At 42.8% G+C, this 72089-nt stretch overlaps 1 protein-coding gene across 2 annotated transcripts; it reads right to left on the bottom strand.

The window, feature by feature from the left end:
• Positions 1–31796: 31796 nt before the first annotated feature.
• Positions 31797–60040, bottom strand: CANX (calnexin). Of its 2 annotated transcripts, none has more exons than XM_075210018.1 (15): positions 59916–60040; positions 45661–45876; positions 43953–44026; positions 42258–42316; positions 40769–40910; positions 39746–39827; positions 39284–39476; positions 38293–38482; positions 37459–37572; positions 37202–37358; positions 36644–36859; positions 35847–35966; positions 34627–34795; positions 33698–33783; positions 31797–32624 (listed from the first exon to the last, which is right to left on the bottom strand). In XM_075210018.1, the coding sequence occupies exons 2-15, from the start codon at positions 45871–45873 to the stop codon at positions 32568–32570; spliced, it is 1872 nt and encodes a 623-aa protein (XP_075066119.1). In that variant the 5' UTR covers positions 45874–45876; positions 59916–60040; the 3' UTR covers positions 31797–32567. The 2 variants fall into 2 exon arrangements, with proteins under 2 accessions (XP_075066119.1, XP_075066120.1); XM_075210019.1 differs by having other exon boundaries at positions 59892–59999.
• Between the last annotated feature and the right edge of the window lie 12049 nt (positions 60041–72089).

Here is a 72089-nt window from a genome sequence, read left to right as displayed (position 1 = left end):
GAGGGCTGCTTTTTTTGCTGCCTGATCTGCAAAATTATTTCCTCTTGCTTCTGGAGTTTGTTCTCTAGTGTGAGCTTGAACCGTTATAATTCCCACTTGTTTAGGGAGTTCCAATGCTCTAAACAGCTCATTATTTAAGTTGGCGTGTTTGATGGGTTTTCCATTTGATCCTTGGAAATCTCTACTTTTCCAAATGAGACCGAAATCATGCGCCACTCCCCAGGCATAACGTGAATCTCTATATACATTTTTCCTTCTGCATATACACAAGCCTTAGTTAGAGCTATCAATTCTGCTTCTTGTGCTGATGCTCCATTAGACATTGTTCCCGAGCAAGCACCTCTTCCTCAGTAGTGATGGCATAACCTGTGTATGGAACTCCATCCACATAGTATCTAGATCCATCTACATAAAGAGTTAGGGTTGTATCTAAAAGTGGTGAGTCAGTGACATTACGCAAAGCTGAAGTTTCTAATTTCATAAGTTCCAAACATTCATGTGAAAATTTTTGTATGTGTATTTCTTCAGCTTCTTCAGTTTCTTCTTCAGACGCTTCACTCAGGTCCTCATATCCCCTGTCTGATGATTCATCTCCTTTGTGACTCTCCTTACTCCCCTCTTCTAAATCATCAATGGGGAGCAGGGTTGCTGGATTGAGGACTGTGCATCTGGTAATTGTTACATGTGAGGTGCTAAGCAGGGCTACCTCATATTTAGTTAGTCTACCTGCAGACAAATGTCTTGTCTTTGCTTGATTGAGAATTTATGTGACTGCATGTGGAACTTGAATAATAAGTGCATGGTCCAATACCATATCTGCTACCTTTTCTTTCAGTAGTGCTGCTGCTGCTACTGCTTGTATACATGATGGAGAGCCTCTTATATCTGGATCGAGTTGTGCAGAATAATAGGCCAGTGGCCTTTGTTTCATTCCATTTTTGAGGACCCCTAGAGCATGGCCCGACTGCTCATGGCAGAACAATGTGAATGGTTTCAGGTAGTCTGGTAGTCCAAGTGCTGGTGCAGTAGAGATGGCATGTTTCAAGGCTTGCACTGCATTCTCTGTTTCAGTTATATTGAGTGGTTCTGTTCCCTGTTGTTTCCTCAAGCATTCATACAGTGGTTGGATAAGAATTGAAGCTGAGAGGATCCACTCTCTGCAATACCCGAGGAGCCCCAAAAAGGCTCTGATTTCTTTGACTGTTTTTGGTGTCTTCATGTCTCGTATAACTTTAACTCTTTCAGTTGTAAGATGTCTGGCTCCTGCAGAGATACAATGTCCCAAGAATATTACTTTTTCCTGTACTAGATGCAACTTGCTTGGTGCTACTCTGCAGTCTTGTTCAACCAGGAAACAAAGTAATGACAGTGTTTTTGCTTTGCATTCTTCTTCAGTTTCCGCAGCCACCATGAGATCATCCACATATTGGATAAGTTGAGTAGTTGAATTAATAGGCCTCCATCCTTGGAGAATTAGTGCCGTTGCTTCTGCAAATTCTGATGGGCTGGTGGCTTCTCCTTGAGAGAGTCTTGTCCAACAGTATTGGTTTCCATCAAGGGTGAAGAAGTTGACTATCTTCTGTAATGGGGACTAAGAATAAAACATTTGCCAAGTCTATTACTGAGAACTATTTTGCGTTTCGAGATATCTGATTAAGCAAAGTGTGCGGGTTGGGCACAATGGGAGTGTTGATCAATAATCTTTTGTTGACCTCCCTTAGGTCATGAACCATCCGGTATTGCACACCTTGTCCAACATCTCGTTTCTTTACTGGGAATAGGGGTGTGCTATAAGGAGAGCGACATTTTCTTAACACCCCTATTTGTAGGTATCTTTGTATTTGTTCTGAGATTGCTTTAGTTTGAGCTGCAGCAAGTGGGTACTGTTTAATTGAGACAGGATGTGTTCTTGGTTTTAGTGTCAGTTTTACAGGACTTACTTTAAGTGTACCCACATCCTGTTTTCCTTTGGACCATAAATTGTCTAGTACTATGTTCAGCCAACCTGGTAGATTAACAGTCTTATCATTTTGACATGTGCTAATCTGCTCTAGCATGTAGACTGCTGCTGTAAGATCTTCTTGGACTGGAGATGGGAGTTGACTTGTGAGTTTTACTCTATTTGGGGTGTATTTGATACTGGCTTGTATCTTTGAAAGTACATCTGCTCCAAACAGATTATAGGGACAAGATGAGGAAGTGAGAAATCGTATTGGTACTTCAATTTTCTCTTCACCTACTAAAAGTGTGACTGGTTTGCTTTCTGTTAATTTTACTTCTTTTCCTGCCAGGCCTGTAGCAAGTAAATCAATTTCTGTTAATAGTTGCTGAGGTACCTTCTGTTTTCTTAATACAGTGCGGCTTGCTCCAGTATCAATTAGACACTCACATTCTCGACCATTAGGTAATATGACATTCACTAGGCCTTTAATCAAGTCATCTTTCAGAGTTTGGTTATTTGTGAGCGGGAGGTACGTTGGAGTGCCAATTTCCTATGCGGGTTGTTGGTCTGTAGCTTGTTGATTTCTTCTTTCAAGCCATTTCTTATGTTTAATGCAATCTCTTTTCATGTGTCCTCTCTGTTTGCAAAAGAAACAAACTCTTCTTCCAGAGTCATGTTTTCTTTTTCCTTTATTTGTTGCTTAGGTGCACCTCTTGTGTCTGTTCGAAACTTCCAGTCTTGATTCTCTTTGACCACATGAACGGTGATTCTCTGAGTTTGGGTCTTGTCTTTGGCTTTCCTCTGTTTCTCCTTTTCCCGGTCTTCTATAACTTCCAGGACTTGGAGCATGGATTGCATTTCCATTGTCGCTGCTTCAGGTCTTATAAGGAACAATTGTTGATGATATGTTTCAAAAAGGCCATTAAGGAATCTGGTCTTGAACAATCTGCGATGTTGGGCATTATCTTGATGTGCTTGAGTAGCTCTGTCATAATATTATCTAATGGTTTCTTCTTTCTCATGTTGTACTTCTGGTGCTGCTGGTGCATTTTCTTTTTGATTATGGCACCATCTCATTAACCGGTGATAAAACAGTACTCCAGAGGCGCCACTGTTTTTTTTCCAAATTGTCCACAGGTGGTGCTACTATTGCTGGTAGATTATCAACTGCTCCTGCTATTGCCATGGTCAATATTTCTGTAGCTGTTCCTATTCCCAATAGCGCAGTGGCTAGCTGGTCATAGTCTACCCAACTAGGGGTCCATATGACATGTATTTTGGTGATATACTGGCTGAATGCTGCAGGGTTTTTCCTGGGATCTGGTGCTTTTGTAACGATATCATGAGGATGAGGACCAGGCTCTATGGATTTCTTGGAGTTGCCTTACTTCATTGCCAGCTTCATTCATGACTCTTTGAACTTGTACTGGAAACATCTGATATGATGCATTCTGTCCCAACTGTAACAATTTTAACTCTTCAACTGGGTACACATATGTGGGTCTCTTTTCTTCTTCTGAGTTCAGATCTAGATGAAATATTTTTCTTCTTGCTCTTGTTAATGCCGCTGGAGGAGGGCCTACAGGTGAGAAACTAGGTAATCCTGGCACATCTTCTCTTCGTATGTCCTCACAAGGTGGGGCATTGGGTGGGATTTGATTACCACAGAACGGGCATGTTAAATCTCCTTCTGGTATGCAATTCTCACATTCTGTACATTTTCTTTCAGGATAGTATATCTGAATTGGTCCAGTGGGAGCATGACCTGGTGTAATTATCCACCACTTATTCCCCACTTTCCTCACTGTAGTGGTTGTTATCTTTGGAAATTGAGGAGCTGTGGGGGTTTCATTGCTGAGTGGTGGAGGTGGGGGTGAAGGCATAATTAATGGTTCTGAATATGGGGGTGGTTCTGCCATCTGTTGGGGTGGATCACAAAACATGAAATCATCCTCATCTAAAGGGATTGTTCTTAAATATTCTTTACTAGCACTTATCCACATATTGACCTGATCTTCATAGCCATGTCTTTTTATTCATTTCTTATTCTTCAAATAAAACCGGGACCATTTCTCCAAGTCTAATGTCCCTTCTGATGGAAATCCTGCTCTCTTGAGTACTTTATGAATTCTTTTAAGAGCTTTACTACCTTCTTTCTCCTTCATTATATCCATAGGTTTGCCTATAGTAGGCATCTTACTGTCTGTGCCCCCATTACTGGGTTACTGATCACAGTACTGTCAGTATCTGGAATACAATGTCCTGTAAGCGGAATAAGGTAATACAATTTTCCCCTTTGTACAGACTATAAGTGTCTTTAATCCTTTACCTCCTAGTCAGCCCTAGGAACACCAGATGCAAGTTTTATTGGCTTTAAATTAAAGACTGGCAATTATGGCTGATTCAATTCTTCCCCTTAAGTCCGTGTATAGACATATAATGGGGTCTGTGAGGTTCCCTCTGCCTCCTTGTGCAATAGGGGTATTGATCAAAAACCCTCCCCACGTCAAACCTAATACATGAAGCAAATAGTCACAATCTCTGGTATTTGTTCCCACTATTATAGTGAGATTCTCCCACGGTCTATCTGTGGACCCCCAATATGCCCCAGGTTTTGCTTCCAAAGACAGCACTCCCACTACTTCTGGAACCCCTGTGCCCTGTGTCTGAATAATGATATATCCTGTGCAATGTGTACAGGAAAGCCTAGACACTGGTTCCACCATTTGCACCATATCTATAAAGCACACAGAAGAATATGGCACAAAATACAGATACTACCACTATGGCAATTATTTCTTCCAGCAGTACCATCTAGACAATTTTAACTGTCGTCTTCAGCATAACCTTTCACTATTATTTCCTTTGTCTCACTTTTAGGCAATTTTCTTATACTATATGGGCATATAGGTTTATAATCAGGTAACATATAATTCTGTGGCCAATAGGTAAGTATGTTAGACCAGTCTTGACCCAAATATTTCTGCAACAATTCTTTGTTCAATTGGCAACCCAACGTACAATAAAATTCTTTCTCATTATTTATAAAACCATAATGTACGTTTGTGGCTGTAACGCCCTCTAAACAAGGTCCTTTACACCCTGAATATTTTCTCACAATAATGCAGCAGGTATAATGTTTACATATACCCCTCTTATTATCTGCTAATTCAAATTGTCTACATCCATCATAATCTACAGTATCCATACATTTATCATTTCATTATCCTTCCCTCTGACTGAACATTGGGTTCATGGAATACCCTCTAATCACCTCAACTGACTTTCCCTAGTCATACAAAGAAATACTGAACTGAGTAAGATGGTAGAAATCTACACTTCTTACTCACTGTACGGAATTTAGTTCAGCAGTTCACTGGACATCAGTGGAGTCAGGTGTGGAGATATTGGGGCATCCCGGACGAGCCCCCAGAAATGTTGGGGTATCGGGGTTTACCAATACTTCTATTAATCACCTTCAATGTCAGTCAGATCTTCCTTCATTTTCAGTCGACTGGTGAACAGAAAAGTACTCAACACCTGTATGATATAATGCTGAGCAGCTTTTATTCTGTTCCAATTTAAGACCGCTTCAGCGTCTATATTTATACATATAAGTCTAGGGGTATAGATGCTGAACAACTAAATATAAGACAGTAGATTATGAAAGTAAGTCAATCAACAATTATATATATTGCAGTTTTCCAACAAAGTTCAAACAATTCTTTATTCTTTCTGCGTTATCTCTTTCCAGGTTTTCTGCCAATATTCTTGCTGCTCTGTAAAGAACGTCTCGCTTTGCTGCGTGTCCTTGGTCTGTTTCTGTTTATGGGAACATCCTGCTATGTAGTTTCACAACCTTGAATAATTCTTCTTTAAAACTGAACACAATATCTGCTAATTTCTCTTAAGGTTATAGCATAACATATTAGTTTCTAAAGCTTAATATATGATAGATATTAAATCAATAATCATACAATTTTACCCTTACACTATCAATAATTGGCAAATACCTACTGAGATAACATAAATGAAGAAAATCTACAACATGCCGACTTGAGACTATTATTGAGATGGAATATATAAACAGGCAAAAGCTGCCGGGTCTGCCTCCCCTGTACTGCAGCATCACCTTTGGATGCTGCCTTGTGTCGGCAGTTCCTGTCTCCTGGAATATATTGGACTTGGTATTATTTGTATTTGCCTTACAGTACCTCTGATTCACCAGATATGCTGCTACTTTACCCATGCCTCTTCCCCCACTATCAGGGGTTGACCCGCTGCTCCTGTTAATTGCTGCACCTGTTATCTGCCTATTTAGACATGCTCTCCACAGTTCACCTTTGCTGGTCAGTGTTGTTGTTGTTGATGTATTGCTGCCGGTACTACTGCTCTTGTTCCCTTGGACTACTGCAAGCTGCTGACTCATCCTTGTTCCTGGTTCAATCTCACTCAGCCAGTTCACCTGTACCAGCCGTATTCTCTGTTATTTTACCTGCTCTCAGCCTCACCCAGAGATCCATTGTTCAGTCTCAGCAATATCTGGTTTGTACCTTTTCCGGACTATGTTTGCTCAATAACTTCTTATATTTTAACTATACTCCGGGCTCCATAGCTGTCATTTCCAGCTTTTAGTAAAGAAGTGTGACACAAGCGATATTGAATCTAATTGCTGGATAGAGCGTCAAATGTTGATGGAATAGGGATCCTCAAATGACTGGCTGACCAGCCTGGGGATGGTTGGGCATAAGGCAGGGGTACCCCAGACTGCAGGTTTCCCTGCTATAGTGCCATCAGCCCAAGCTGACAAAGCCTAGTGCTGGTAAAAGTAAAATTGTTTTTTCTCTTCACCTAATTTTGCTAGTACCAGCCTAGGATGCCAGGACTAGGGTTGGTTAAGCTGTTTGGGGTGGGGGGCATGCCGTTTTAATTTATTTAAATCTGTTTATTTATGTCAACATTTGAATATCAATTTTAGAACCCTGTCCACATTTTACATGTCGATATTTTAACTGTCGACATTATGAACTTGTAGACATTACGACAGTGAACCTTGTAACTGTGTTGACATTATGACTGTCGATATTATGGTGTTAACATTTCAAGTACCTCCCGATGAGAGACATGGGAACTTCCTGCTTTTGTGACTGTCAGTGTTCGCTTTTTTCCTCATTTGCACTACAACAGATCAAGAAAGAACAAAAGAAGATTTTATTTCCCATTTGGACTAAATGGATGAAGAAAGATGAAAAATGTAATCTCATATCTAGTAATGTGGTGAATGAGGGTAGACAGTCATTTATTAAATTAAAGTTTATTTTTTTATTTTTACTCTTTTAGTATAAAATTACTTGCTGACTTTTTATTTCTTCCCTCCGGTAGATCCTGGAGGGGAGGGGAAGTGCAAGTCATTTAGCAGCAGGGGGCAGGGCCAAAATGATGATATTCACTCCGAATCACACTATGGAGGCCCCATCCCGCCTTCTTCACCAGGAATTATGAATAAGTTGCACTAGGAATTGTCAGGATGTGGGAGAATGGCCATGGCGACTCCTGGATATTCCAGGTGGGTGGGCAAGTATGGGTATAATGAGTCCAGCATGCCTCTCTCTGACGGAATAGTTAATGTCTGGATTTTTTGTTTTTGTTTCTAACACTTTCCAGTGTAATTATGACTTGTTATGATGAGTTACCGTATATACTCGTGTATAAGCCGAGTTTTTCAGCACATTTTTGTGTGCTGAAAAAGGCCCCCTCGGCTTATACACGGGTGAACTTCCTGGTGTCCGGTCCCTAAGCTGTTTAGTTCCGCAGTGGAACGCATGTGAGTTCCACTGACAGGAAGTTTTGCATTTGGAACGCAAACTTGCGTTCCAAATGCCGAACTTCCTGTTGGTGGAACGCACATGCGTTCCACTGCGGGGTAAGTAAAAGGCTGAAAAACTCTCTCTCTCTTTTTTTTTTTGTCACAGAGCGATCTTCATTTTCAGCAGCAACGAGTATGGCGCCCTGAGAAACACAAATGTGCTGGAGAACTTCAAAATGGGGATAGACAGGGAACATGAAGTTACAGGATCTGGAGCCTGAAATCTCTCTAGCACGTTACAACAACAAAAACGTGTGAGAGTGACCCTGGAACTCAAGTCCTGACAACTGACAACCCCACCAAACTGCAAGTAATAGATTTGAAAATTTCACAACTCACACAGTTAATCATTTATTTGTATTTTATGTGTATACACATTTTTATTTTCCACAACAATGAAAGCATACATCAAAATGACAAAATAGCATTAAACTGAAAAACACACGTTATAAAAATGTGTACAATAAAAATGCATATACAGATGTAAATAAAAAATATAATAATGAATACATCTAAAAAAATTACCAGTAGCTGCTGCATTTCCCACCCTAGGCTTATACTCGAGTCAATAAGTTTTACCTGTTTTTGGTGGTAAAATTAGGTGCCTCGGCTTATATTCGGGTCGACTTATACTCGAGTATATACGGTATATTAAAATGTTTGGCTACAAAATTGTCATATTTATTAGACAGCCTAAACATGACTTTCCTACACGTATGTCACATGGGCATTTGAGTAGATACATTTCTCATTTACTGTCACAGGTAGAATCCCTTTATTTGGAAGAGTATACTTAGATCGAGAGTTTGAAGAGAGAGCTAGTAAAGAGTCTATAATGGAAAATAGAACAAAAGTGGTTGGTCAGATCGAGCAGGAAGCCAAGAGAATACTTGTTTAGAATAACAGAGAGACGGTAGGCAATGAGAGAATTGTGATTATTTTGATTTGATATGAAAGTTAATCAAATTATACATATTGAGTTGCAGGCACTTGTGTCCCGAATGTACTCAGGAAATGACACACACAAGAAAAAGTTTATATATGTACATATGTTCAGAAGAACGCATCTAAAATTGCATCCACTGTATAGAGGTAGTGTTTTCACCAGACTTACTTCAGACATACTATATATATATATATATATATATATATAGTATGTATACCATGTATACATTGTGGACAGCACAGTGGCTTACTGGTTAGCACTTCTGCCTCACAGCACCAGGGTCATGAGTTTGATTCCCGACCATGGCCTTATCTGTGTTTTCGTGGTATTTCTCTGGGGGCTCCGGTTTCCTCCCACACTCCAAAAACATACTAGAAGGTTAATTGGCTGCTATCAAATTGACCCTAGTCTGTGTGTGTGTTAGGAAATTTAGACTGTAAGCTTCAATGGGGCACGAACTGATGTGAGTGAGTTCTCTGTATTGCGCTGCGGAATTAGTGGCTATATAGATGATGATAATACATAATTCCCCCAATAGGATAGAAAACTTAGAGATGTGGCTTGACAATGTAATAATTTTATTTACCAGGAGGAGGTGTGCTACAAGAAAATGGCCACTTCTCTCCTGTGTGGTGGGCAAAGACTGATGAGGTGACATATTTATGCTATACTTCGCCTACCACTTCTCGTTCGGGAGATCTCTCACAATTTCAGGGGTGTCCAGGGCATTCTGGGAGAGTTGGCAAATATGATTAAGTTGCATTACCCTATTGGTACAAAATATAATAATGTCATTTTAATGAACATTCATTTATATACCCCACAGCGGTTTTTAATCGGGGATAAACACAGTGATAAAATATGACTGGGTATTAATATATACACAAAGCGGTAAGCGGGCCCTGCTCACACGCTTACACTACATGAGGTTAAATGCCACATATGCATGTTTGTCCAGGCATAGAGCAATGGGAAAAAGTGTTTAGTGGGGCTATGTGATCCAGTCAAGGATTTTTAATTAGGGAAGGAGAATCAATGTAAGCTAGACTAAACTGCATAGAGTTGTGGCAATTGGGTAAAATATCCTAGGGATATTAAGAAGATTGCGTAGGGAATTTCACAAGCTTGCCTAAAGAGGAAAGTTTTCAGGGAAGCCTTGAAGGTTTGTAGTGAAGTGTCATATACACGAGAGAATATAGTTTTAGCGGTAATTAATAAACACGAAAGTCATATTTTTAGAATGCAGTGTAGTTAAATACAAATGCAAAATACATAAAAATTTAATTAAGTTAAATTAAATAACATATATTGTTTTCCCCTTTTGGAAATGAAATGGGAATTCATTTTCTATCTTGCAGCGGTTCAAATGGATATGTCAATTAAGTAACGTGAATACATTTCATATAATATAGCCGCAATGCTAATGATTTAAGAAAGATCGATGGAAGCGCTCTGGGTACCCTAGACTCGCCCCTCTCTAGCACTGTACCCCTTTCCCTCCACCACTGCTTCTTACCCGCAACACATTCCCACTCTATTACTTACACAAAGGAGCAGAAGCCAGCAACTTCACAGGTAAGAAGTACAGAGCATGCTCAAGTTAACTTAAATAATTAAATACCCCCTGTCACACGTGAGAGTCAGGGTGTTACTTTTCAAATCCCCTGTCCGGTGTGCTCCCTCTACTCCAACTCTCATGTGCAGGGCCGCCAAGAGGAATTTGGGGCCACGTTACAGCAACTTTTTGCCCTCTCCCCTCCCCAAATAGCAGGAGCGGATGTGCACTGTTGAAGGGGGCATGGCCACATAGTGATTGGGGCGTGACTAGATTAGGCTGTGGCTGCACCTCTTTACAAATGACATCATGGGGGGGGGGGATTCAATTAGCCGCAGAGAGTCTCCAGAACATCTATGAGACACTTTGTGGTGAACATTTTGACAGGAGTCATCATCATCACCAGTTATTTATATAGCGCCACTAATTCCGTAGTGCTGTAGAGAACTCATTCACACCGGTCCCTGTCCCATTGGAGCTTACAGTCTAAATTCCCTAACACACACACACACAGACAGAAAGAGAGAGACAGACTAGGGTCAATTTGCTAGCAGCAAATTAACCTACCAGTATGTTTTTGGAGTGTGGGAGGAAACCGGAGCACCCGGAGGAAACCCACGCAAACACGGGGAGAACATACAAACTCCACACAGATAAAGCCATGGTCGGGAATCAAACTCAGGAATCTCTGCTCATTTTTCCTCGCATCTCTAGGGGGTGAGTGGAGATTTCTACCGTCATTGCTGCTGATGTCCGTGCGCCATGGAATTGAATTCATCATGTATTAAAATGGTGTTGCTCTCATCTACCTGTTATTGCAGCATTCACAACCTGGTACTGGATTCTTGTATGGATCCTGGAATGTTGGGAACTGTTTGCAAAATGTATAGGTACATAAAATATGTAAAATAATAAGTGAACACAGATCATGCAGTATATAATACATGCATGATCTGCACATTCAGATCATTTAACACGCCGCCCCCAGAGCCACATCATATCACCTAAACTGAGCTGGATCTCCTCCTCCTTGCTCTGCAGGCTGCTGGGACAGTGTGTGATGTCACACACTGTCCAGGGACTGGGAACTGCTGACACTCACTCCCCTTTAATACATTCACCCCCTTCATTTGCTGGCTGCGGGGCCCCTCCCCTCTGGCGACAGATTTATAGTTGGGATACGGCATGTCATAGATCAACTTTAATTTCAGTGTAAAAGTAAAGCTATCAAGTATTTGTGTGCTACATGAAAAAACAGCCAGTATTATCCTTGCGTGCAAAAAAACAAGTCAATTAGTACCCCTTGCATTGTAACATGGTTTGTCTAAGTGAAAAGCTGCTCCTTTTCTTTGCTCTTAACTCAAATGTGCTAGGAGGAATAATCTGAAAAGATGTACTGTGCAAAAGAGTAAATGTCACACTGATGTCTAAACTCCTAGCACTTTAGATCCACTGCTCTTAAATGTAATGTGCGGTCCTTTTGATAGTTAAAGTATTGCTCAGGCACATGCACATTTTTAAATAATCCAACACAGATCCTTAATATCAAGAAGTGATGTACTGAAGTGCAGGTGTTTTGTTTTCTTTCCTAGCGAGAATATGAGTGCATTGGTTATTATAAGATTTGACCCTCACCGAAGCAATGTTAAAAAAGTAGGCATGATGCAGCCCCCAAAGCCAGGCATGTTGCTAAAAGTGATGTGGCTGCACAGAACAATACAAAGATACAAGCATGGAGTTTATTGGTACTCCCACTCACACCCATTATAAAATGGTGCACAATAATTTCCATAGAGAACTCTGTGAGCAGATTAAATGTGGAATATTGTGATATCTTTACACCATACTTTCTGACATTCTTAGAGAAACCCAAAATTGCGGGTGACCTCCAGGACTCCTGAGAAAGTCTGGCCAGAGCCACCATGAAGAAAACACTATGGAGAATTAGTAAAGACTACATTGGTGTACTAGGGAGTGGTGACCATTTTCTTGTAGCACACCTCCTTGTAAATACCAGGGATGGGGGGATGACAGCAAATGGTTCAGAGGTCACATAGTTGAGTGTCTGATAGAAGTCAGGAAATCTGTGTGGTCCAGGAGCTGCCAGATCGCACAGAGAAACCCACCACAGGCTGGCACAGTACAGCTCCATCAGAGGTACACACATATATGTGCAGTCTATAGCTACATCCTGACAGAGGTGATTAAAATGCACGGATGGGCCTATGAATCACCTATCACAGCAATTGCATGTGTATAATTATAAAAGTGCAATATTACCATTATTGTGTCTGTTATTATGGCTTACTGGTTGCATGCCATCAGCAAATTACTAACAAAATAATTTTTAAAAAAGTATGACTTCTTACCAACACCACTAAATTACACATTATATACCAAAAAACAGCAATTTGGGTGTGAAGTGTTGCAAACCAATTATTACATATTTATGAGAACCTTTCTCCTCTAGATTACTGAAAATTATTTTTAATACATTTTCTTATTCAATACAAATAAGAGAATTTTTATACTTATGATAAATTTGTTCTATGATTCCGTCTGGGGGACACTGCTACCATGGGCTGTATGAGGGGAGCATGGACTTGGCACTAGTTAACTTGTTAATTGTAACTTGCTGACAGACCCCCTCCCCTCTGCAACCCCCTGTAGCTCCTCAGTTCAATTTCAAAACCTCAAGGAAAGGGAGTCAAACAACCAAAGACCAAACAGCAGAGGAGCAGAAGGGAGGGAAAGCAGTGTCCCCCAGTAACTATAAAAATCCTCTTCTCCATTCTATCCAATCTCGCGGACACTGCTACCATGGGGACATACAAAAGCAGCCCCTTAAAGAGAGGGGTTTAAACAGGACAAAAAGAGAATTTGTGCAGTGCATTGGATATAAATGCATAGAGCCCTGACCATATCTAGGTACTCCAAGGAGTTAGGTCCCGAGGATGCAAATGCCTCCTAGAATACCGGGACCACAATTTCTTGATTAATGTGAAATCCCCCAAAAAAACATCGTCAGATGAAAAGAGGGCACGGTACAGAGTACCACCCTACCGTTGTGGAAGATGTGGTATGGTTCTCTTCAGGAAAGGGCCCCTAGTTCCGACACACTACAGGTCGAAGCAATGGGCGGCAAAAACGCAACTTTCCACATCAAGAATTTTAGGTAAGCTGACAGCAAGGGTTCAAAGGAGAGATTCTGAAGCATGCTGAGAACCGAGTTCAGATCCCAGGGCACCGTGGGAGGAACATAGGAGGGCTGAATGTGCAGATCTCGCTGCAAAAATGTCTGTATGTCCGGCATGATGCCAGACGCAGTTGGAAGAATACGGAGAGGGCCTAGACCTGAACCTCCAGGGAGCCCAGGAGGAGCCCCACATCCAGAGCATCTTGGAGAAAAGCTAGCAGTCAGAATAGGGCAAAGGAAGCTGTGTGGTAGACAATACTTTCACACCACTTAATGTATTTGCGCCATATTCTGTGGTAGATGTGAGCTGAAACGGATTTCCAAGCCCACAAAAGGGTGTTCTCAACCCTTGGTCTGCCAGAGGCTTACTTCAACAGCCAAGTCGTTAAAGCCAGCCGAGGCAGGTCCTGATGACGAAAGGGGCCTTGGAAAAGGAAGCAGTCGCAAAGGGGCAGGTGACACCTCTGACCCACTACCATGAATAGTATGTCTGCTTACTAGACCCAGCATGACCAATCAGGAGCTACCATCATTACTGGAAGCCCTCCTCATTTGGCCCGCCAGAGGACGCAAGAGAGCATCACAATGGGAGGAACTCCAACCAGAATTCCCAGCGTATGGTCAAAATGTCAATGGTTGTGCCTTGATGCCATGAAGTCCAGGTCCAAGAGACCCCACCTCCTGACCAGATTTTGAAAGACTTTCGAATGGAGTGACCACTCTCCTGGCATCACCACGTGGCAACTAGTAGTCGGCCTTCCAGTTTTGCCCGTGTGGGATGAACACTGCCGAAAGTGAGGGAACGAATACATCCACCAAAGTCAAGATTTGAGTTGCCACTTGCATAGCCCTGACACTCTTGGACCCGCCTTGTTTGTTGACCCTTGTCACAGCCGTAGCATTGTTGGATTGGAGACGGACCGAGGACACCTGAAGAACTGCCTGAGCTCCTCGCAGGGCCATCAACGCCAAAATATTTATGGAATGGGAGGCTTCCTAGTCTGTCCAAACGCCTTCTAGATAAAGAGGAAGGAACCCAGTTTCGAAGGCTGGCATCCGTGGTGACATGTCCCAAACCACGGGGCAAAGGACCTGCCTGCTCCCAGGTAGTCCAAGACCATCCACCACTGAAGGGATAAGCAAACCTTGGGAGATAACCGGAATTGTTGGGAGGGGAGAGCCTCACCACTTTATCAGGAGATCCCACTGGAAGCATCGGGAGTGAAACCTTCTTTAAGGAATTGGAGAAACTGCAGTTGGCCAGGACTCGGCTCGCAGTGTCCTGCAGGGACCGAGCCTTGTCTTTTGGAAAGAAGATTTTCTTTTCCCTGGTGTTTATGTTGAGACCCCAAAAAAAATCACATGCTGGTATGGAATTTCTGAAGCCAGCTTGGAAGTAAACTGACAAGATCGAAATCTGGACCTTGAGAGATGCCAATTGTAGGCCATTATCCAGACCATCCTGGAGATTTGCTAAAACCCTAGTTAAATGGAAGGAAGCAGTGAGAACTCATTACATCTCACACCAAGCAATGTATGTCTTCCAAATACAATGGCAATTACTATAACATGTTGGTTTTCTAGCTTTGATCATAGTCTGAATAACTATCAAAGAGGTCTTTTTGTTTAAGAATCAAGGCTTCAATCGCAAGGCTGTCAAAGCCAGCCATTCCAGGTGCTGATGTAAAAATGGACCATGTTGTAGAAGATTTACTCTGACAGGAAGTCTCCAAGGTGTGTCTACTGACATGGTGAGAAGAGGAATACCACAATCTTCTCGGCCTGTTGGGAGCTGTAAGGATCACTGGGACCTTTTCGCGCCTTGTCTTTTTCAACACCTGGGGCAACATTGAGATTGGAGGAAAAGATGTACACCAACATGTACATCCAAGGGACCGTCATGGCATCCATTAGATATGCCTGAGGATCCTTTGTCCTGGCACATCTGTCCACCTTGTGGTTCAGGTCAGAGGCCATCATGTCAACCTCCGTCAGACCCCACATGTGCCCAATCTCAACAAACATCTCTGGGTGGAGAGACCACTCTCTTGGGTGAATGGTATACCGAATCAAGTAGTCGGCCTCCCAATTCTCTACCCCTGGTATGAAGACCGCTGAAATGGCCAGAACCTGCTGTTCTGCTCAAATCATGATCCTGGCAGTGGTGTCTTTTTGGCCAGGGAACTTCTGTCACCCCTTGATGATTGATGTATGCCACTGCCATGGCATTGTCAAACTCAATCCATATAGTTTGTTCCACAGCCTGAACTGTGCTTGGAGCAATACATTGAAGACGACCCTTAACTCGAGGACATGGGCACATTCGCCTCCACCCGTGTCCAAAGGCGCTGCACGTGGAGATTCAGAGTTATCGCCCCCCCCAAGCCAGAGAGGCTGGAGTCTGTGGTCACAATGGTCCAATCCCAGAATGAGAAGGGAAATCCCAGACTGAGGTTCCCTGTCCGTATCAACCACAACAAGGACTGACAGGTCACTGGTGACAGCCTTAAAAACTGAGTTTCCATTTGGCAAGGATCTTGCATTGGAAGAGGAGAAAATGGAATTGAGCAAACTAAAGCAAGATACTATGCACCCCATCAGTTTCATGCACTGAAGGATGGATACATACTTGGGAGACAGCATTGTCGTCACCTGATGTTGAATTGTCCGGATCTTATCCAGAGGCAAGAAGACCATGAGGCTGAGTGGGAACAAGGCTTGACTTTCTGAAATTTATGAGCCAGTCGTGTGAAAGTAAGGTCTCCGCTGTCAAGCGCCGGTGAGACTGAAGGCGAGAAGCCGAATCAGCTTTGATCATGAGATCAAAGAGGTATGGCAGGAAGAATATACCCTGTTGACGTAAATGCGCTGCCATGACCGCCATCACCTTCATGAATACCTGTGATGTTGGTGCCAGACCAAAGGGTAGACCCCTGAACTGGAACTGGTCCACTGCAAACCGGAGAAAGCTGTGGTGGGCCGTCCATATAGGTTTGTGAAGATTAGAGATGCTCACTGACCCCCATGAACAGGTTTTGGTTTTCGATCTGGATTAGCTTTGCTTTTAGGTTTTGGCAAAACCACCTTCGTGTGTTTTGGTTTTGGATCTGTATTTTTTAGAAAAATTGCTAAAAGATGCTAAAATCAAATAATTTTGCTCTTTTTTTGTTCCTACATTATTATTAACTTCAATAACACTAATTTAAAGTCATTTGCAGTCAATTTTCACCACCTCGCAGGTCACAATATTATTTTCATACACTTTCAAACAAAGACTGCAGCAGTTTTTGCCAGTGATAAGAAGAAGGCCATTGTGCTGCCTAGGCAGAAGACCAAAAAATCCACCTCTATTGGAATTATTTTTACCCAAATCCTGACAACAGTTGGCTCGCCATTTGTAAAGCCACACTCAGTAGAGGTAGGAACCTTAACCATCTATGATCCTCATCCATGTTACGCCATTTGAAGTGAGTTCATGGTAAGGTGTTGGGAAAATCAGAAACTTATGCTAAAAAATAACAACAAGCAGTCCAGTCTACCTCCTTTCTCTCATCTAGATCCAAGCAACTGCAATCTACACCCCTAACACCTTCATCATAAATATCCTCACAAGTGATCGGAGTTAGTCCTGCATCCAAGTTGCTAATGCGAGATGACTCCTCCCCTATCCAGGACTCCTCAGAAGAATCAATGTGCGTTAGGCCCACTGCTGCTGCTCCTTTGCTGGGGGTGGATCTTCAACCCAGAAGCAGACCAAGAAGAAAACTACTAGTTGTTTACAACAATTAACTGTTAAACAATCCTTAGCAAGATTGAAAGCTGTCACCCAGTCGCAAAGCGGATCACAGACGCCATGGCAACTATGCTAGTATTAGATCTGCATCCATTATCCACTATTAATGCAGCTGGTTTTAGACAGTTACTTAAGGTCTTGTGTCCCCGTTACCAAATTCCATCACGACACTATTTTACTAGAAAAGCTATTCCTCATCTCTACCAGAAGGTTCGTAACAATGTAATTATTGGTCAACAAAATGCCATTCTACCCACTGTACACTTAACCACAGATATGACGACAAGCAGAACTGGGCAAACTAAAGTTTATCTGACTGTGACAACCCACTGGGTTGGTGATTCGTCTTCACCAGCAGGAACAGCAGCAGAATGTACCCACCTTTTTCTGAGGTAGGCTACTCTGTGTATCATCTACTTCCCTAAGAGGCATATTATTATTATTATTACTATTATCATTGTACATTTGTAAGGCTCCACAGCGCCGTACAGTAGGGATGACAAGGACATACATAAACCAAAATATACATAAAACAAGCACAGACAAGGCAGACAAAATTAATGGAGACATGAAATCAAAGGGTGTGGAGGACCCCGCTCATTAGAGAGCTTACATTCTAAAGGGAAGAGGGCACAGTTGAAACAAGAGGAGCGAGTGTGGCTCAGAGTGGAGATTGGGATAGTTGTGAGGGTGCATTAGTGTGAATAGTGTTATCGAGGATAAGGTCACCTCTAAAAAAGAGATGGGTTTCAAAGAGCATTTAAAGATTTGAAGGCTGTGGGAAAGTCTGATTGAGTGTGATAGGGAATTCCATAAGTGTGGAGCAGCACGGGAGTTTTGAAGGCTGGAGTGAGTTGTGGTTATCAGAGACGAGACAAGGCGCAGGTCAGAGGTAATACTGCTGATAACCTGTTTGAAAAAGTAAGGGATGTCATTGCAACATGGCTTATCCTGCTTGGACTCTACTGAGGATATGTGATTTCTGCTAATGTCACCAATATAGTTAGAGCATTACAGCCGGGGAAATTCCATCACATTTCCTATTTTGCTCACAGAATCAACTTGGTGGTACAGAGCTTTTTAAAAAATGACAATGACATGCAGGAGATGCTCTCCGTGTCCTGAAATATTTAGGGTAATTTTCGGGATTGTGCAACAGCATGTAGGAGACTGCAGGAGCTGTAAGAAGAAAATAATTTGAGGGGGAATGTACTTTAGTCCAGCAAAGTAGACACATGTGAAGAGAGTGCAGACACAGTTCGTTTGAGTCAAGTGATTCCCCTAATTAGATTTTTTGAGAAGCAGCTAGAGAAATTGAAGGAGAAAATGAAACAAAGCAAATCTGCTAACTATATTGTAATTGTAGATTAAGTACTTAATTTGCTTTGCCAGGATCCAAGAGTTATCAACATCTGGAAATCAGATAACTACATTTAGCCAACTGTGCTTGATCCTAGGTTTAAGAGCTATGTCTTTATTTCCCACTGTCCCAGATCACAAGAGATGCAATGAGCTCCTGGTCAGCAGGCTGACAGCTCAAGTGTTACATGACACAACGACATCTCCTCCTTCAGTTTCTCTGCCAACTGCTTCTAAGTATGCTTGGTAATATTTTGGGTAGAATCGCCTCTTGGCAATTTTATGTTTTTCTACAGTAAACTTTCCCCTTTATTAGAGAGGATTTTTTTCTTTAAAAAGGTACAGGCTTTTTATTTACATTTTTGTTTCCCTGACTTAACACCACTATACACTTGAACATAGGCTTTAGCAGATGAGGTAGAGGGATTAGTATCATCATGACTGAGACTGGAGAGTGACAACAACGTCACCCCTCCTGTTTCTGTATGAGCTACAGCACAGTAGTATGTCACTGGAGACCTTTAAGAACACTAACAGCCCTATTATTACAATTTCTGTTTCAGCACTGAACCCGGGCACCTCTCCTGTTTCTGAGTGAGCTATGGTACAGTAAAATATAACTGCAGATTTAGACCAAGCCGGCCAGCCCTATAATTTCTATTTCAGCAATGACAATTAGCAATGGAGCTCTCCTCTTTGTGTGTTACTTATATGACACTGTACATTATGGGACTGCAGATTTAGAAGATATTATTACGACCTACCGTCCCAGAGTGTTAAGTGTCTTGTTTAAGTTTCGCAATGGAGCTCACCGGCTCTCTAGCCCAGGCCAGCTCCAGCATGTCAGAAGTATCACCAGACGTGTGCACGCCCAAGTCCTCAGCCTCACAAGTCGTAACAATTTGGTTTGACACCTGGAACAAGCAAAGTATGTTGCTGAAGTGGCTCCAGCAGCCTTGGATTTGTACCTTGTCCCTCCTTCTAACATAATGTAAGCACAGAGAGAGAAAAGAGAGACACAAGAAACACACTGTAGAATACAATCTATACAGAAAGTTATCTAGCAGTTTGCACACACAATCCTTTCCAGTACTAAGTTTAGCAACTCAGAGATATATATATATATATTTGATTTTGTGTGTGTGCGTTTAAGGTAGTACCCACTATATAATTAGAGTACTGTACCTATACAAGGAGACAATTCAATTTTCAACCTAAGCAAACAAGGAATACAGAGAGATTAAGAAAATCAGATAATTAAAAAAAAAAAAAAAAAAAGCATTAAAACAGTGACAAGTATGCATGTATAATATACAAAAGTTTCCCCCATGGCCAAGTATGCATGTATAATATACAAAAGTTTCCCCCATGGCTAATGTGACAGGCACCGCAGAAGCTGAGGTGAGCAATGAGGAAACAGAAGTGCAGGGCACTACTGCCATCACTTTGGTGAACATCCTCTGGGAAGTAGCCAGGCCAAAGGGCAGGGCCCTGAATTAAAACTTATGCTTTTGTACTGCAAAGGAAGGAGACACTGGTGTTCCTACCAGAGTGGCACATGTAAATAGGCATCCTTGATGTCGACGGAAGCTATGAATTCTCCATTTCATTCATTGCTCCATTCACTTTATGCAGGGATTCCATTCAGAACCTGAGCACGCGGACTTGCTTGTTAAGGGTACCGGTTTGGGGACCAAGAAGAGGTTTGCGTAAAACCCCTTGTCTCTTTCCTGCTGTGGGACCGGCACAATGACCATGGAGGATAGAAGCTTCCTGAAGTGCCTTGCGTCTGAGGGAACAAGATGTAAGAGCTGTGGTGAAGAACCTCGTGTGACAACCCCCCACACCCAAGTGCATCTGTGGTTGATGCCTGCCATCGTTCCTGGGAGCGTAGTAGACAAAGCCCCACCACAGAATAGTGGTGTGTGGCCCTGTGATACTGTAGTCTTGTCCCCTAGTCCGTGAGCTCCACGTCTGCCAGAGCCCCAGCCTTTATGGTGTGCTCCACCTTAGAGCAAATGACTGTCCTCTGGAGGGAGCTTCCCCGAGCTCTGCAGAAGGAACGAAAGAGCGTTTATTGCGGTTAAGAGGAGCTGACTGGTAGAGGGGCACTCATTCTCCTTGTATAACACAATCTAATTCAAACCCAAACAGTGTGATACCATCAAACGCATAGCTTCTAAGTTGCGCTTAGAGTCAACATCCACTGCCCAAGAGCATAACCATAAGGTGTGATGGGCCACCATGATGATGCCCGAGAACCTGGACTTGACTGACACCGCATCCATAGACATATGACCCACATAACCAGAAGCCTCCTGAATATGCTATACCAATGTCAGAAACTCAGTTCTAGGCACATTGTCCTGGTGGCCCTTAACCAATTGTTCTGCCCACAGCTGAATTGGCTTTATTAACCCAGACTGTGGATATGTTAGCTCTAAACAAGCTACCTGCCAAAATATAAGCAGAGCAGTTATTAAGGACACATTTCTTGTCAGGTAGATGTCGCAGAGACCCTTCCCTGCGCAGACCAGCAGAAGTTTTGGACGAGCAACCCGGGGATTCACCTTAGGGGTACCCTCCCATTAGATTCCTCTGCCTGTGGTGGGAAGAGATTTAAACCTGCCTGGCCTCTTAAATGATATATTTGGCTTCTGCCAAGCACCAGACACCATGTCCAACAGCTGAGGGGAAAAACAAATAGTCCACAGACGCAGGTTCCACAAAGCCGAACGAGTGTCTAGCCCCCCAGGATAAGATTATCCACGTTGTGTGCAGAAGGGTCCTCCAAACTATGCGCATCCTCTCCCTCCGATTCTAGAAACAACTTGCCATCTTCAGCTGAAGAGTGATCAGAATCCGGGTTGGGGGACTGAAAGGAGTCAGGCATTATGTGCTTACTCTTGTGGGGGACAGTAAGCATGTGTCAAGCCGTGGCCGGGTTCAGACAGGGATACTGCCAATCCTGCCTGTGTAGGAAGCAACAACAAGCAGGGACTGCAAGGATTGTGCATGCAGTGCAGTAAAGGTTTACAGGTTATTTATTCACAGTCTTAGTATGGACCCAGTGGCTTAGTGGTTAGCACATCTGCCTCACAGCACTCGGGCCATAAGTTTGATTCCCGACCATGGCCTTATCTGTGTGGAGTTTGTATGTTCTCCCCATGTTTGCCTGGATTTCCTCCCACACTACAAAAACACACTGGTAGGTTAATTAGCTGCTATTAAATTGCCCTTAGTCTCTCGGTCTGTGTATGTTAGGGAATTTAGGCTGTAAGCTCCAATGGGGCAGGGGCTGATGTGAATGAGTTCTCTGTACAGCGCTGCAGCATTAGTGGTGCTATATAAATGGAGGATGATGACCCTGCGCTGCCACCTGTAAAAGGAAGACAATAACAGTAAAAAGCTATCTAGCTACAGTACAGGCAGGAGCCCATACAAACATGCCTCATCTCCTAGGCACTTAATAAAAACTGGTGTTGAGTGTATTAAAAAGTCTGATAAGTGCCCAAACTCCTAGTCCACCTACTATACCCCAATGTCTCACAGTGTCCCCCAATAATAGGAAAGATAAAAGAGGATTTTTGTACTTACGTTAAATCTTTCTCCAAGTCCATCTGGGGGACACTGCTACAATGGGGTTGTCTGAGGGCAGTTGGAGTTGGCACTTAAATAGTTAACTAAACTTGCTGCTGACTTCTCCCCTCAGCATGCCCACAAACTTCAGTAATACTAAAGTCCCAAAAAATGGGCACAACAATGCAACTAAACAGCTAAAAGGGAGGAAACGGAGAAAGATTTAATGCAAGTACAAAAATCCTCTTTTTCCATCGTCCACTATGGGGGACACTGCTACAATAGGGACCTTCTAAAAGTAGCCCCTTAAGGGTGGGAATGACCTGGTCTACTGGTTTGCAAAACATTCCTGCCAAAATTGGCGTCCGAAGACGCAAAATTGTTAAACTTGAAAAAAAGAGTAAACATATGAACAGAGGAAAGGTAGCTTCTCTACACAGTTGATCTGCAGAAGCTCCATGACGAGCAGCCCAGGATGCCCCCACTGCACATGTAGAATGCGCCATGAGAACTCTAGGCACAGGACGATTTGTACTGATATAGGCATGCCTAATCACAGATTTAATCCAGCGAGCAATCGTTTGGTAGCTGGCCAACCTCGTTTCGAAGAATCGTAAAGTACGAAAAGGGAATCAGTTCTACGACAAGTGAAAGTCCTTTGCACATATATCTTTAAAGCTTTAACTACATCCAGACCAGAAGATGAGGAAGTAGAAGAATGGCCTGAAGAAGACATTTCCTCATGAAAAGCCGGAACCACAATGTCTTGATTAATATGGAAACTAGAAACCACTTTAGGCAAAAAAGAGGATTTATGTACTTACGTTAAATCCGTTTCTCTGATTCCGTCTGGGGGACACTGCTTACCATGGGGTTGTGGAGGGAGCTTGGGGAGTTGGCACCTAACTAGTTAACTTTTAGTGCTGTCGACAGACCCCTCCCCTCTACAATCCCCCTGCCTCTTCCTGTCAGTTAATTAAAAAGCCCAAGGAGAAAAAAGGGCAGTCAAACAAGAGCACACAGAAGAAAAGCAGAAGGGAGTGTCTTACCATGGGGACGTTCTAAAGCAGCCCCCTAAGGGTGGGACTACTCTGAAAATCCCGCTCGCAAAGCATTACGAGCGAAATTTGCATCCGCGGATGCAAATACTTTAAACTGGTAAAATTTTGTAAAGGTGTAGACAGAGGACTAGGTCTCTCTGGCACCGGACGGTTAGCCTTATGTAAGCTTGCCTAATAGTAGCCGTAATCCATCTTGCAATGGACTGTTTTGAGGCTGGCCAGCCTCTCTTATTAGCATCATAAAGAACAAACAGAGAATCAGTACATCTAATCTGAGAAGTTCTTTTGACATAAAAGCCCTAACCACATCTAACTTTTCCATAGACTGTTGATCCGAATGGGAAGTAGATGAGAACTACACTTTCTTAGTTCAGATGGAAAACCGAAACTACTTTAGGAACGAAAGAAGGGAGGGTTCTTAACACCGCTCTGTCCTCGTGGAAAACCAGATATGGTTCCCGACAAGACAGAGCTCCTAATTCTGAAAGCCTACGTGCAGATGCAATAGCCAAAAGAAAGAGGACCTTCCAAGTCAACCATTTCAAATCTGCCACAAGTAAAGGCTCAAAGGGAGGCCCTTTAAGCAAAACCAGCATCAGATTGAGATCCCACTGTGCTGTAGGCGGAACATAGGGAGGCTGAATATGCAAGACTCCCTGGAGGAAAGTTCTAATATCTGGCAAATCCGCTAATTTCAGGTGAAAAAAGACGGAAAGTGCCGATACCTGAACTTTAGGGAACCTAAACAAAGCCCTGCTTCCAGGCCATCTGAAGAAAAGCCAATAAACGAGGGAGACGAAAAGAGGATGTGTGACATGTCCTATATTTTCACACCATCCGATATAGGTTTTTCAAATCCGGTGATAGCTGCGAGCTGAGTGGCTTTCTGGCTCGCATCATAGTGTTCACCACACTGGAGGAAACAACTTCTAGCCCTCCAGAGGCTTGCTTCAACAGCCATGACGTTAACTGATCTGAGGTAATTCTGGTAACGGAAGGGACCCTGGAGAAGGAGGTCGACTCGAGATGGAAGACAAAACCCCGGTCCTTCTGCCATAGAGAGTATATGTCCGCGTACCAGACTCCACACGGCCATGAGGGAGCTATCAGAATTACTAGCAGACCTCCTTGTTTTACTCGTCTGAGCACACGAGGAAGCATGGGAATCGGAGGGAACAGGTATCCCAACCTGAAGTCCCATGACATCGTCATTACGTCCACCGCTAAGGGGTCCCTTGCCCCTGCGCGAAATGTGTGAACCTTTCTGTTGTGTCTGGAGGCCATGAGATCTATATCCGGAAGACCCCACCTCTGAGCCAGAGACTGGAACACTTCTGGATGGAGTGACCACTCTCCTGGCATTATCTGATTTCGACTTAAGTGGTCGGCCTTCCAATTTCTTATTCCTGGAATGAATACTGCCGATATTGCTGGAACATATAGTTCTGCCCAAATCAAGATTTGAGTTGCAATCTTCATTGCAGCTACACTCCTGTTTCCTCCCTGTCTGTTGATATATGCCACAGCCATGGCATTGTGGGACTGACGGAGTGGTCCTGGAGGAGGGACTGGGCCCCCCGAAGGGCTAAAAGAATAGCCTTCAATTCCAGCACGTTTATTGAAGGGTCGACTCCTGAACCGACCAAAAGCCCTGGAGCCGGAGATGTAGGATCACCGCCCCCAACCTTTCAGGCTAGCGTCTGTTGTGGCTATGATCCATGACCATGGAGCGAAGGACCTGCCCACCGTCATGTGATCCCGAATCAGCCACCACTGGAGTGATTGTCTCGTCCTCTGGTATAGAGAGATCCTCTGGAGATCTAAGCGAAGGTGGGATCCTGACCATTTTGTCAACAGATCCCACTGGAAACAACGAGAAAGGACTTGACCAAAGAAGATGGTCTCGAAGGAGGCCACCATCTTTCCCAGCAGCCGCATGCACAAGTGCATTGAGGGGCTGGGGGAAGACAAAACCTGAGTTGTTATGCTCTGAATTGAAGCAACCTTCTCGACAGGCAGGAAAACGTTTTGCTAGCTGGTGTCCATGATGAGGCCTAGGAAAACCATGCGTTGACACGGAACCATCTGGATTTCTTTAAATTGATCAGCCATCCGTGGCCCTCGAGGACCACCAAGGTGAGGGACAAGTGATGACGTAAGCAATCTACTGAGGATTTGATGAGCAGATCGTCCAAATAAGGCACGACCTGAACTCCCTGAAGGTGAAGACATGCTGCCATAACTGACATGACCTTCGTGAAAACCCTCGGCGCTGTTGAGAGGCCGAAGGGGAGGGCCCGAAACGGATAGTGGAAGGATCCCACCGAAAATCTTAGAAGAGACATATGGGAATATGGAGGTATGCGTCCTTTATGTCTATGGACGGCATAAACTGATCCTTCTCTAAGCCGTTTATCACCGACCTCAGGGATTCCATACGAAATTTGTCCACCTTTTAGTGCACATTGAGGCCCTTTAATTTTAGGATGGGGCCTTTAATTTTAGGATGGGGCGAAAGGAGCCGTCCGGCTTCTTGACCAGAAGCAGGTTAGAATAAAACCCCTGCCCTTTCTGGTAGTCTGGAACCCTGCAGATAACTTTTTTAAAAAGAGAGGCGACCCAATCCTGTATAGCCTGCCTTCTTGATGAATCTCGGGGGAGCGGAGTTTGGAAGAAACAATGTGGAGCGGGGCCCAACAGGTCTATCCTGTACCCCTCTGATATAATACCCCGAATCCAAGAATCTTGGGAGGACGCTGCCCACTGTTCCTGAAATAAAGACAGACATCCCCCCACTGGCGCCCCCTGCAGAACAGAGTGGTCGTCATGACGCAGGCTTCTCCTGGGACATGGAGGCCTAGCGCCTACATGCAAACGAGGATCTCCCCCCGGCAGAGGAGCCTCGAGAATTGGGCTGTCTGTCTCTAAAGGACTGTCCTTTAGGAAAGGAGGTCCCCCGAAAAGGCCGACGAAAAAGAGCTGACCCGAGGTTCCGGCTCCTGCTAGGGAATACTGGCAAGGAAGTGCTTTTGCCCCCGGTTGCCTGAGAGATCAGGGTATCCAATTCCGGGCCGAACAAACCTGCCGCTGAAAAAGGAATGGTTTCCACTGACTTTTTTGATTCCGCATCTCCTTCCCATGATTTCAGCCATAACTTCTTCTTGCTGAGATAGATGCAGCCTGAATAGAAGAGAATACAGCCGCTGTATACTGGGCCGCCTTATACAGGTACCCCGATGCCTCCTTCAAATGCAAAGCCAGGGGAAGTAAATCAGAGTCCTGTAATGCCTCTGCCAGCTGGTCTGCCCATGCTTCCATGGCTCTAGCAACCCAAGCTGATGCAATGTGGGCCTAGAGGAAGAACCCGCAAGTATAGATTTTAGCTAGGATTCCACTCTGCGGTGATTGACATCCTGTAGGGATGCAGAACCTGGGGCTGGGAGTAAAGCGTGCTTGGCCAATTGGGCTATAGGAATATCCACTTTTGGAATGCTCTCCCAGCGAACCACATCCTCTTCCTGCAATACAGGGAAGAGAACCTTTGGGAACAGAACCTTTTCTCCGGCTGTTTCCAGGCTCCTTCTGCGATATCTCTAAGTTCTACAGAAGGGGAAAATTGGCTAGCCCTTTTGGCTTTCTTAAAAAGTTTTCTGTCTCTGGGAGTCGGATCTTCCGGTTCTGGGAGATCCAACGCTTGTCTTACTGTTAAAACTAAATCGTTAATAAATTGGCTTTTTGGGGGGTATTCAATTGTTGCCGTTAACGCGCTAAAACAAAAAAAAACGAGCGCTCTAAAAATATTAGCGTTAATACGGTAATATGCGCGTAAATACCGTTAATATGGTAGTTTACTCGCTGAATTTCATCTCGCAGCTCAGGGAGCTGCGAGATGAAATTTAGCGAGTAATTACCGTATTAACGCTAATATTTTTAGAGCGCTCGTTTTTTTTGTTTTAGCGCGTTAAAAGCAACAATTGAATACCCCCCTTAGAGCTTTCTTCCTGTCCCAACGGTAGAACCTGGTCAGGATCATAATTAATATCCCCCTCTTCCTCTGAAAACTCCTCAGAGTCTGAAAGGACCATAAGGGTATTATCAGATCTAGGCCACTTCCTTCTAGCAGGCGGAATATTTGGGGATTCGAGTAACTGGTTCAGTTTATCCAAACCCTTTATAAAAGCTGCGGACCATGGCGGCTCTGTGGGAACAGGGGCTTGGTCCGTCTAATGAGGAAGGTCCTGGAATAGACGTTCCACTGGAACCAGAGGAAGCAGGGAGGACCAATGGTGTATTTGGATTATTAGACACCGAAGTTGCCCCACTAGGCCATAATTGATTGGAGAAAATCTGTGCTAAGGAGGAAACCGACTGTGTCAGGGAGGCCATCCAGGCCGGTTCCTCCGATGGAGGGGCTGAGACCCGTTGGGTTTGCGCAGGGGGGACCCCTGCTTCACAAACAGAGCGCCAACGGGTCCTTCTGCCCACAAGTTAATTTTACATGACATTTAGAACACGTAAAAAAAATATTGATTTAGTGCCCTTTCCCTTATCTGGCATTTCTGAATAATGGAAGGCACACCAAACACACAGACTTAAATTGAAAAATTTTAGCTGAGTAGAGAGAGAGATAGAATATGTATAGAGGAAAGTAACTACAAGAATCAACTAATCTAGATAAAAAGTTGTACTTGTAATATTTTAAACACAAAATAATATTTAAGCAGGTAGGAGAACTATAATATAACTCCTACTAGCCCTCTTGTACACAGCAATACAGCATGTGTTTAAATAAATCAGATACTTAGCCATAGGCCAAACAGGGGAGAAGTCCAACAGCAGTATCCTGGTGCCTGCTCCCTCAGATCTGTTCTCTGTTCCGGGGCTTCTCCTTGGCGCCAGAAGACTGGGACAGACCATCTCTCTCTCAGGAAGGAGGGGGAGCTCTATGTGTTAACTCCCCCCCTTCAGTAGTGCTGCTTCTGCAGCGATTAAAAAATAAAAATAAATTTTCTGTAGCAGAGTATATAGCCCCCTTCTTCCTAGGATCTCCTTCCCGAAATCCAAAATGGCCGCCGTCAACTGACATATCCGATAACCGGCACTCTATGCCTGCAATGGCAGCGCCGGTTATCGGAGAGGCTTAGGAGTGACAGCGGTCCGTGAGACCGCTTGTCACTCTCAATTTTAGACACCCTTTCCTCCGTCTCCTTTCCTGTCCCTGTCAGTGAGAACCGCTGGCTCTCATCTGACAGGGGAGCATCTGCGCTGCTGTGCTGTGAGTGTGTCCTCTATATTAGAACACACTCCAGCCTGCTACTGGGAAAAAATGAAGTAAAATTAAAAGAATAAAATAAAAGTAATAAAATTACACTAAGCACTAAAAACACTGCCCAACTCCATGGGCACCTGAAAAAAAAACTGACAGGAAGAGGAAAAGGCAGGGGGATTGTAGAGGGGAGGGGTCTGTTGGCAGCACTAAAAGTTAACTAGTTAGATGCCAACTCCCCAAGCTCCCCAACCCCATGGTAAGCAGTGTCCCCCAGACTGGATGAAAGAGAAAAGGAAGTAACGTTCCTGAGGACAGTTCTGTCCTCATGGAAAACCAAGTAAGGATCCTTACAGGACAAGGCTCCTAATTCCGATACCCTTCTTGCGGAAGCGATGGCTTTCAAGTCAAAAATCTGAAGTCAGCCAATTGTAGAGGTTCAAATGGAGGACGCTGAAGAACATTAAGATCAAAATTCAAGTGCCACGGAGCCAACGGAGGGAGACATGGGGAGGTTGAATATGCAGCACTCCCTGAAGAAAGGTACGAGCATCCGGTAAAGAGGCCAAATGTTGTTGGAAGAAAATAGAGAGGGCCGAGACTTGCACCTTTAGAGAATTTAACCCAAGACCAGTTTCCAGACCATCCTGGAGAAAGGCTAGAAACCGGGGCAGGCTGAAAAAAACTGGGTCAACACTTTTCACACATTTGTATGTAAATTTTCCACACACTATGATATATTTTAGCAGATACCGGCTTACATGCTATCATTAAGGTATCCACCACTCTCAATGAGAAACCTCTTGATCTCCAGAGACTGGCCTCAATAGCCATGCCATTAAAGCCAATCGAGTTAAGTCCTGATAATGAAAAGGACCTTGACTGAGAAGATCGTGTCTGAGTGGAAGAGGCCAACCTCTTCCTACCACCATACGCAATATGTCCGCAAACCAAACTCGCCTTGGCCAATTTGGCGCCACTAGAATTACCTGGCGACGTCCTACTCTGACTCTTCGTAACACTCGAGGAATCATCGGGATTGGGGGAAATAGGTATCCCATGCCGAAATCCCACTTAATTGACATCACACCCACTGCTGCCGCCAGATGGTCCCCGATTCTTGCGCAAAACCTTGGTACCTGATGATTGTATCTGGATGCCATTAAATCCAGGTCTAGAAGGCCCCATCTTTGAACCAGTTGTTGAAAGACCTGCGGATGCAAAGATCATTCTCCCGGAAGAATTGCATGCCTGCTTAGATAATCCGCCTCCCAGTTTTCCACTCCTGGAATGAAGACAGTGGATATCGCTGGAACCCAGGTCTCTGCCCAAGACAGCATCTGTTCCACTACTTGCATCGCTCCTGCGCTTTTTGTTCCTCCCTGACAACTCACATACGCCACTGCCGTGGCGTTGTCTGACTGTAAACGAACCGGTTTTCCTTGTAGGAAGGATTGTGCTCCTTGAAGGCCTAGCAACATTGCTCGTAACTCTAAAATATTGATTGGCAAGAGTCTCCCTGATGGACCAGAGACCCTGCAGCTGAAGATGGAGGACCACTGCTCCCCAGCCTTGCAAACTGGCATCCGTAGTCACTACGATCCATTCCACTAGAGCAAAGGATTTGCCTATTCGCAGATGGTCCGGAATGAGTCACCAACCCAGAGAATCGCGAGACTTCCTGGAGAGGTGAATCACTTGAGACTCCAAATGCTTTGGAGACCCCGACCATTGATTCAGAAGATCCCACTGGAAGGCCCGTGAATGGAATTGACCGTAGGGAAGTCTCGAATGCTGATACAATCAGTCCTAGAACTCGCATCCTAAACTTCATTGAGGGGCGAGGATGCCACAGCAAGTACTGCTAAGCAGTATCAAACACAGCCCAACTCCTTGGGCACTTAAACATAACTGGAGTTTGTGGGCTTGCTGAGGGGAGGAGTCAGCAGCAAGTTTAGTTATTAACTATTTAAGTGCCAACTCCAAACGCCCTCAGACAACCCCATTGTAGCAGTGTCCCCCAGAGTGGATGATGGAGAAACTTAACTTTATTCACCTGACCAGTTCTCTTCTGTCATCTTTCAGGACATAACAGTTCATTTTATTTGTGCTTTGCAGAACTGTAATGTTTATGAGCCACCAGGCCGACAACCTCACTGTCCTGGATTTCCACACAAGATATTGAAGTTACAGTTTGACCAGTCAACAGTCCACACTAATTTTATATGGCTTTGTCAACAGGTTGAGAACCGTAATAAAACCATGTCAATTTTTTTTTTTATAAAAGGTTTATTTTGTTTTCAGACTCAGAAGCCCTACATGAACAATATAATTTATGATGCAACTGCAACAAGAGCAAATGGGAAAAAACAAAAACATCACATAGTTACAGCAAATTTGACTGTCGCCACGTACCAGCAAACTATCCCAAATATCTGCCATCTTTAAGCAGTACTTTGTTTTCTTCCAGTCAGGAGGCTGCTGTTATTTTTTTTTCAGTTGCAGGTGTTAATACTGGGAAAAGGCAACATCGACCTCTAGCAGTTCTTATACACAAGGGTTGATGTCATTTCTCAGATTTTAAGTTATAGGTTAGTTTGTGAAGAGCAGTGATAAGGTGGTTGGAGAGTACAAACAGCAGCTACATAAAGCACAAGTTGCTACAAAGGGGCTGTCCACGTGGGAGCTGTGTACCCATCCCACAGCCATTATATTTTACACTATGCACAAATGGAAGCAGATGGCAAAAGTTGTGTTGACCGGAAGGCCACCAAGCAGATATTTAGGTTAGAACGCAAATGTTGCAGAATAACAGTGTACTGGTTGCAGTAGTCATTTTGCAGGCTGAACAAATATGTATCAAAATGTAGCTCATTAATTGGCTAGGAACCACTGACATTGCTGAGGCACTAGATTTTGGGCCCCAGTGGTGTAACTAGCTACCAGTTAAATGAATATTGGTTCAGCCTACACAACTGCCTCCACTAGGCCTAGGTGACAGACACATTTTGGAGAAAGTCCACTGGCTAGCACAGACCAACAGCAGAAAGGTGTAACACTGGGCGTAAATCTGTCATTTTGCTTAGAGTCAACCAGGGCCTCTCCCTCTCAAAGTCATGTAATACAAAAAGGAAAAAGATGAACAGTGGATAGTCAGAAAAACAGAAAACCAGTGCGATGAAGATTTTAAACGCTGATCAACAACTTGTCAAACTAAGAAAGCACACAAAGCAAACGATATATGTATATATTTATATTTACATATGCGTGTACACACAGGAAAGTGGGACAAGATCCTAGAACCTGCTTAAAGTAGACTTTATGGTTTTTCTTTTGGTCCGTAAGGCCCACTTTTATCAGAGTGATGGCGGCTTAACAGAAACCAAGGACAGCATGCATGGTAACAGGGAATAAACATGCCTTATAGAACCAAATAAGCATGTACTGCATGTTTAAGGAGTACTCTTGTTTAAATAGGAGTAGCAAAAACAATCTATTCATGACACTTCACGGGGAGCAAGTTGTTTCAACCATGAGAGAACAGTCGACAAACCAAGCGGTCACTAAAAAAAACCAAAATAATAAACCCACCCTCTGCTGTCTAACAATATTTTCTAAAGTTTCCTTAATTTTTTTTTCTAGGATTAATACATTTCATTACACTGAAGTTTGGAAGAGTTTGGCAATTCTACATTTTTCTGCTTTTAAAAAAGATTTTTTTTAAAATCAAAATCAACAGTAGTTAGTTTTTGTTACACTGCATAATTCCACAGAGAAGCCAACCAGGGTTAAATACAGAAATTAAGGATGTGTTTAGCCACTTGGCGATTGCAAATTTTAGACAGTTTAAATTCAGCTGCAACATGTGGGCGACAACATCTTGGAGCTTTAGTGTATGAAGAACCAGGGTGGTCATTTTCATCGCAACTCTGTAGAAACTGCAAGCTTTTTATATTAACTTTGCCAAATATTCAAGTTCATTGGTAGATTTCGCTCCCAGATGTTTAATCTCTCCGAGGTTTTCGATTTCTGGGAGATCGTCTCAAAGCGTCGTCTTCCTCCTGTTCAAAGAAAAAGATATGCAGGTCATGAGGATTGCAAATGTTTGTGCTATTTTTGAAGCATTTCTACTATTGTAAGGAAATACAGTCTGGAAATCTCCCTAACTTATTGTTTTAGTCAAACGTCACTATTTAGGAATTGGTTGCTATGGGTTACTGCACCCATATCTAATAGATGCCCCCCCCCCCCCCCGTATGTATTATAGTACCACCATATTATACAGTGCTGCACAAAGGATATGTCCCATTCACATCAGTCCCTGTCGCATTGGAGCTTACAATCTAAATTCTCTACCACACATACTAGGGTCTCATTTTAGTTTGCAGCCTGTGTCTGGTGACCATAGGAAAAATGCTGCCTCATCACAGCCAATTCAAATTACTGAAACTTGAGCATACCTGTATGACTATCATTTTAGTGCCATTATAAGGCAAAACATTTAATAGTATTTTAATCACTTTCTACAGACAAGACCTAAAAGGTAGTACACTATTTGCTTATAAGTTAAAAGTATAATGGCAAACATGTTGCAATTAAAAATACGAGTTACAATATTGTCTGCACAATGCCCGATTATCATCAAAAGAAAGCAACAGTGCCACCTAGAGGGTCCACCATAAATGAAATACAAATTGTGCAACAAAAGCCTTTAAGAGGAACAACTCCTCAGGGCTTTAAAGTGGAATTTTGCTTCACCGACCTCCATACTGCAGCGTGCTAACCTTTATAAAGCCTGATATATGAAGTCTTCTGTCTACACCTAGCATCACAAATCAGACTGAGTTTGCCATTTAAATTATTCTGTACATTTAAGCTGATCCCGTCAAACAGACGTCAGCTAGAAAGATGACTACAGAAACCCACATCCCACAGGTTGAGACGCTGCTGTAGTGGTGCTTGATATACTATTATTCCTGTCGGCAGCTACCAGAACATCTGTGCTGGGTGCAGCTATTCCTACTGCACTTGCAATAGTTTCCTCTGCGCACACAGTTCTACATCACTAAACCAAAGCCTGGTCTGGCTGTGACATAATATATGGTTCAATCAGACATGGTGCATTATCATTTACCTGAGATTTATTCCCCTGCTCCTCCTCTTCATCCTCATTGTCTTCCTGGCTTCCATGCCCAGCATCTCCCTCACCTTCTTCAAATGCTACAAGACACAAATATGTGGTTAGTCACCTACAAGAGCAGGTATGAAACTATTTTCAAGTCCTTGCTCCAAGACACCTTAGTTACACATCTGTCTCATCATACAATGCATGTATTGTATCAAACCAATTCGGAAATTAACTCTGCTGGAAGAATAGACAAAAAGCCACAGCTTTAAAAACACATAGCCATGACAGGAGCATAAGCCAACCTGTGTGTGTATAAGACAGCACATGTTCCCAAAAACCACTCTGGGACCCTCACTATTTGCAGGATGCATCCCCTATATACTTGTACAAAGAACTTTCTGAAAACCTATGGGTGTGACTGCCTGCAATAAGAGGGGATCAAGTCATCCAATCAGATGTAGAGGGATGCCCACCACTGTACTAGTATGGTGGAAGGTAGAGTGTAAAACTCCTACTAAAGTGAAAAATCCCTTTAGTTGACCAACTCTAACACAAATTGGATTAACCCAAAATTTATATATCAGGACACGTGATATTCACCAGAGTTCATACATTTATGTATAGATATTACCTGCTCTGTTGAGGCAAACTAAAACGCTTCCCATAACAAAGTAGAACAATGCCCCACACTGGCTGATCAGGTTTAATTATAATGTCCCCTTCTGTTCCAATATGTAATAGACAAGTTAATGACATATAGGAGAAAGGGTTACAACAGCAAACTAGATCATTTGGGGCTATTTTGCCTATTTAATCGCTAAACAAAAAAGCCCATAAAAAGTGACCTTTAAAATACACTGTAAAGTGTGGCCAGCATTAAGTTGGATAAAACTGGATGCGTCCTAGTCCATTTTCCCACTTGCACGAGTTCTTACCCTGTTTATCAGGCTCTTCCTCAGCAGGCTCCTCCTCCACATTCTCCTCCTCCTCCTCTTCCGCATTCTCCTCCTCCTCAGCTTCTTTGTTTGTGTCCTTGACTTCCTCCTCCTTCACATCAGGTTGTGGGGCATCAGTCTTTTTGTAGGTGGCGTCTGCTGGCTGCTTCTATAGGAACCAAATAAAGTCGCTTTCAGTGATAATAAAGGTTTAACATTTTTGTAGTAGCTGATCACATTGAACTGCACTCTGCTAGAATCCAAAAAATGAGAAAATATTCAAAGTTCTGAGAATTGGAATTTTCATACATGAAAAATCCATTCACACATTGTACACCATAGTTATCTTCAAAATAGAATTAGAATCTATAGCCAAAATGAGTACAATATATTCAGTGCCCAGGGGATTTTATGTAGTAGTGCCTAGCATGTTCTAATGGTCTCCAACACATTGATTTAAATTACCGTACTATACCAGGAGTCACAGATTTGGTCTATTGATTTCAGTACTTGTTGTAAAAACTAGTAGTCTAATGATTTTTGAGGTCACCAATGTTAATTTTGACCTGTACAATAGAATACCTCAGTAATTTAAAAATATTCTTATAATTTAAAGTAGATTTTATTACATAATGATATCCCTATAATAGTTTATGTAATTGGTTATGTAAAAATAATTGATTACAGATAAGACCTAGAAACACTGTTTGGAGGAATAGATGAGTGGTTATTTAACATTAAAAATATGAATTGTTGTATAAACCAATTAAAAGCAGCTTCAGTAAAACAGTCTTTTACACTTCATTCACCCGTGCTGTTCCAGCCATAGTAATGCAGCGTTTAGTAGCTCTTCTACCAGCATTCATTGTACTGTGATCCCTCTGAATTCTCACCACGACAGTGCGGCATTCCGTTTTCTACAATATAAGCGCTATTGTGCGGCTTACGTTATGATAACTCAATGAATGCTGGTATATCAGCTTTTAAACAGAGTTTGCTAGGGTGGAAAATCCCATTAAAGAAAAAAGTCGGGAGTGACTTTTCAAGAACCACAGGAGTCCCATTTATGGAAACTACGGTTCTGTCAGTTGGCGGAAGGAGGATTGGTATCTATTGAAAAGAAATGACCTTTCACAAAAACTCTCATTTACACATATATGATCAAACATAAAACACATTTAAATGTTTAGAGATGGACATTTTAAAGTTCCTGGGCTTACTTTGCCTGAGCAGCAGAAGAGAATGATCAGGAACACTGGTAAGGCCACAGTCAGAATGTAGACTACCCATAGCCAAGGTTTTTCCTCAGCTGCAGCCATCATTTGTCCAACAACACTGGGCTGAAAATAAAGTATTCAGTCAGAAAACACAACATGAAATATAAGGGATGGTTACTCAAGCACCTTACAGATTAAAAACTAAATATTACATAGAAATAGTTGATCACATGGACCAATCATTTGCGCTGCCCATAATGCGAAGCTTCCAACCACCTCTCTTAAGTCAGACCAAAATAAAAGCTAGAACAATTTGTGGTAACATTACAGGCAATATCAGCAATGGTGTAGCATGCACACACATCCTGACCCTGGCTATTGTTCAAGCTATAACAAAGACAATGCATTTTCTCTAGGAGAGATCTGCCAATCCTTGTACATATTATGTGGGGGCCACGCTGTTAAAGGTAACAAAGCAGACATTCATTAAAGGAATTCTACAAAAGAATTTCAAAAGTGTTATTGCAAAAATTGTTAGGTGTTTTCTTCTAAACGTTTCTTATAGGAAACGTTAAGTTCTGCTACAGACAGTCATAAGCCTGGGCCAGGACGTTTCAATAAGCCACAGAAGTGTTTGTGCATATATTGAAGAACATTTGCGAATATTTGGAAATATTCAGTTTCACAGTTTGAAATTATAGTTGACAAAGAGCAAAACACAAACGTAGCTTGGTTAATAACACTAAATTAGGCAGTGGGACTATTACACTATTGGTCCCTTATCTGTAGCCTATACTAACCTCAGAGGCTCCATCAGCTGCTTTCTTCAGTCCCCAGCCAGCATTTGCCCAGTCATCGGCCACAGCTCTGTCTGAACAGACAATAAAGTTGTCAAAAAAAATGTCCGAAGTCATAGACCACAGTTCCAGACCCAAGGCGTAGAATGGAGTCATCTTAAATGGTTCCAGGTCCTCAAAGAAATCTGGATTTTGGATCTTTCGTGGTTTCCAGATACCCTGTAAGAAAATTGATAAAATGAATTAGTGAAGCTCAAGTTACATTGCAGCTTCCCATAATGCCTTCAGAAATGAGATTAGACAATAATTGGCACTTAAGCTGCAAACTCCACAGTAATCAGCCAACTGAATGAGGATTCTCAGACGATAACACATGGGACGTCAAAAGATTGACATTAAGAGTTCCCAGAAGCTTGTCGTGTCATTGTAATGACAATAAATGTCAACGTGCAATTTCAGCAGCAAAAGGTTTTAAAGGCACAAAACCAGAAAAAGAGAAAAGTTACTAAATATGACTTGACGACACTAGCACAACTGTAATTAAACACGGTAAGTTCAAACCTGGTAACTGGGGTTATCAATCATCGGTGACTTCCATTTTCCTTTATAGTTAGGGTTGTCAATGGTTGGTCTCTGCCAGGCTCCACAGCCAGGTGCAGACTCGCATTTGGCGTTTGCAACTTGTGGTGCCTCCCACTCTCCATCCATATCTTCATCCCTATTGAGAGGTGTGGAATTTAACAAGAGATGAACATGTAGAAACAGCATTGTCCAGAACAGGCATTTCACAGTGCACCTAGCAGAAACTTGGCACCTACCAGTCTTCAGGTTTCTCGGCATCAGGGTCAGCTATGTATTCTGGTTCATCATCCAGCCAACCAGCAGGTTTCACTGCATTTTCATCTGGGATCTTTGCTGGTGCGTCCTCATCCCTAGACAGACATGGCACAGTTAGGCAGCGGTTTTAAAATTAACAGAATTTTTTTTAAAGATTGTTTATTTCCCTTAAGTGGGCCACAGAACACCATAGAAAACCATAGTGATGCATTTAGAACAAGTCACAATGTGCCTGGCTGTTAACACTAATGATCTTTCAGCCCTCTGGCCAGATATACAACGCCATGGCGCTCCTGAATCTGCCTGCTCTTATATAATAGTCTATTGAATAGGTAAAATCTCATTTGTGATGAGGAACATTTTAAAAGCAAATGTAAGTGAATGTTAATCTCAGTCTATTGCTTGCCTCAATTGCTCCTCCTTAAATCATGACCCTGCCCGTCCTCACTAACAATCACATGAGTGGACAGGTCACTGGCTCCCACACGAGCAGCACACTCCTGATTATTCTGTGCTGCTGTGAACATACAGCTACGGGTTACTCCACTTCTCACTGCAAATCTAGGAACACACAGATAAGCAGGAAACGGACTACAATCAAAATAGTGCTGTAACCCTTGTCAAACACTTGGTTGACTTGTCATGCTCAGTGAGTAAAGCAGATATGGTGATTGAGGATTTACTTATTGACTAGTGGTGTAAGGCTTCCACTGAAATCTCAGGACAGTGAGAACATTCACTTCAATCCCTAAACATTATAAAACTTATTTTGGTACGTTACTGCATGTGCCAACTTGTGAACTGCAGTCACTTACCAGTCGTCTGGTTTCACAGCATCAGGATCATTAATTTTAGGTCTCTCATCCCAGTCTTCAGGCTTCTTGTCATCAGGGTCCTCAATCTCTTTGGGTGGGTTAACAGGGGGGTTTACATCGTCGAGCAGGTTGCCTCTGTTTACCACAGTTTGGTCAATTAGGATTTCAAAAGTGTTGTCTGGATTCAAGACTGAATTGAAGAGAAGATACTGTCAAATTACACTTATAACAGTGTGTGACATTCAATTTCAGAGAGATTTGTAACGCAAGATCAGAACAAAACGTTTTAGGGAACAGCAAGTCTCCGCCACTTTAGTATCTGTTGGCTAAATACAGAGGCAACCATTTCCAACACAATTTAGCTTCTGATTAACCAGCAGACTAAGAGCTCAATAAAGTCCAGTGCAAATCTAAAGATGTTCATGAGAACAATCGTTTTATATACAACTCCTATTGTTCACTAGAAAGTGACAAACTCAAAACACTAATCAATAGATTTGTCAGAAGGTTCGAATTATCAGTTTTTCAATGTGAAACATGAAGGGGGGGAAACCTGTGTGAGATCTGTCCAAGATTACTTTTTAATTTAATTAAAACTTTTGGGCAGGGTTAGATAAAATGAAACTAAAACAAAAACAAACAAATCCCAACTTGGCTGCATGTCAGCCTATTAATGTCACCCAAACGCCTTGGACACTTAGCTGAAACTGGAGATCGGTTGATGAGAGGATATAGAGGAGAGGCGCTTTAGGCTTTGAAACTGTTAACTCAAAAGTACCCAGCACCTATGTGCCATCTCTATACCCCATGGTAGCAGTGTACCCCAGACACGAAGATATAGAGAAAGAAAGTAATTGCTGACTAAGCAGCACAAAACCATGGAGAGGAGTCTGGTGATAGAAGTGTAAACAATCTGTGATCTTGAATATAATATTGTCAGGGCCTCGAGTATGTTACAACATAAGGAGACCTCGCCCGTGAAAGCACTGACCTAGAGTGTAGATGTGGGTTTTCTTGTCCGTGAAGTAGGATTTCAGGTCCGCATCTGGCTTCTTTGCATGTTTCTCCTCGTACTCTCCAGTCTTGGGGTTTTTGTGACGGAAGATAAAGTGCAGTTTGTAATCCTCACCACACTTGTCAGGACCAAACATAATAGTGTAATGTGTCTTATCGTGGAACTGATCCTGGAAGAGAAATATATAAACAAACCTGTTTAACGGCATTAAAAAGAATGGGAAAAAATACTTAACATGACCCTGTAGGAGTCGTCTAGAAATACTCAGTTTTGCACAGGTACCAAACAATTTTTTTACTAAAATGCGCCAATATGGAAGCAAGTAAAACTTACAGCTAAGTATTTCAGTCTTTACAAGCAATATGATCATCTCATTGTAATAGAATATTGAAGCTCAAAGTATAGTATGTACCATAAGTGTGAGTAAAGTATACTTACCAGGTTGTGGTCAGAGACCTTGGACAGCAGCTTCACATACGCACCCCCGCACTCAATTCCACTCTGAAAATTCACTTCATACCTTGAAGAGGGAAAACAATGATTCACATTTTTAATGCACAGGCTAAAAATGGTATGTATCACAACCAATGCACAGCAACTGTTGTAAAGGTGAAGACCAGGATAAAAGCCATTCCCTATATGGCACTGCAATCTGTCAAGTCTGCAGTTATTGGAATTTGGGACACTGCTGAATAGCAGTCAGGATCCTGGCAGCTACATTATCATCACAGATCTGCTATGTGTGAACTGGTTAAAAGATATGTTTCTTCCCCTTTATAGAAAGAAAAAAAAAAAAGAAAAGCTCTCACATACGTAAGAATAATTAAACAAGTGTAGTACCAAGCTAAATTAAATTGTTAACAAGTATGTGTTCAAACTGTCTAGCGTGCAATCTAACCAGTTCTTCTGTGAGAATGCATGAAAGGATTGTAAGCTTGTGAGCAGGGCCCACTTACCTCTGTCTGTATGTATTACCCAGTATTGTTTTATTAATGTTTGTTTATTAATTGTAAAGCGCTACAGAATTTGCTGGCGCTATATAAAAAAAGAAGTTGATGATGATAGTGGTGATGACGGACGACCAAGCAGGAAAAAGAGCACGTACACAACACAGGATGTCATTGCAGGTTTGATAAGACTAAGCTTTGTGACCCAAATGAGCAGTTGTTACAGTAATACAGGTATGACCAAGCAATACAGCTTGTTAAACATCAGACATTATGTTCCTGTATTATTCTTTCTATAATTATCAAAGCTGACCGTGGTATGTACAATAGGTCAAAGCAATTGAACACAATGAGGTACACAGAAACACGAACATGGAAATCTAATTTATACAACAATAGAACTCCAATAGAATAAATGGGAAATATGGGGAGTCAGCCACAGAGCTCATTATATTTGGCTACAGTTCTTAATATAATCCTCCATCCTCAGGGAGAGCAAAAACTCTGTACTTACTGCACAATTAAAGGTTTCTTATCAAAGACAAATGGCCTTTTAAGCTTGCAGCCAATCGCATGGTGCTTGGCGCGTGACATCAGCACAAGTCCTTTGTCCCCGGGTAGTTTAGACTCTTTCATCTCAGCCACTTCCCATTTGCCTAGAAAATAAATACCACAAAGGAAGAATGACATTTCTCACATTGTCCACAAAGTTAAAAGGATCCCTTTAGAATTTTGTCATGCTTTCCACCTGAAGAGAACCATTGTTTTCATACAACATAAAAGGAGGTTTAAGTCTGCATAAATTGACATTTTATAAACATGTAAAACAGCCAGTCATTTTACTTTCCAAGAGCAATATTCATTTACTATTCTACTACTCAGGCACTGATACAGACAAAAACAGGTATTTTAGAACAACTTTCAGGGTATTTTTGCACAAATTAAACTTATTGACACTGAGGTCCTCTGACATCTGTCAACAAAAGATTAGAAGAGTGTTTCAAATAAGCAGGAGCCATGTAATGTTTTCTTTCTTTGAGAAAAGCTGTTCATACACGTTCATATCTAGTTGTGTGAGCTGTACAAACAGATCACATGGTGTTTACAAGAGGTTCTATAGCTTCAAGTAGATTAGGATCAATAGTTATTTTAAATATGAAAGGTTTCTAATCTTGATCCCTATGCCAAAATAGGCAAAGAACAGAGATGGTACATGCAGTATTTCAATCCATTGTTCTTATACACATCTGTATTACAGATGTGCCGTGTTCTCACCAAAAAATGTTGCCAGTCGATTGGCATTAAGAAGTAGTCAGGTGTACTTCACAATATTACTAATGAAAAATGTTGGAGGTTATTGCCCACACCTACTAATACTAGTCATACTGGTGGTCAGTGGTCAAACTCACTGCTGCCTGCAGCGATCACACAGTGCCTATTCCAATAAGACAGACAATGGTTTGTTCTATTATAATAGGACTAAAACAGCCAGGTGGAGCACTCGGGAAATAGGTCTTGGGGAGAACACGGATGTGCATATTATCATCATGATCAATGGTCCCATCATGCAATGTATGAACTTACACCATAGTTCGCAGGACGTAACATGTGAATGACCCTTAAACCTGGAACTTCAAAAGAAAACCGACTCCCTTATGCCTTGATATCGCTCGGCCACTAATGATTTTCATTGTGAATGCAGAATAGGATCAAGTTGAAATATTATTGTCCAGAATGTCACTCATCTGTTTCCTATTTTAACTCATTGCTGAAATCCATTACGGACAGAATCTGCACCAGGTTACTGGGAATACTTTGAGTCTGCCAACATTAACCATTTTCACCTGCATAGCAAACAAAAAATACATCACCAGGTCCTGAAGGATTTTTACCAAAAGCAAGTAATGTATTTCTTTTGTGTGAAACCTGTATGCTGTATAGAGGATTGGATCATGATATAGAAGAAAAGTGTAGAACATATGAGAGGCAAAATCCGTTCCTACCATCATATTTGGCGATCTCATCATCAGTGTCGTCTTTCGTAGCCTTGGAGAGAACCCACCTACAAAAAAGTTGTGCTCAGTTAGTGGGGCAGCAAACAGTTTTCTAACATTTTATTGAGAATAAATAATTCATCTATGGTATCAATTGTTTTTAAACACCGCAAATATAGAATGACCAGCAACCTACAGCTCAGTGCACCAATTAGTGTACTGCTGAGTATGACAAGAAAAGCAAGTGGCATGCTTCTGGAGGGTTGTACTCTTAACTGTCTGCATGTATTAAATAGGGTGCATGTTTTTGTACATCTCCCCTCATGTACACATCTGGATTTCCTCCTATGGAACCCTTCACAGCTACTGGGCAGCAGCCGCTTAATGCCAGTACAGACAGTCAATGATATATGCTGATAATCTTGTTCATGAATGGACAAGAGGTGGACAGCCAATGTGTTGTGTATAATACACACATTTAGCACCGCCGTCAGCTTTCATTGTCAATCTAGCCACAGTGGAGATACATTGAGGGGTCAGGGTACTTAACTAGTAGGGATTGTACAAAGGTATATAATGATTATAACGCAGCCATGTTAAAGGACATTAGAGATGTCATATCTGGTGGAGCTATACAGCAGACTAATGTTTTTACATAACCGAGATATATGGGTGGAAGGGACTGTGCTCCTGTGCAAAAGCACCACATGCCAACCATGGCTGTTCACCAGCATGACAAGCAGCCATCTTGTTACTTTCCTGGACACATCAGCACTTATAACTAAATGCTGTTGTATAAATGAAAGCATCCAAGTGCTTCCATATTGGGGAACATTAGTTATGTTACAATAGATTGCTTCCTAGTATCTAGCCAAGCTACCTTACATGGAATAGCTGATTCAGTTATCCCACACAAGACATTATTAGATCCACACTGACATGGATTTACACAGGAATAAGTCATTTTATACAGTAGCTTGCAGATTCAATTTTAGGGCTGGCAACAGAACAGTAAATATTAACATGGATGCAGCAATATCGATTGTTACATTTACTAATAATGGTATGAACCAGGCACACATGCTTACAATGGGTGTGACATGGTTTGTGTTCTCTGCATTCTCCATAGGTAACAAACATTCCCCCTCCCAATCTCCTCACTAGTTCCGTAAGGTTCTACAATCTTAATCCACTATAACCACCATCAAGGGAAACATAGCTAGTAACCAGGGAAAATGACATCACTAGGACATATCCACCACATTAAGAATAATCTGCCTTAAAGACCTCTCATGATCAACATTTTAGGTTCTGCAATACATTTAACTTAAGACTTCAATACATCCTGATCTCCACCACTGGAAGGTTTACTGTTTCCTGAAATATACTGAGGCATCTGGAGTAAGTCATGATGGAAAGTTCTTCCTATGGTGATTTACAGCATTTAGCCACCAACAGAAAACTAGTTTAATATTGTCACTCCCTTTCCTTCCAGGCTGTACAGAGAAGACTTATCTTTATTTTGGCTCATCTATACTAATCAACATCAGACATTAATATTGCACCTAACCTTTCTAAGCAGTAAGAGGCTTGTTACAGTTTTCTTTGGCAAAGACAAGCCCCGCATTGATAAGGAATACTGAGCTATTTGTGATCTATAATGGACTATACTTGCAGGCAGAGATATCGACATCCAATTCTTACCCATCCAAAGTTCCTTTGTCAAATGACTCTGCAAGATAAACCTCTCCAGTTGGGACAGGCACTTTGTAAGTAACCTAAAAAAAGAATATATAACTAAATATAAATATATAAAAAAATTCTGAATTTGCAAAAAAAGGTAAAATGTGCCGACATGTCAGTCATTACACTTGCGTCAAACTTTTTTTCTCTTTTAAAGTTTTATTTTTTCACATGGTAAAATGATAAATGACAGTAAAAAAAACTGGTGCATATGTAGAAGTGCTAAAAGCAAATTCATTTTACTGGTACATCTTAGAAAATAAATGCAAACATCTGATTGGCTGGTTACAGCACCAATCTGCATAATGTGTTCAACAACTTTTCATTAATGTCCCTCAGACTGAATATACAATTATTTAATCAATCTATTTTTCTAGAAGAGTTCTGTAAGTTTTGCAGAGTTCCTCAAAAAAGGGATTTATGATTAAGTAGGGGAAAATATTTCCTGGGGTCTTCTTGCACAGCAACACTTGTCACTTATGGGACAATCAAATACTTATTTATATCATAGGGAGTGAATGGATCAACTCTGTAGAAGACAATAGACTGGAGCAGCTCACCACCACATAGGTATACTAGAAGCATTACTGCAAGTCAGTCTGCTGCACAGAAAGGGAAATAGTATATATAACAAACTGCTTTGGTGGACAGGCAGTGATCAGGGTACAGATGCTGGCAGAAGAGTGTTGCACATGCTTGTCAATACATCTGTCAGATGAACCAATTGATCTAGAATGCATTGTAGTGGGAAGCTGGCGGGAGAAGGACCTCCAGTCAACCCTCCCTGCCCAGGACACTGAGGTGATCAGGATGGAAGGACCATAGATGCTGAAGGGCTGCAGAACCATAAGTAGCCAAGGTTCAACATGACTGCAGTGGATGCCTGCTGACAAAGATGAGGGACACCCCCTCCCACACTGCAGGCAACAACGGAGACTGAAAATAAAAATAAGCCCTGTAGCCAGAGTCTATTCAGGGTAATGGAAAAACTGAGAAAGGCGCAGGGGAGGTATACGGACTAGGAGTTAGTTCCTGTTTTATCCACCTCCTTTTCTTCTAGGGGTAAATGTAAGACTGTCTACCCTTCACCCTCACCTCCTTAATGCTGAAGGAGAAATACAAAATATTACAGAGACCAATAAAGGTCAGGGTTCAGCTAAAAACACTTAAACACAGGTGATGCTCGGCAGTAGAAGGTAGAAAGCAGAAGGGACAGATTAAGGTATTTATTTTATACTCTCCCTAACTTCCTTGCAATGAGTTAAGCATCTTTCACTACCCATAAAACAGAAAAGTCAGGTGTTGACGCCAGTGGAAGAGTATAAATTTATCATGGAACATTGCCAAAAATACTATCAAGCAATAACTTTTACACCAAGCAGTTTACAGACGTAGAAGAAAAGGTCAACAAAATATATAGCTTTTAAAGTAAACATCTATACAAAATGTGTCATCACCTATGAAAACATTATTATGTATCATTTGCTGCAACTCTGGTATTGTAAGCTCATTTCTTCTGCATGGACCTTTTTGCCTTCTGTTTCCTTCTTAAAGTGACATTTAAAAAAAAAAAAAAAAAACTAAGCTCAAAAAGTACAGGAGCTATATAAGGTAAATATAAAATACTTGACAATATTTCAAATTCATATTTGAGCAACTTGGCACACACCTTAGGAGCAGGGGGCGGGGTGCTGGATTCTGGGTTAGCCTCTTCGGCATCATCAACAGGATCATCCAAGTCATCATCTATGTCTAGTCCATCATCGTGGTCATGGTCGTGATGATGATGGTGATCGTGGTCGTGATGGTCCCCCCCATGGGCTTTTATGGATACTACACCAAGAACCAGAAAGGTCGCGCAGAGAAGCCACTTTAGATCCATGGTCTAGATAGGGTAAAAAAAACAAACACAAATTGACATAAGTCTTTAGTTCGGACAACAGGAAACAATTCAAAAACTTAACAGTCCACAAAAGTTCATTTATGTTTTAAAAGTATTTTCGCTTCAAAACAGTATAGTGTACAAATGCCAGCCCAGCGAGGAACACCATTCACATAAGACTAACTTCTGTCAGTCCCCTCATGTGCTATTTGGGTGTCTAAATCGCAAGAGCGGTGCAGCAGCTGTGAATGAAAGCTACCTACTGATAAGGGTGCTTCAAATACACATGTATGAATATTTGGTGCAGCTGGAAATTGTTTTTACAAGACTCCATTTGTTTGAATGAAACTCTTCAAGTGTGAAAAAGAAAGAAAAGATGAAAAACATATGACAAAGAAAGAAAAGGATCCAGAAGGCATGCAACACCTGAATATAATGGAAAGCAGAAAATGAGGCACCGGAGGTCTGGCGTATTTCCCACAAAAACTAGGTCACCGAAGCACGCTGATCTGGTTTATCTGTCAGTCTGCTCAGAATTGTAATCTACATAGAGAACTTTACCTCCAAATATTTGTTGTGCGCACACATACATATTATAGCTGATTGCATGGAACAAAAATGATTTGTTTTCAGATGTTGATATTGATAACTCAATATACACTATTAAAAAAAAATCCTGTCCCCTAAGCTGGAACATGTGTAGCGATGTAGCAAACAGCCCAATATAAACCTGATAATCCAATGCTGAAAAAGGCAGTTTAGCAGCCTGTGTACAGCCAGGGAGGCTGGAATTGATCTGTCTACGTTGGCTGGGTACTGAACAATTAGGATCTTGTCTTATTTGACCAGTGGTCATACTACACTTTTTCTGCTGAGTATAATTACTCCTCCACACACACTATATGATTCCTCTGCACTTGTAAATAAGGAATTCATACAGGACATATCAAGAGCACAGAAAAAATGTTATTAAACTAAGTTTACACACTACAGAAAACGTAGTTCTCTCTCAGTACATATATTATAGTATCATCCACTTTCAAGTAGATTATGTCAGCAAAAGCTGCAATTAAGAACCTGATATGTCAGTCTAGAGGACACCAATTCCATATGTATTATAATCCGCTTCATTTTTAAGTTCTACTTTAAAAGTGCAACTTATATGAGCAGATGGCCAAACTTATTACAATTTCAATAAAACGTGTGTGTGTAACTAACTTGGCACCCGATTGTTGGTAGTATTTTTACATTATCAAGTCGAAGTCGCTATCTATTCTACTGACTGAATTGTCTCGCCGTTTACTCCTTGCAGGCTAATGTGTGGCTTCATCAAAGTGACTACTTCAAGAGGAAAATATTTAGGCGGTTCTGCAGTAAAGGGCTCCCATGTTGGACACATCACACAAACTCAGGAGTGTCTGGCTATTGTCTTTTTACTGATGAATAGTCACATATGTAGAAATGGGGACTGCTTTTGAAGAGTGCCTAGCTTTAGTAAGGTGTCAGATGCCTGTACAGGCATTAATGTGATCACTGAATTTGACCACCTTACATGTGTGGCCAAATAGAATATCGATCCTGTCATGCTGCATGACTCAGGCCAAACAGCAGAACAAACGTATGCGTGGCCAGCTTTTCATCCCTCTGAAGGCTCCAGCGGTTCTGTTCTGCTGCCCTCTATGTAGTCCTGCTCGACCAACTCATAAGCGTTGTCGTCAATGCTCCTTCACTGTCTACTTCCTCAGTGTATGCAAACTGAGAATACACACAGAGGCAATACATTGACAACAAAGCTGCCTATTTAGATCGGGTGAATGGGACTAGTTTATATATGAGCAGCACATCGAAGGCAAGTAAATATTTGCCCACAGCTGTTTAAAGTAGATACTGATATAGTGGAGCTTGGTAAGTTACCTTAATTTTAATATTTTATTTATAAACAGGGAATCCAGAAAACAAAATGAATACAACATTTCTAATCACAAATCTAGAGATATGAGGTTTTTATTCATTCTTTTATAACTACACAGATATAGGATACATTTTTGTATTAAAGACATTAACCATGAAAAAAAGAATCAGAAAATAGAATAATAGGTCTTAAAATATTCAGTTGAGAAGTTTTTATTAATTTTTGAGTAGGATAGTGGGAGGTGAGAAATCTAATTCTCTGAGCACCTTCCACAGAGGAGGGGAAGGGGAGCACCTGTTGACACATACCTTTAGGAAATAAGTTTAGAGGGATCCTGGAATGAGGAGAGTTGTGAAAGTATCAGGGTTTCCAGATTTTTTTAAACGTATTAATATGGTCGTGGAGTAGGCTTGTGATGTACTCCATAGAGGCAATGTACCAGATATCTGATGTGACAGCAGAGGTACATGGAGAGTTTGGATTTTTAGGTTGCCTTAATTTTAAAGTCAAAACACGGTTGCCAATTTGTTTTTATAAATAAATAGATCAGTATTAGGGTCAATACCTTGCAAAGTACAAATCTGGGGGTCGCCTTTGTATGTCATCTCCCTAATAACTCTTGCACTGTGATAGCTGCAAGAGACTTTTGAAAGTTATCATCCAGCTGTTTTAGTACATTTCAAGGTATAACTGTACAGCAAAACAAAACTGGAATATCAATTTAGTGTTTACATCTGCAGTCAGTACATATATAACTGGGAGTGAGTGATCATGTGGCATCTCCCAGTTAGTATGATAGAACTGATATCATAATGTATTGAACTTTCTCATGCATCTTTTTTTTTTTATATTATATTTGTAAATCACATTACACAGTACTTTCAAAAGAATACTGAAACATTCACATCAGTCCCTTCCCCATCGGAATTTACAGTCTAAAGTCTCTACCACGCACGTACAGGGACAATTTTTGAGAAAAGCCAATTAATTCACCAGAAAGTTTTAGGACTGGGAGGAAACTAATGCAAACACACCAAGAACATACAAACTCAACATACAAATATAGTACTGTGTTTGGACATATCTGCAACGCCAACACAGCGAGACAGCAATGCTAACCACTGTGCTGCCCCTTCCAAACAGGCATGCGTAAAAGTACGTACATGCTCTGTCAAATCTTAAGGCTCCAGAACGGACAATGTTTCTGCTTTAACAGAGGTGGTAGCACTAACGGATGATCAAATAATGACATGCATTTGACTAGCAGCCCCTGAACAACTTTCTCAGTTGATATGGCAGTAAGGCTGCACATACTTTTCACAAATGCTGCCTCATGTTGGCTTATTTTTCTACGGAGCAAATAATCACACCATAATATCTGCAATATGTTATTTTCCACGAGATTAGTTTTACATAATTTCAGAACCTGGTGCGGACTAGGTGAATGTTCGTTATGTACCGATATATTAAAACAGAATTTATAGAGGATGCACTTCCTTTGTTGCGCAGCTATCGTTAGGACAGTGTCTAGAGCAGATCAAAAAGCTCTGACATCACTTGCCCTGGCCTGTTTGTACTCAGTAATACAGCCTTTAAAAAATTAATAGATATAGATATTAATTTTTTATGCCAAAACCCAGCCTTATGTGCTCTTCAAGTTCAGTGTCTGTATGGGAACATATTGGTTACCAGTATGAGACCTTACATGTTAGATCTATTTTTAATGCTGCAGTGCTAGTCTTTAAACAATGGAATCCTGCAAATATGGGGTGAAAAAAAGACAGTAAATTTCCTCAACTGTGACCAAGCGCTGATGCTGGACTTAAGACATGAAAGTACAAGTACATATAATGTAGTGTATAGTTCTTTTGCTTAAACAAAGTCAATGTTTGTGAAAAACCATTTCTAAAAGATAACATTCAGCAATAATATAAACAACTTATCTCTTCAGCCAACAGTTCTGACAATCGCACATATAGTGGAGTTTTATACTAAAATACAGAGCATCAAATGCTCTTTCAACTGTAACTTTACAATTTTATCTACTATATACAAAACAGATGAAAGTGAGCTGGACTGGCACGCTATGCTCTGGAAAAGCTCATTAAGTGTCGAGCCTGGGGCAGAAAAACTCTGAAGGGGAGACTTTTAATGGATTCTTAATGTAATATTTCTCTCTGAAAAATACAAATACAATACATTAGAAATCATTATTTGTGTGTTTAGCACAAACCTGATATTTCCAAGAGACAAAAAAAATAGATGTGAAAACCTTATATGGCTCTACCTTTCGAGCCAAGAGGGGATTTAACACTTGTTTTTATTACTAACCGTTAAATCATGTAACTATGAGTTTAATAAACAGATTCTGAAACACTAGTGGGCATATTCAATTCACGGCGGGATCGCCGAAAATCCCGCGCTCGAAAAATATTACCGTTAATACGGTAATTACTCGCTGAAATCCAGCGAGTAAATTACCGTATTAACGGTTTTTACGCGCAGGATTACCGTATTAACGGTAATATTTTTTGAGCGCGGGATTTTCGGTGATCCCGCTGTCAATTAAATATGCCCCTAGAAATGTTCCACTTTTGGGGAGATAACTAAAAGCCACCTTAAATTATATAAAGTTTTTGTGAAGCAGAATATAGATAAATGTATGTTAAGCAATTATAAAATTATACACAAGCCAATACTCTTAATGGTAATCATCAATGCAATCATCATGTAGCTCACACAATTCACGACCATCTGGTCAGATATTGTGAGAATGTGTACGCTCCCATGATAATGTTTTATCGTACCAAAGCACATCTGTTGATTTGGTTTTCTAAACTTCCTAAAAATCACAATGAACGATGGAACGATGTCGGGGCAAATATGGACGTGTCTACGCACTCACAACTGTCTGTCTAACACTTCTGTTGAGTTCTTCTATAGTATATCTGTAGAATGTGTACAGAATACCAAACTTTCCAGCAGATTGTTATGACAGATTAAGATCATATCTGAAGGTAAATTGTGTAGGTGTGTACACATGAATCGGCATGCTCATCAGGACTTTCAATATTTGGTAATATTAGAGAAATGGCATCAGAAGTATGATTGCATAGGTGTGTGCCCAACTTTACCTACCATTTATGACCCAAGTAAATCCTTACTGATAGCGTGTACAAACAAAACATATTGCTGCAATCAAGTCAGAAAGACAAGGCTTAAAGAGGCGTTAAAATGCACACAATTACCAACAATCTTAATGATAGTACAACGCATGTAAACAAAACAATGGAACCCAGTTTCCAATATCAGCATGCTTACTTGTATTTTACTCGTATTTTTACTTGCATTTTGCCAAACGCTTCTTGCTCGATACAATACGTTTACTGCAATATAAACACATTTCAATGTAGTAGACTGCAGTAATGGAAGTAAAAACACTAGTCTAACACCATTGTACAGCAAGTGTAAGCTGCCACAAGCAGGCAGGTCAGATCATTTGGCTGAATTTCCAAACACATGAAAAGTGAACAATTGCACGGATTCAGTCGTTCACCAACTGGGTCAAAAGGATCAGAACTAAAGAGGTGGTATTTCCCCTGATAAGTTGATGAGGGGATATCAGGTTGAATCAGCTGAAATTTACTATTTTGATCAATTCTAATCAGCTCAGGTTCCAACTGTCCATGAAGACATCATTTAAGCCATCTGCACTGGGAAATTCAAGTTTTTGCCACAGACACTATTAGGGCCATCACAGAAATCTACATGGATGCAGGTGGATTTAAATGTTGCCTTAGAAGGAATTACAGTGAAATAATTTTAGCCATTTCATTATATTTATGAATCAGAGATTCAATGAGCCGCTAGGTGCATCTGGCTACGCAAATTGCAGGCCAATACAGGAACAAAGCTAAGCTCCATTTCTCTTCACATATCTGTAGGACACGAGGAAAAATGAGCGGAGACTGGAGTAAAAACATTGAGGTGATGCGTCTCCGCGGACTGTTCCAGACACCAATTGCGCCACAATGAATCTGGCCCTACATGTAAGAATTATAACCTAATCCTGTCACTCATCCCACCACACTCGTTAGGAGCCCAAGTTTGACCATGCAGATAAAAGCACACCACAATCACCACTCTGCAACACTGTTATACTACACAAAAGCTATTGTTAACGGGGCTCTCCGGCATTTAAAATCTAAGACCAATTATGGATTCCTTTTACTATTGCATTGTTTTTTTCATCAACATAGTTCAGTCAGGATTTCATATGCTCATAATACATAAATGACTGCACAAACTTGGACTTTACCCTAAACACGGCTTCCATGGTATCATTAGCAACAGGCAAGTGTCCCCAACGTATGGAGCTAGCAAGAGATGAGCGCCATATATGGAATAAAATAAACACACAGTAACTGATTCTGGACATTTATGTCACTTACTCTACCAATTTCTTGGTATTGCATTGTACATCATGCTGAGAGATTATATAGATTTTCATTAGAAATCATGCTACACTCTGTAGTTGGTCAAAGAGTAACACCTATGATCTTCTGGCTATTAATCAGTATTTGATATGCAACCAGTGTGGACAGCTTATTCATAGTATAGATAAAGGCACTCTGTACATTAAAAACGCTGCAAAATATAATGCTCCCAAGTCATCTTAGGGATGAATAGGAACCTACCATAAAGCAACCTATCAATCTATAGATGATAGCACTAACTAGTGGTGAAACTGGAGATGTGAAGTTAAAAAAGTCTGCCACACAGCAGATGCTTTGTTTGGCGAGCTGTCCACCATACACAACGCATCTCATTACTTCACATTGTCAAACATTAGAACTGGGATAAGACCAGGGGGTAAATGTATCAAGCTGAGAGTTTTCTGGCGGGTTTGAAAAACCAATCAGATTCTAGTTATTTGTTTAGTACATTCCACAAAATGATAGCTAGAATCTGATTGGTTGCTATAGGCAACATCTCCACTTTTCAAACCCGCCAGAAAACTCTCAGCTTGATACATTTACCCCATGGTCTGATTTAATTTCTACATTCTTAAAAAAACACAACTAAAGTTGGGTACACACAAGAGGGCTGTCAGCCGAATAGAGGCCCAATCACACGATAAACGACTGTTAGGCCCAATATCGCAATAGCGTGTACACTGCAACGATGAACGATTATCGTCCCAAAGCACATTGTATCATTTCATCTGATTTTTAAACTGAACTAAAAATCTTGTTCACTGATAGAACGATGTTGTGCAGATTCTGCAGTGTGTATGCACTCACGACTGGCAGTGTCCATAGATCTCTATGGAGTGTGCAGAGTCAATCTTTTCAGCCAATGGTTATGACAGATGAAGAGCACAGATCTGAAGCTAAATTTTGTATACTGTGTCTAGTGTGTACACATGAATCAGCATGCTGATTGGAACTTTATTTTAGTAGTTAGTAAAATTGTTAACAATATCGCTTCGAGAGAAATTCTATAGTATGTAACTAGCCTAAAACTTCAAAGTGGGAACAATGTTCAACATAACGTGCAATTATTTGTACCACTGTCTTACAAAGACAGTGACCTATATTTAAGAGGTAAAATGTAATTTATACAGGTTACCATACACACGCAATGTCTATACATTTCATATCAATATACCTTTGCAATAATCTGTATAATATATGTACAATATAAAGCACACATCAGTGAATTCTGATATCACCACATCAGTGTGCCTTTATATTCATATAATTTAGAGTTAAAAGTACATCATAGTAGCCTTAATAGCAACATATTGTACAGCGCTGGACCGAAAATTTTACTGTCACATTGGTACCTGCCATTGGAGTTACAACCTAAATTCCCTAGAAAATGCACACAAACACTACATTTTTTGGCAAGACAAATACTCTGTTTGTCCTGTTAATACAATAGGGGACTGGAGCACAGGTTGTGCACATCCAGACAGCTATGCCTCACTGAAAACATACAGACTGATGATGCCATTGCAGCACATGTGCCAGGATCAATGTGCACTGTCTGCACATGGGCCTGTTGGTGGTCATCTGTAAATTGTCAGATCTCTCAGTGTTTTATCTCACTTTGGGGGGGGGGGGGGTGTGTGTGCACAGCTACTTTTAATTTTTACAAATTTAATTTAATTGAAAAGCAGGTGTGGGGTGGAAACTGGAGAAACAAAAAGGTGGCAGATAGCAGTGTCCTCTCCTTGCGGAGATTCTTCACACGTCACATCAGTAAAACCAGAACTCCTTACAGAGTATTGCCCCCTATACAGGTAACATACAAATGACATTTCAGCAAGGACACATGAATCTTTGTTTCAAGCTAAACTTGTACCAAAGTTCCTGATGGTTGCATTGCAGGTATTTAACCAATGCGTCAGTAAAATAACATTGCTATTATTAGGTTAACACTGCCATTGTCAAACTATAGATAGTTATTACTAACAACAAGTTTCATGCTGCATCCCTAATTCACCCAGAGTTCATCATAAATACTGGTGTTTACTATGAATGCGTTCATTCTTCATTGGGATCAATTATCTTTACATTTGGTACATTTACTGAATTAGTGCACCTCAACTGCATGGTAAGCGTGGCATCTACAAACTTTAAAGGTACTACTTAAAAATCCACAAAAGATACCCCACACACATTGTGATGCATGGAATGCTACTGATTGATAACAAGTGTGGGATATATGGTCTTTTCTGCTGTAAAAATCATTAGAAGACCCTTTTGACCTTGGCCAGTCATTATGTTCCAAACAGAACCAGAATGGAAGCCCAAAATACAGAAATATCCTTTAGCCTGAATAGTACACCAGTGTTTTACTTTAATAATTTCATGTGAAGGGTTTATACGATTAATAATATGGATGAGGAATAAAAGTATTCTGGCATTATTGAACACCTGTCCATTAATAAGATTACAGAAAGTCTCCTGGAAAATACATTGTATGTGAAAGAGGATCAAGACAAAATGATAGTCTGCCCAGGAGGTAACAGCAGCTAATCATATTGCTGCCTGGCTCCCACACCACCTCTCCTCTGACATCCCCTCCATTATCCTCGGCGACTTCAATATCCCTATTGACAACCCCACCGACCCTGCTTCCGTCAAACTCCTCGCCCTTTCTTCCTCCCTTGGCCTCTCCCAATGGACCTCCTCTTCTACCCACTGCCTTGGTCACTCCCTTGACCTTGTCTTCTCCCACCGTTGCAGTCTGTCCGACTTCTCTATCTCCCCCTTTCCACTCTCGGACCACCATCTCCTCTCATTCTCTCTCTCCTCTACTCCTGAACCCCTCCCCCCACCCAAATCTACCCGGTCCAGGCGCGATCTTGACACCCTTGATCCTGCTATTCTATCCTCTTCTCTCGAAACTCTCCTCTCTCCCCTTTCCACCCTGTCCTGCTCTAATCAGGCGGCCTCCCTCTATAACCAAACCCTCTCCTCCGCCCTTGATGCGGTCGCCCCTGCCCAGCCCATCCGCCTTCACTGCTCCAATCCCCAACCCTGGCACTCCAAACTTACCCGCTTCCTCCAAAAATACTCTCGTACTGCCGAACGCAACTGGAGAAAATCTCGCTCCCTGGCTGATTTCCTCCACTTTAAGTTTATCCTCTCTTATTACAGCTCTGCCCTCTCGCTCGCTAAGCAATCCTTCTTTAAATCCCTCATCTCCTCCCAGTCCTCCAACCCCCGCCGCCTCTTCGCTACCTTTAACACTGTCCTGTCTCCCCCCCCTCCCCCTTATCTGCCACTGACTTCACCACCTTTTTCTCCTCTAAAATCGCAGCCATCAGACTTGAAATCTCCTCCTCCACCCACTCTTCCGCCACCCTCCCTCTCGCCCTTCCTCCCCCCTCCAATCCCCCCCCCCCCCCAGCCACCAACTCCTTCTCTCCTTCCGCCCCACCTCGGGTGAGGAAGTCCACTCTCTCATTTCTTCTTCCCCCCCTTCTACCTGCCCCCAGGACCCCATCCCTTCTCACCTTCTTCGCTCCCTTTCCGCCTCCACCTGCTCCCACCTCGCTCACCTCTTTAATCTGTCCTTCTCCACCGGCATCTTCCCCTCCACCTTTAAACATGCTCTCGTCTCACCCATTCTCAAGAAACCCAACCTTGACCCCACCTTACTCTCTAATTACCGCCCCATTTCCCTTCTCCCATTTGCCTCCAAAATACTCGAGAGACTTGTCTGCAACCGTCTCTCCACCTACCTCTCTGAACACTCCCTCCTTGACCCTCTCCAATCAGGCTTCCGCCCCCTCCATTCCACTGAAACTGACCTGGCTCAAGTTACGAACGATCTCCTCTCGGCTAAAGCCCTGGGCCACTACTCCCTCCTGATTCTCCTCGACCTCTCAGCGGCCTTTGACACCGTTGACCACCCCCTCCTGCTTCACACCCTTCAGTCCATTGGCCTCTCCGGTACCGTCCTCTCCTGGTTCACCTCTTACCTTGCCGACCGTTCCTTCTCTGTTTCCACCTCTGATTCTCTCTCCCCATCTTCCTCCCTTCCAGTCGGGGTCCCTCAGGGCTCTGTCCTTGGACCCTTACTATTCTCACTATACACCTCTTCTCTGGGTGCACTCATCAGCTCCTTCGGCCTCAAGTACCACCTTTATGCTGATGACACTCAACTCTACCTTTCCTCTCCTGATCTCTCTCCCTCCCTTCTCTCCAGGGTATCCGCATGCCTCTCTGCCATCTCCTCCTGGATGTCCTCTAGATTTCTTAAACTCAACCTTGCTAAAACTGAACTCATTGTCTTTCCTCCCTCTCGTACCTCATTCCCCTCTGACCTCTCTATCAATGTTGACAACTCATCTATCTTCCCTGTTCCCCAACTCCGCTGCCTAGGTGTCATCCTCGACTCCTCTCTCTCCTTTGCCCCTCACATTCACTCTCTCGCCAAATCCTGCCGTTTCCAGCTTCGCAACATTGCCCGCATTCGGCCCTTCCTCTCCCAGGATGCCACCAAATCTCTCGTCCACTCTCTGATCATCTCCCGCTTGGACTACTGCAACCTTCTCCTTATCGGCCTCCCCCTCTCTAATCTCGCTCCCCTTAGATCTGTACTTAACGCCGCTGCTAGGCTTATTTTCCTCTCTCGCCGTTCCACCTCTGTCTCCCCACTCTACCAAGCCCTTCACTGGCTCCCCTTCCCCTACAGAATCCTTTTCAAGCTCCTCACTCTGACTTACAAGGCCCTCGGCAACTCCACTGCTCCCTACATCTCTAACCTTATCTCTATTCACACTCCCTCCCACTGCGATCGTCCAATGATCGTCGCCTCTCTTCCCCTCTGATTACCTCCTCTCACGCACATATCCAAGACTTCTCCCGCGCCACTCCCCTCCATTGAAACAAGCTCCCCCGCTCCATCAGAAGTTCCCCTAATCTGTCCTCTTTCAAACGAACATTAAAAAACCACCTTTTCCTTAAAGCCTTCCAGTCTCATGCCTAAACTCCCACCGGTCGGCTACCTCTCTTTCTCATCCCTTCTTCCCCTTCCTCGACTCCGTTTCTCCCGTCTCATCCATGTGTCTGTCTGTCTTCCCCTCCCTTTAGATTGTTCGCTCCTTTGAGCAGGGCTCTCTCCTACCTCCTGTTTCCATCACTTTTAACTGCGCTCTCCAGCTACTCTGCTCACCTCCTCTCGGTCCCTCTGCCTCCTCTCCCCTCAGTGACTCTCAACCTGTCATCTGTGCCCACCCTCTTGGGCCATAGTTCCTGCCTATACTCACTTTTCCCCTCCCTCCCTCTCTTTCATGCTGTGCCTGAGCCCCCAGAGTTATAGTGCTTACTGTTACTTGTACTGTGCTGTTTCACCTTGTACTGTGCCATTGTTTGTCCCTGTACGGCGCTACGGATACTTTGTGGCGCCCTATAAATAAAAATTAATAATAATCATATACAAAATCAAGACTACCCCCATATTCATCACTAGACTGCGTAAGACAACTATGCCTGTTGTCCAGGAGAAAGTACCTTTTCTATTTTAGGAACAAAATACCAAAGTTAAAATTATGCTCACTTCTGGTTTCCGCAAAATTTTACTTCAATGGAAACATGTGAAATTTAATAATAAAATACCAATTAAAATATGAACATTAATCAGTGACCTTTAAATGAAACGGCAATAAGTGTTTGACTGGTACACAATACCTATAGAGCAAATTACTAGAAAATGTTACAGAAAGAAAACTACAAATATTGAAAATAAAGACATCTGATTATAAGTACCACATCTTTTATGTATTCAAGAAAAACTGCAGACAAGATAGCTGGTATTAAAATTATAACTTTCACACGCTACTCATTATGATGTAGAACAGTGTTCCATGATCTTCAACATCTATATTAGGGCTACTTAAGATTTATATATAAATAAATTGACCCGGTGACTCAATCCCACACAAATAGAACTAGTGTCAATACACTTACTATCTCAATCAGCCATTCATGAAGAAATCTGACTGAATTACACTTAGAACACGCACAGGGGGCTGTTTTACTGGCAGGTGACAAATACAGAGCACATATGATGAGCATCAATGACGCTTGGCAGGGAAACGTTGAATAGCCCAGCCTCATAGCACAATTTGGGTATAATAATCTAGCCTCCTGCTCTGCTCTCAATAGAACAGATTTGGGGGTAGGCCCTCTTCTGCATATGCATGGCCCAATGCATGCTCCACTTAAAAAAGATTTCTCAAAAGAACAGAGGGAAGAAAGAATGTGACCTTGCATTGTCAGGCCAACACACCTCCTGGCCCAGTAGCCACTGCACCTCAAATTGTTACACAACTAACTCTAGGAGAACACATGACATTTAGCAATGGAAACTATGATACAAAGACTTACTTAATATGTGCAAGTAAAACATTCTATAATCTATTGCAAAAAACACAAATACCACATTTCGTTAATTTTTAAATGATAAAACCACTTTTGTGTTAAGTTTACTATGTAATTCTCCATAGTTTAATGTATCTAATACAAGGCCACTCACCCTACCTTACCATGTTTACTTTCAAGTCACAGGTACAGTAACTTAGCAACCTGAGAGTTGCAGGAAATTGCCATTGACAACTAGCAAGAACAAGTGAAACGTACAAGGGCTGCCCCCCAATGCCACATTATACCCAACATAGGAAACTGAAACTGTCAGCTTGAATTGCTGTTCCCGCTGATTGATGATGACTCAGCTTGGGGTGGGGGGAGTGGGGGTAGGGACTAGTATACAGGGCTCCTTGCTGGTTTTCCATGACAACCAGTAAGAAGCTTGCTTAGCCTATTAGCACCTAAAACCAAGATAAATACAAAATAATGAGCGGTAGGTTGGGATGCGACTGCATTAAAGAAGATGAGACTATAGGATTATTATACATAGTAGAAAACATAACAGTGGAGCTAGCCAGTAAGCTCATTTGGGCAGAGCCATCTTCACCTTCTGTCACTGTATGTAATTTGTCTGTATCACAGTCCCCTTTATGTAGAGCACTGCATAATATGTTGGCATTCTATAAAAGGCAGTAACATCTGATAAATGATTGGACGTTATAGGATACAGCATGTCATTGCTTTTTCCACCATGTTATGAATTAAGCTCCTTAGATCCCATAAGATGGGGATGAACTGTACAATACAATGAAGATGTCTAGGGGGCACTAATCCCACTATAGGGATACATGACCATGAGCATATATGATGGCAGCTATTACATGCATGTGACTAAGACCACATATGATAAGGATACATGAGCATATATGATGGCAGCTATCACATGCATGTGACTAAGACCACATATGATAATGGCTATTAGAGAAAGAGGAAATGGAGTTCATGGTAATGAGACAGGTGACAGCCCAGGCTGTGCTGACAGATACTGTGCCTGTAGTAACACATGAGAGAAGCTGCCACTGCTATGTGAATGGACCACATAGTGAGCGTCAGGCCTAGTGCTGGATATGACAGGATGGACGCTCCCGGTGTATCCCTGAGACTGCCCTTCTCCTAGGCTCACGAGGTGTAGCCCTGCCCCACCACCACCGGTATATTACCGCCGGTTCCCCTGACTGGCTCACCGCCTGCACTCGGTATTCTTCCTCCTCAGTCACCCGCCCGCCGCCGCTGCTGCTGCACCAACCGCTCCGTCACGTGTCCTGCCGGGAGTGAAGCAGAAGGGGGAGGGGTCACGTACTAAAAGGGAGGACGTAGCCGCTCCAGACCCTCGCTGGCCACGCCCTTCACTCGCTTCACTATTGGCCGCCACACGCACCGACCATGGGACTAACGGAAAGTCACGGTGTACCACTGGCTAAAGCAGCTGCCAATCACCCAATGGGAGGAGACCTTCCAGGACCTTCTCTTCGTGGATCACCTGGATTGGCTGCCATCCTGGCAGATGGTGAGCGGTGATTGGTGGCGGGGGAGGGCGGTTATGCGGAAAGAGGAAGTGAGATAGTAAATGGTTTCTAATAATCCATTCATTCCTCCCATGGCCGTATCTAATGGGGTGCAACCTCCATATATCGTGATATAAAAGTCATAAACATGCATTACACTTCATAAGGGAGGAGGGCAACCCGGGGCTCTCTAGCTGTCGTGGAACTACAAGTCCCAGCATTCATTGCCATTCATAGGTTATAAAGCTGTGGAACCCTCCCCCTCCCCCTGACAGTTCCTGTATTCTCGTACACACCAAGGCCATCTTTTCTATCGGGCACGATGGGCAGGTGCAAGGGGGCCCCATAGGCAGGGCTCCTAATTAGCATAAATAATCCTGCAAAAGAAAACACCTGCAAAAAAAAAACATTCAAGAGTCACTGAGCAAGTACATCTATCTATCTCTATATATCTATATCTGTATCTCTATACATATATATATATATATATATATATATATATATATATATATATATATATGGGCCCCGGTACACTGCTTTGCCCGGGGGCCCATAAAGTTGTTAAGATGGCCCTGCTACACACGCAATAAACACCTGCTCTCACTGCTAGGCTTGAACATTTATCTTGTAATAGAATAAACAATGTCCCATTTCATGCCACCTAGAGCTAGTGTCACATACAACATTCATTGTGCTGAGCCACGTTAATGAATGGGGGAGGTGGGCTGTAATGACGTTACTGAGTCACTACAACCTGATTATTGTCAGGGCTCCATTTTTGCTGAGAGCTGCAATCAGTTGTTTTTTTGTAAAAATTGTGGCTGCACTACAATGATCATTTTCCATAGTACAGACAAGCATGCTGGGATTAGTAGTTCCACAACAGCCATAGGTTGTATAATACAATGCTGCTTGGTTAGGCAATATGTGGCTCTTGTGTTGTGAAACTATAAGTCCCAGTCTTCTTACTTTTGTAGTTCCACAATGGCAGCAGAGCCACATGGTGTCTCCCCCCTCCATTTTGTCCCTATTTTGTTTTGTGTGAAGCACAACTGGGGCTGGACTACATAAAATGTGGAATGGAAGTGCAGACATTTATTTTTTCAATAACATTTTTACTTGAACGAGGGAGTGGTGAATGTGTGTAATTTGTTCATTTAAAATGTATGTATAAAGTGTGATTATTACTAATTTACTCTTAATAATGTAATGGACAGGGGTCTTTTGGAAACAAATGGCTCTCCATGGGCAAAATATGTCAAGCTGCGATTTACCTTTTTCATCAATTTTCTTGGGCGAGTTTGAACCCACCGATGTATGAAAGTGCGAGTTGATAGTAAATCGCCAGTAAAGGGATGTAATCAAAATCGACACGCTACACATCGCTGTCCCTACTTTTGACCATTCTAAGAACACAAGTGGCCATATGTATGAAGCTGCGATTGTGCAAACTCGCCAGAAATTGACATGGAAATCACCAGAATCAACACACTGCTTTGGATAATTGATATTGCAAATATAGCTGTCCACTGCTGGGCAATGTTAACATAACAGGAGGCACAATTTGGCCCCCATAAGATAATTAATAATCATTTTTGCCCCTAAACAAAAAATCATGATTACCCTCATAATTAAAACTTGTATTGTGGCTCCTGTTATGTTAAGAATGGGCAAATAGCTCTAACAGCATGCTTTTTATTCTCTGTTGAATCTCCAGCGAGTTTGACTAAACTCATAGTTGCCAACATTGGCAGGTTAAGTTCCGGGGGTCAGGTGGGTGTGTGGGGGCGGGGCTCGAAGAATTGTGCCGTTAGCCCCGCCCCCAAAGCTGTCACAACCTGTTTCGTCCAATAAAACAAGGGGGCGGGGCCACAATGACGCGGCTGTGACACCATTAAGCCCCGCCTTCTCCATTCACTTACCACCGTTGCGCGGGAATCGGGAGAATTGCCCTCTCTCCCGGGAGCCCGGGAGACTGACCCACATTTCGGGAGTCTCCCGGATATTCCGGGAGAGTTGGCAAGTATGACTAAACTGCCGGCGGGAATCTGTGTTTTTAAATCGACACATATCACCAGCGGTGTAGGAACAGGGGGGGCGGGGATTAGAGGGGGCAGTTGCCCCCCCCCCATGATTTCTGTTGGATGGTCAAAGACTGTGTTTGCCTCCCCATGATCTTCTACACAAAAGCCTTCATGCTACTTTCAAACTCAAGGGGTATATTAACTAAACTGCGGGTTTGAAAAAGTGGAGATCTTGTCTATAGCAACCAATCAGATTCTAGCTGTCATTTTGTAGAATGCACTAAAATAAATGAAAGCTAGAATCTGATTGGTTGCTATAAGCAACATCTCCACTTTTCCAAACCCGTAGTTTAGTAAATCTAGCCCATAGTGTCTGTTCTAAATTTGTGAAACTTTTTTAAATGATAAATTGTCTTAGTATAACTACTAAATGTTCTATAGATTGCCTTAGTATACATTAAATACAGATTGATTGATTTGCTTATTTAAAAAATCAAAGTGTTCCGTTCATAAACATTTAATGAATAACATACTTGCCTACTTCTAGGCACTGAAGTCCAGGAGATCCCGGACAGGGGGCGTGACTAGAGGGCGGGAGGGAGCCCGGCACGGTCAATCGTGTCATTTTGCCCAATGATGTTTTGATGCAGGGGGCGGGGCCAAAATGACGCGATTCACAGCGAATCGCATTATTTTGGCCAGGTATTTGCCGGATGCGGGAGACCGACCCGGATTTCGCGAGAGTCCCGGACATTCCGGGAGAGTTGGCAAGTATGATGTATTGATTATGAACAACTATTTACTTTACTTTTAGCCTGAATTTCGTGCGGTGCGTCCAGTAACAAACATGAGATATAGCAATTTAAATTTATAGTACACACCATAACCTGTGAGGCATAGACTATGGATTTAAAAATGTTCTCAATGAAATGAAATTAGGCTGTCAACAAAATCTGAATAAAAACTAACTTAATGGCTATGAAAAATGTACATTCTTAAGGGGAACAATTGAAGTTATCTATCTTTCTAACAGCTAATGTACGAATTGGTAGTTAATATCAATAATATTTTTTTTAATGTATAAATACATTTTTCTAGTAAAATAAACTATGAAACTGTTGTTGGCCAGCCTCCAAAACACTGACAAAAATTAGTTGAGAGTCTTTGTATATCTACAGTCACTGTTACAATTGTCATAAAACAAGATATCAAATACGAGAAAAAGGGACTTCAAGCCCTATAGTACTCCTTAACCTTTTGCCTGCCCTCCATGAAAATTTTTGTTCTTACACCCCTGCACATCGCCAGAGATTGGATTTTGGAATGTCGCAGGTTAATACATATGGCGACTTTGCTCATAAAATCGCCAGTGATTTTGACCGATTTGCAGCAATTTGAAATTGCTGGAAAAAAATCACAGCTTGATACATTAATCCCTAGGTGTTGTGTTCATCCATTCCAGAGACTCTTAAAGCTCAGGGAGATTTGGATGAGTTTCAGTGCAAGGTTGGTAACATCACGGGTCGAAGGGAGGGTAATATTACTTTTTGCCCCCCATTTGTATTGAAGGCAACAGCCATGCATTGAGCAGTCTGTGTGCTGATTGTCATTACGGGGACATAATGCATACTTGCCTACTTTGAGGGATCTTCACTCCGGGAGATCCCTGAAGAGGGGTGTGGTGGAAGGGGGCGGAATGATGGCGAATCGCGTCATTTTGGTCCCACGCCCATGACAAAATCATCATTGAGGCCCGTCGGGGACAGGATGCGGGAGACTTGCCTGCTCTCCCTGGAGTCATACACGGAATTCGGGAGTCTCCCAGACACTCCGGGAGAGTAGGCAAGTATGACATAAAGTCGTTGGTCTCCGTTCACAGAAAATATGGGAAAAAAAGTTTGGGTGACGGGGGAAATTAGTTAGCATAGTTTAGACTTTTGACTTTCCTGTTAATGTGGAACTACAAGTCTCAGAATGCAAATATACACACTCCCCGTCTCACTTGTTTATTAAAAAATAGTCCAATGAAAAAGTATCTTTTGGTTTTCTGCTTTTGATCCCAAGTGGTTTGGCACTGACTGTGTTTCTTTCAACCGACCCAGGCTGGAGGGGTGGGGAATGAATCCCAGGTAAAAAAAAAGATCAAAACACATCTTGGACAATTCATATATTAAGATCAGTCTAGTTTGTATTGATTAAGTGCTGGCACAACTCCATATTTGATTACCCTGTGAATTTTTGCCTCTGTGTAATACATGTAATTTTCAGGATCTGCTCTGATTTTCGATGTGTAGAGAAAGTCACCACCATGCTGTAAATAATGTTCCATTTTTTTTTTAATAATAAAAAATGGAAATAATTGCTCTCAATTAGTATTCTGTGTTTCTTTGTAAACAAGTTTTACAACATTCTTGTTTAGCCGCCAATTGTCCACACTGATAAGACCCAAAGACTATCCTTGCTACACTGATACTGATTTAGTGGGACAGACCCAATTTTAGGTCTCTATCCTGCCGTCCCAATTAGGACAGCTTTGTTCCGCAGTGGGAAACTTACGAGGTATAGCAGAGCAACGCAATGGCAATGAATGGGTGGTGAAAGGGGTGTATAGCCTCCTCCTATTGCCATGTAGCTACGCCCCCATCACAGCATGGTCATGGCCCTGTCCTAATTCCCGATGCCCCAAAATTGGGAGGTGTACACACGAAATAGGACCCCACAACACACGCAAGCCTTGAGTTCATGTCAAACAAAAATTATGCGGCACGTCACGCAGTGTTTAAGATGTAGTCAAGATTCTTATAGGCCACAATGCTCCTCTTCCGGGGGCATATTTAAGGAAATAATGGTGATTATCATTAAATTAGATTTAAAATTTTGCCAAGGCAGCTAAGTGTTTCTCAACTGCCTTGGCAACACTGACCTGGATCAGTGAGAGTTAAATTCGCCAGGCCAATCTGAGAGACTGCGCATGAGTGAACTGACTAGCCAGGGTCACATTATCCCCCCCATCTTCTTTTGTTATACATTATGTCCCCAGCTCTCCCTCCCATTGTCACACATGACCACCACCCTCCCTCTCATTGTCACATATGACCACCACCCTCTCTCTCATTGTCACATATGACCACCACCCTCTCTCTCATTGTCACATATGACCACCACCCTCCCTCTCATTGTCACATGTGACCCCCACCCTCCCTCACATTGTTACATACGGCCACCACTCTCCCTCTCATTGTCCCATATGACCATCACCCTCCCTCTCATTGTCACATATGACCACCACCCTCTCTTTCATTGTCACATATGACCACCACCCTCCCTCTCATTGTCACATATGACCACCACCCTCTCTCTCATTGTCACATATGACTACCACCCTCTCTCTCATTGTCACATATGACTACTACCCTCCCTCTCATTGTCACATATGACCACCACCCTCTCTCTCATTGTCACATATGACCACCACTCTCCCTCTCATTGTCCCATATGACCACCACCCTCCCTCTCATTGTCACATATGACCACCACGCTCCCTCTCATTGTGCCATATGACCAACACCCTCCCTATCATTGTCACATATGACCACCACCCTCCCTCTCATTGTGCCATATGACCACCACCTTCCCTCTCATTGTCACATATGACCACCACTCTCCCTCTCATTGTCACATATGTTCTCCACCCTCCCTCTCATTGTGCCATATGACCACCACCTTCCCTCTCATTGTCACATATGACCACCACCCTTTCTCTCATTGTCACATATGACCACCACCCTCCCTCTCATTGTCACATGTGACCACCACCCTCCCTCACATTGTTACATACGGCCACCACTCTCCCTCTCATTGTCCCATATGACCATCACCCTCCCTCTCATTGTCACATATGACCAACACCCTCTCTCTCATTGTCACATATGACCACCACCCTCTCTTTCATTGTCACATATGACCACCACCCTCTCTCTCATTGTCACATATGACCACCACCCTCTCTCTAATTGTCACATATGACCACCACCCTCCCTCTCATTGTCACATATGACTACCACTCTCTCTCTCATTGTCCCATATGACCACCACCCTCCCTCTCATTGTCACATATGACCACCACGCTCCCTCTCATTGTGCCATATGACCAACACCCTCCCTATCATTGTCACATATGACCACCACCCTCCCTCTCATTGTGCCATATGACCACCACCTTCCCTCTCATTGTCACATATGACCACCACCCTTTCTCTCATTGTCACATATGACCACCACCCTCTCTCTCATTGTCACATATGACCACCACCCTCCCTCTCATTGTCACATGTGACCACCACCCTCCCTCACATTGTTACATACGGCCACCACTCTCCCTCTCATTGTCCCATATGACCACCACCCTTTCTCTCATTGTCACATATGACCACCACCCTCTCTCTCATTGTCACATATGACCACCACCCTCCCTCTCATTGTCACATGTGACCACCACCCTCCCTCACATTGTTACATACGGCCACCACTCTCCCTCTCATTGTCCCATATGACCATCACCCTCCCTCTCATTGTCACATATGACCACCACCCTCTCTCTCATTGTCACATATGACCACCACCCCCTCTCTCATTGTCACATATGACCACCACCCTCTCTCTCAATGTCACATATGACCACCACCCTCCCTCTCATTGTCACATATGACCACCACCCTCTCTCTCATTGTCACATATGTTCTCCACCCTCCCTCTCATTGTGCCATATGACCACCACCTTCCCTCTCATTGTCACATATGACCACCACCCTCCCTATCATTGTCACATATGACCACCACCTTCCCTCTCATTGTCACATATGACCACCACCCTCCCACTCATTGTCACATATGACCACCAACCTCCCTCTCATTGTCCCATATGACCACCACCCTCCCTCTCATTGTCACATATGACCACCACCCTCCCTCTCATTGTCCCATATGACCAACACCCTCCCTATCATTGTCACATATGACCACCACCTTCCCTCTCATTGTCACATATGACCACCACCCTCCCTCTCATTGTCCCATATGACCATCACCCTCCCTCTCATTGTCACATATGACCACCACCCTCTCTCTCATTGTCACATATGACCACCACCCCCTCTCTCATTGTCACATATGACCACCACCCTCTCTCTCATTGTCACATATGACCACCACCCTCCCTCTCATTGTCACATATGACCACCACCCTCCCTCTCATTGTCACATATGACTACCACCCTCCCTCTCATTGTCACATATGACCACCACCCTCCCTCACATTGTCACATACGGCCACCACTCTCCCTCTCATTGTCCCATATGACCACCACCCTCCCTCTCATTGTCACATATGACCACCACGCTCCCTCTCATTGTGCCATATGACCAACACCCTCCCTATCATTGTCACATATGACCACCACCCTCCCTCTTATTGTGCCATATGACCACCACCTTCCCTCTCATTGTCACATATGACCACCACTCTCCCTCTAATTGTCACATATGTTCTCCACCCTCCCTCTCATTGTGCCATATGACCACCACCTTCCCTCTCATTGTCCCATATGACCAACACCCTCCCTATCATTGTCACATATGACCACCACCCTCCCTCTTATTGTCACATATGACCACCACCCTCCCTCTCATTGTCCCATATGACCACCACCCTCCCTCTCATTGTCACATATGACCACCACCCTCCCTCTCATTGTGCCATATGACCAACACCCTCCCTATCATTGTCACATATGACCACCACCCTCCCTCTCATTGTGCCAGATGACCACCACCTTCCCTCTCATTGTCACATATGACCACCACTCTCCCTCTCATTGTCACATATGTTCTCCACCCTCCCTCTCATTGTGCCATATGACCACCACCTTCCCTCTCATTGTCACATATGACCACCACCCTCCCTATCATTGTCACATATGACCACCACCATCCCTCTCATTGTCACATATGACCACCACCCTCCCTCTCATTGTCACATATGACCACCACCCTCTCTCTCATTGTCACATACGACCAACACCCTCCCTATCATTGTCTCATATGACCACCACCCTCCCTTTCATTGTCACATATGACCACCACCCTCCCTCTCATTGTCACATATGACCACCACCCTCCCTCTCATTGTCCCATATGACCAACACCCTCCCTATCATTGTCACATATGACCACCACCTTCCCTCTCATTGTCACATATGACCACCACCCTCCCTCTCATTGTCAAATATGACCACCACCCTCCCTCTCATTGTCACATATGACCACCACCCTCCCTCTCATTGTCACATATGACCACCACTCTCCCTCTCATTGTCACATATGACCACCACCCTCCCTCTCATTGTCAAATATGACCACCACCCTCCCTCTCATTGTCACATATGACTACCACCCTCCCTCTCATTGTCACATATGACCACCACCCTCCCACTCATTGTCACATATGACCACCAACCTCCCTCTCATTGTCCCATATGACCACCACCCTCCCTCTCATTGTCACATATGACCACCACCCTCCCTCTCATTGTCCCATATGACCAACACCCTCCCTATCATTGTCACATATGACCACCACCTTCCCTCTCATTGTCACATATGACCACCACCCTCCCTCTCATTGTCCCATATGACCATCACCCTCCATCTCATTGTCACATATGACCACCACCCTCTCTCTCATTGTCACATATGACCACCACCCCCTCTCTCATTGTCACATATGACCACCACCCTCTCTCTCATTGTCACATATGACCACCACCCTCCCTCTCATTGTCACATATGACCACCACCCTCCCTCTCATTGTCACATATGACTACCACCCTCCCTCTCATTGTCACATATGACCACCACCCTCCCTCACATTGTCACATACGGCCACCACTCTCCCTCTCATTGTCCCATATGACCACCACCCTCCCTCTCATTGTCACATATGACCACCACGCTCCCTCTCATTGTGCCATATGACCAACACCCTCCCTATCATTGTCACATATGACCACCACCCTCCCTCTTATTGTGCCATATGACCACCACCTTCCCTCTCATTGTCACATATGACCACCACTCTCCCTCTAATTGTCACATATGTTCTCCACCCTCCCTCTCATTGTGCCATATGACCACCACCTTCCCTCTCATTGTCACATATGACCACCACCCTCCCTCTCATTGTCACATATGACCACCAACCTCCCTCTCATTGTCACATATGACCACCACCCTCCCTCTCATTGTCACATATGACCACCACCCTCCCTCTCATTGTCCCATATGACCAACACCCTCCCTATCATTGTCACATATGACCACCACCCTCCCTCTTATTGTCACATATGACCACCACCCTCCCTCTCATTGTCCCATATGACCACCACCCTCCCTCTCATTGTCACATATGACCACCACCCTCCCTCTCATTGTGCCATATGACCAACACCCTCCCTATCATTGTCACATATGACCACCACCCTCCCTCTCATTGTGCCAAATGACCACCACCTTCCCTCTCATTGTCACATATGACCACCACTCTCCCTCTCATTGTCACATATGTTCTCCACCCTCCCTCTCATTGTGCCATATGACCACCACCTTCCCTCTCATTGTCACATATGACCACCACCCTCCCTATCATTGTCACATATGACCACCACCATCCCTCTCATTGTCACATATGACCACCACCCTCCCTCTCATTGTCACATATGACCACCACCCTCTCTCTCATTGTCACATACGACCAACACCCTCCCTATCATTGTCACATACGACCAACACCCTCCCTTTCATTGTCACATATGACCACCACCCTCCCTCTCATTGTCACATATGACCACCACCCTACCTCTCATTGTCCCATATGACCACCACCCTCCCTTATTGTCCCATATGACCACCACTCTCCCTGTTATTGTCGAATATGACCAACACCCTTCCTCTCATTGTCACATATGACCACCACCCTCCCTCTCATTGTCACATATGACCACCACCCTCCCTCTCGTTGTCACATATGACCACCACCCTCCCTCTCATTGTCACATATCACCACCAGGCTCCCTCTCCTTGTCATATATGACCACCACCGGCCTCCCATTGTCACATATATGTGACCACCACCCTCCCTCTCATTGTCACATATGACCACCACCCTCCCTCTCATCTTTACATATGACCATCACCCTCCCTCTCGTTGTCACATATGACCACCACCCTCCCTCTCATTGTCACATATCACCACCAGGCTCCCTCTCGTTGTCATATATGACCACCACCGGCCTCCCATTGTCACATATATGTGACCACCATCCTCCCTCTCATTGTCACATATGACCACCACTCTCCCTCTCATTGTCCCAAATGACCACCACTCTCCCTCTCATTGTCACATATGACCACCACCCTCCCTCTCATTGTCCCATATGACCACCACCCTCCCTCATTGTCCCATATGACCACCACTCTCCCTGTTATTGTCGAATATGACCAACACCCTTCCTCTCATTGTCACATATGACCACCACCCTCCCTCTCATTGTCACTTATGACCACCACCCTCCCTCTCGTTGTCACATATGACCACCACCCTCCCTCTCATTGTCACATATCACCACCAGGCTCCCTCTCGTTGTCATATATGACCACCACCGGCCTCCCATTGTCGCATATATGTGACCACCACCCTCCCTCTCATTGTCACATATCACCACCAGGCTCCCTCTCGTTGTCATATATGACCACCACCGGCCTCCCATTGTCACATATATGGGACCATGCCTCCCAACTGTCACAATTTCAGCAAAGTAATGGTTAATAAATGAATAGCGTGTAAAAATTCATAATCACATAGATTGTAAGCTTGCGAGTATGGCCTTCTTACCTCTTTGTCTGCATTACCCAGTATTGTATATTACCATGTTTGTCCCCAATTGTAAAGCGCTACAGAATTTGCTGGCATTATATAAATACATGTTGAGGATGTTGATGATAATAAGCAGAAAATGCAAGGAAATTAATAAATATTGCAACTACTAATATAATCATAGCATATGAGAGCTTAAGTAAATCCGTAATCTATATCAAATACCAATGATGGCCAGGAGGAGTGTCTGCATCTCCACATGAGCATGAAAGGCTAGTGATTAGCTTTTGTAATTGTATGGGTAATCATTAAACTGGATTTTGTTAAAGTTCACCGAGCAGACTGTGGCAGACGGCTGTAAATGCTACACCATAAATTCTATATAGATTTATTCAGAAACCTTTGACACTCAGGATTTTGGGAGTCATAATTCATCCACAGCTAAAATGCCTAATACATATACACAAGTGATTGTCATTTTGCTTGTATATTAGTGTGCCAGTGCGTATTGATTTTTGCAGTGTAGTTTGGAAGTTGGGGAGTATAGACATTCTAGTTAAAGGAGATCTATCATGGAACACTAAGGGCTAGATTTACTAAGCTGCGGGTTTGAAAAAGTCGGGATGTTGCCTATAGCAACCAATCAGATTCTAGCTGTCATTTTGTAGAAGGTACTAAATATATGAAAGCTAGAATCTGATTGGTTGCTATAGGCAACATCCCCACTTTTTCAAACCCGCAGCTTAGTAAATCTAGCCCTAAGCCTCTCTTTAGTTTATTAACTTTGTTAAAGCAAAAACAGGAAAGATATAACAAATTAAAAACCCATTTATCCTTCCTATCTGACCGTAGAATGGTGGTATCTGGTAGCACTCACAAGAAGACAAGTAATGATTTGA

This window comes from Mixophyes fleayi, chromosome 4 (genome assembly GCF_038048845.1).
Source record: "Mixophyes fleayi isolate aMixFle1 chromosome 4, aMixFle1.hap1, whole genome shotgun sequence".
NCBI classification, from domain to species: Eukaryota; Metazoa; Chordata; class Amphibia; order Anura; family Limnodynastidae; genus Mixophyes; species Mixophyes fleayi.
Note: the sequence above shows the minus strand (reverse complement) of the source record. Positions and strands in the feature narration are given on the sequence as shown.

Coding starts and splice junctions, on each gene's coding strand:
- CANX (XM_075210018.1), bottom strand. CDS start 45,873: ATGGATCTAAAGTGGCTTCTCTGCGCGACCTTTCTGGTTCTTGGTGTA. Junction 39,828..40,768: donor AAGAAACCTTTAATTGTGCA/GTAAGTACAGAG, acceptor TCCCTCTTCAAG/GTATGAAGTGAATTTTCAGA. Junction 37,573..38,292: donor GCTGTGAAACCAGACGACTG/GTAAGTGACTGC, acceptor ATGTCTGTCTAG/GGATGAGGACGCACCAGCAA.